The following is a 62,033-nucleotide window of genomic DNA, read 5'->3' as shown; positions in this document are numbered from 1 at the left end:
ATCCTGATCAGCGTGATGGACTGGATGCCCCAATTACACCAGATGAAATATTGGAGGTCATTAGGACTTTAAAAGCGGGCAAAGCCCCAGGTCCTGATGGTCTCACTGCTGAGTTTTTCAAATGTTTTTCAGAGGCAAGGATCCTGCTGACTGTAAAAACTATCGTCCAATTTCTCTAATATCACTTGATATCAAAATACTCTCTAAAATACTTGCAAATCGCCTTAATAGAGTAATTTCCACACTTACACACCCTGACCAAGTAGGATTTATTTGCAATAGATTTGCTTCTGACAATATTCGGCGAATGATAAATGTAATGTGGACAGTCGGGAACAATAACTTGCCAATAGCTGCTGTTTCCCTTGACGCAGAAAAAGCTGTTGATTGTGTAGAATGGCGCTATCTTTTTCAGATGTTGGAGATTTTGGGCTTTGGACAGACATTTATGAAGTGGGTGAAATTATTATACAATGCACCTCAGGCAGCTGTTCAAACTAATGGAGTGGCCTCCTCTTATTTCAGACCCAGCAAGGTTCACCGCTTTCTCCCCTGTTATTTCATCTTGCAACAGAGCCCCTGGCTGCAGCAATTCGTAAGGACACTGATATCCCTGGTATAACCATTGGAGGCTATACACATAAACTTCTGCTTTATGCTGATGATACTCTAGTCTTTACTACAAACCCAGACAGATCTGTTCCCACTCTACTGCGAATTATAAGGTTATTCTCAAGCTTTTCTGGCTATCGAGAGAATTGGACAAAGTCGGAGGCCCATCCCCTGACTTCATATTGCCCTAAATTGTTATTCCAAGAATTAAATACCTAGGAATACTTATTCCCAGACAACTTAGTGATATAGTGAAATGTAATTTGGAATCAACACAGATATGTAGAGGTGGTCTCCACTTTATCTCTCTCTGTGGGGCAAAGTTAATGTTATCAAGATGAACTGTGCTCCCAAAATAAATGATATTCTTCAGTCCCTTCCCTTGGATATCACTACCAAGTACTTTAAACAATCTGATGTACTTTGTAAAAAGCTTTTTTGGAACGGCAAAAAATCGAGAATGCATCTGAGAAAACTACAAAAAATGACAGAAAAAGGTGGTTTGGGTCTTCCAAATATGCTGTTTTATTATTATGCCTTTAGCTTGAGACACCTGGAACACTGGGTGCTTCCCCCACAAAGAGCTCCTCCATGGAAATCAATAGAGTACCATGGAGTACCAAGTCCATCATATCACATTTACAGGAAATCTGGAGGAGAATAGACCGTATTACTAAAATAAACCCATATTTAACTATGTCTTCTGGGATTTGGGACAACCCTAAACTCCTAATTGGCAAATCCCCAGTAATTTGGAAAGGGTGTGTGAATAAAGGGATTTTTACTTTGAGTCATCTATATGAAGGAGGCATTTAAGTCTTTTGGCAACCTGGTTGAGCAGTTCGGTTTGTCCACTCATCAATTTTGGAGGTACCTTCAATTAAGACATCTCCTGGTTAGCATCTTTAGCTCATCACAATCCTCTCCCCAGGGCCTAGACCTTTTAAAGTCAGTCTTACGACATGAGGCCTCCCAGTTTTATTCTATGCTTTTAAACACTTCTGGCCATGATATCACCACAGCTCTAAAAGCAACATGGGAAAAAGATCTGGGCGTCTCTATTGAAGAAAAGGAATGGGATAAAATTATTGGTATTACTAAACATGTCTCCAGAGATATCAGAATAAGATTAATACAGTTCAAAATTTCATCGTTATTACTGGGACCCCAGCAGGTTATTCAGACTAGGGCTGAAAGACTTCTCAGATTCCTGGAGGTGTAACGGGTTGTTAGGGGACTTAGTTCATGCATTGTGGTCATGCCCAAAAGTACAGGATTCATAAGTTTATCTCAGCGATAGCGGGGACAGACTATAAACTCTGTCCTGAACTCTACATACTCTACATACCCTAAAGTTATCAACCACATGGCAAAACCTTTAGCTAACTGGGTCCAAACGAGCATTATGATTGGCAAACAGATAATAATGAGAAAGTGGGAAGATGCCGCAGTCCCGTTGTTTCAGGAATGGGTCTCTGAGCTGGGTGAGGTGGCAGCATTTGAGAAAATATCGTCTGGTGAATGAGTTGGAGAAGTACAATGAAAAAAGGGGAAAGTTTTTGCAGTTTCACTCACTTCACGTGACTTAACAGACTCATTTCCAGACTCTTTGGTTTTGTTTCTCCTACTTTACTGTTGTTAAGTTGTATTCCATCCATCTGTGTCAACATCTGTCTTGACAAATTATCTGTACTAGCAATATATGTATATGCATGTGTGACTGCATGTGTGTATATGAGTGTATACTATTTTATTTTTAATCTATTCTCTTTTAGACCTGTCACTTTTTATTTTATTTTTTTATTATTTTTACTATAGAGGTAGGATGAAGGTGGTCAGGGCGCTTCAGAAGTAATCATGTGGACAGTATAATATGGACACTACTCTTTTATTTAATCATCATATGCCGATGGTACAGTGGTAACCGGTCAGATCTCTATGCTGAAGCTTAACTTTGGACACACCAATGCTGCCGTGGGCTTCATGTTTTGTTTTGTTGTTGTTGTTACTGTCGGGTCATCTGACCCACAGCCTCTTTAATTGGTTGTATGGTTGGAATTGTATTGGTTCGCTTCTGTCTGTCTTGTAAAACAAAATAAAAATATAAATCATAAAAAAAAAAGAATAGTCTGTATAATAGTGCTGTAATGTGTTGGCCCCTGTCAGAATAATAGTGTTATGTGATTATCGGCTGCAAAGTCCTGCAGTTTCCCTCTCTCGGTTCATACCATGCTGTAGGTGGCCAGGTGAGTGCACAGGATGGGCAGTAGGAGCGTGGTAATGATGCCGGGGGCAACCAACATGATGAGGGTGAAGAGTGGAGGGTCGTGGACCTGTGTTGGGGACCTACACAGAGAGAAATACGTCCGGTGGACCTCCAAAAAGACCCCGTCCACCAGGGACCTGTGACCCTTGCACCAAGAAGCAATGGCCCCGTTGTCCACACAAAGCTTGAGTTTGATGTAGGTGCTACAGAGGAAGAGACAAGAAACGAAGGTAAAGACGATGAAAATCACAGACGGACTAAAGACGGAGATAATATAATCCTATAATTTATCCCACTGTGGGGGAATTAGCATATAATTAAGAGCAGTGCACAAGACAAGAGAATTAAATAAGTGCAAAAATGGATTGAAATGTGCGGGAGCAGTTACAGGTGTCTTATAATAGTGATGTCCCTTTAATACTTTAAACCACTATTATGAGATACTGCAGAGAAACAACCAGCCTCAGCCCTTGAGGCTTTTTACAAGCGTAGAAAACAGGCCTCTTACTTTTCAAGTATTAAATCGTCGTGTCCTCCGGGTGGAGAAGTTACCGTAGTCCTTATAAATCGGCATAAATCTTGCAACTAGTTTCCTACTAAGGTTTTAGCGTGGAAAACATCCGCTGACATTTAATTGAGCCTGACACTGCACTCTAACACACCATTTAAGCCCCAAGTCATGTTAATAGTAAAATATAGATTATTACAGCCATAGTTAAAGTCTAGAAAAACAACGGTTGTCTGAAAATGTGAGCCCAGGACCAAGCGTCTAGCGTGGCTTCTCCCAAATATGACTAATTATCTAGTATCAGACTTTCCCATGACTCAAGCTTATACAGAGAAAAGGCTATAAAGAGGTGTGTAATGACAGGACTAATGCATTCATAGCAGGGCTTAAACAGCAACCACTAACATTAATGTTTGATTACACCAGGAAACTTTATGAACGCCTTTATGAAACAACAACAACAACAACATATGTAATTCATTGATGAAGGTGATTGCGGGAGATTTCTTTGACTTATCAAAGGCATTTGATAGGGAGCAATATGTACATGTAAGTAATTGTAAATCTCAATATAACATTATAAAATATGGGGTCCCGCAAAGATTGATATTGGGGCCACTTATTTTTTATCTTACACTGAAAAAAAAAAAAAAAAAGAAGTTACAACCCGGACGTTCTCTCTGGGAGGCATCACTAACCACACAGCCACTGTGCTGCCGCCTACAAAGGTCCAACATCCAAGAGAAGTTCAGTTTACATGCTCCATGCAGTTCCTTTACATGGCACAAACTTAACTCACACTAGTAGGTTAATCAAACAAAGTGTAATTTCAAGTTAAAAGTACATGACTAGAGCAGAAAATTGAGTGAGACAATTGCAACACAAATACACTTTTTAGAGAGTATACGTAAATTATTATTATAAACTCTTGTAATATTTTAGTTATTTATGCTGAACTTATTCCCGTCACACAAAATGAATGAAGAACTGATAAAAAAAAAAAATTATTTAAATATTAATAAAACCAAATTTACTGTTTCACACAAGGACAAACCCGAAATAAATAATAAATAATGTTAAATTTATGCATGTTGAGATAAATGGTAGAGCTATTGAGCTAAAGTTTAGAGTCGTACTGATGAATTGACAAAGAAAACATCTAGTGTTGGCTTTTTTAAATTACAACATTTCCTTCCTCCTGATGCTCTAAACTTGTGTCAGCCTCTATCTGAGCCTCACTTTAACGTTAATAATATCATATGGTGCAGGACACGTCCTAGTTATCATGAGAAACAACAGATTTTACAAAAGCAAGTCACTGGAGCCACATCATGGGCCGAGTCCAGCTGTGAACTATGAAATGAAACATGATAAAAACTTAAATGTACCTTTTGACATGTGGCCAGGGGCACTGGTCCCCGTAGCCGCTGGTCTCCATGCTCTTGTTGAAATCTGACAGGCAGTTGTCAACGTTGCTGTCGAATGTGTTCTGATCACATGGTGGAATAAACAGTTGTGCAGATGCTCCTGCAGCAAAGCAGCACAACGTGAGAAAAGAGCGAGTAGCCAAGCAAACACACAACTGATATCATGCACAAAAGCCAAATTAATAGAAGTTAACATCAATATCATATTTCTTTTGCTTTGAATTTAGCAATAAATGTGTCTTTAAAGCTCAGAACCTGTTTTGTGTTTGAGGTTATTGATTTAACATCTTAGGCAAATTGCACTAAGATTACAAGTAAGCGTTTATGTTTTTAGAGCAGAGGTGTCAAACTCGTTCAGGTTCGGGGCCACATTCAGCCCAGGTTGATCTCAGTGACATAACAGCACACAAACCTATAAACAGGTTATAAAAACTGACCATTTCTTTTAAACAGAGGTACAAGTAAAGGAGTAAGTTAGGAGAATGTTAAGATTTAATAAACTGAAATTTGAAAGAAAAATAAGTGGAATTTGGGCTCATTGCTGTTTAGTCCTGGGCCTCAGTGTTGTGTTCTGTCCACGTCTCTGAATAAAACAGTTTGCAAATTAGAAATAGTTATTTTCATTGAAAATTTGCAATCTTCTGTGTAATTTGCATAAATTTATGCTGCAGACCAGATTAGACCCTCTGATGGGCCACTTTTGGCCCGCAGGCCGTATGTTTGACATCTGTGTTTGAGAGTGTTCATCACATTCTGTTCTTGCCGTTGCTGTAATGACGTCTAACGTGACCTGCTCAGTGGGTCATTTAACAGTCACCAGGACAGAGACGTTGTCACGTATGTCATGTATGTCATGTACCGTGTGTCATGTACCATGTGCGTCTAGTGGCAAAAGAAGAGAAACATCCTGTTGGTGTCAAAACAAACAAACATAATTCTCATTTTCTCAGTTCAGCACCTTTGAATTTAGTATTAATGAAAAATCAACTGACTCCACACAATCATCTGATTCATCACATTCATGAATCCTGAATAATAAAAGAAACATGTTTTCAATTCATTTACAAATACACTACTTTTTATTGAAATGTATCCAGTTTAATGTCTCATTTTATTCTCAAATGAAAGCACAGACCAAATACACAACTGGAGTTAAAAATAAAAAGTCTTGGAATCAATATACAACCCAAACTCTATTCTAATCTTAGGATCACAGTAACCATCTTTGTCTCATTTAACATGTAAACACACTATGTGACCAGGACTGTTTTCTTTTGCCTTCATAATGTCATCAACATTAGGAGCATCCTTTCTCAGAGTGATGCAGAAAAATTAGTTCATGCATTTGTGTCTTCCAGGCTGGATTATTGTAACTCATCACTGTCTGGCTCCAAGTAGCTCTTTAAAAAGCCTCCAATTGATTCAAAAAGAGCAATGACAGGAATTAGCAAGAGAGATCATATTACTCCAGTATTAGCTTCTCTTCATTGGCTCCATTTAAACTACATCTGTCCCAGTCTTCATGTCCTCCTCCAGGTGTCCACTCCTTCCTAGATGAACAATTCACCAACCTGCCCATGATTCCTGTTATACTCACAAACTGTCACAGATCATCAGCTGTGTGTTATATTACTAGATCCTATATGTTTCCTTCAGCTTGATGTTTGAAGTTAGTTTATCTTGTTTCTCCTGTTCTTCTTCTCTCTCTATCTTCTCTGGTTCTACCCGGCTGGTCTTCAGCAGATGGTTCCTCCATATGAGCTGGTTCTGCTCCAGGTTTCTTCCTGTTAAAGGGAGTTTTTCCCTCAGGCTGCTCTGGAGGTTTCAGGTTGGTTTTTGTGAAGTGTCTTGAGACAATTTGTATTGTTACTGGTGCTGTATAAATAAAATTGAATTGAATTGAATTAAACTAGTGACATTCTTTCTTTCTAAAATTCTCTCTTCCCAGAAATGTTTGTCACTTGTAGGGAGCTTTGCTTTCACTCTTCTGTGTGATTGGTGAATGCTTGGTGATCTGTCTGGGACTACCTTGTGTTTTCGCCTTCTGATTTTGGACTACGGCTTTCGGGCTATTTGTTGACATCCTCCGTTGGAACTTTGCCTGGTTCAAGACAGATTTATCTTGGCTCACGGACTGTAAGAACAGAGTTTTGGAGCTAGTTGGCAAACTAGTTAACCAGCAGTCAGCTGACGTTGCCTGGCAACATGGGTCCCAAGAGGACACTGACAGCTGAGGAAGGTGAGAAGGTTAAGAAGTTGCTGGAGTTCTTGACAGAGGAAATGACTGCTGTCAAATTGCAGCAGAAGGCCATCCTTGAGCTGGTGGAGGAGGTGAAGGCTCCACGGATTCAAAACGCAGAGAAGGACGATGTGATTGTGACCGGGCTCCGCATCAAACCCTGGTCATACGCTCAGACAGTGACCGTTGACTACAGGGGTGAGCCCGGTGAGCCACAGGTAGCAGCCTTTCTCCAGTCCAAAGGGATTGAAGTGGACTGTGACAACATCGAGGCATGCCACCCTCTGCCTCAGGGAAATGTCAGCGACAACTCAGCCATCATTATGAGGCAACAGTAGTTCTGGTAGAGCTCGGACTAAAGTTTTGGGTCATTATCTTGCAGTAGGATGGAGCTCTGACCAGCTATACCAGAGGATGGTCACTGGTGCACTTCTATTAGAAATGTGCTTGTCTCTCATTCGGAACCTAAAAATTTTCACTCTCCGTGGAAAAGAAACTGATCACAAAACAGAGAAACCTCAGCATAATGATGGCGATGACTACTCTTCCTTCCAGCTCTGCATGAATCCTGCCCACAACATTTGAAGGAAAACTAGCTGGTGGTGCTGCAGATCAGGTCATGGAATCATGCAGAACTGTTAAAAAGTGTGTAAGGCTTCAGGAGGTTTTCTGAATGAGGAACAATGAAAGACAAAGGAACTGGTTTTAAGTCTGAAAATCCAAAGGCAGCCAGAGGATATAAAAATCCTTTAATAAACAGAGATAACCTGTTAGTTTACCAGTGTGTTGCACCAACCCTCCAATGGAGAAACGTGTTTTCACTTCTGCATACTTTACAGCTTATTAAACTGAGATGTAATGGACAAAAGTGTCAAGGATGAAATGAATTAAAGACCAGACCAGAGATGACATGTTGATCTGTCTCTGATAATGATCCCTCTTTCTTCTACTGTTTATCTGACTATAATGAAATTCTGTCTTACCTGTTAGGATGAAGGTAAGAGCCAACAAGTGGGTACTCGGCATCTATTAAACAAACATCATGGTATTATTATGTAGATTTCATATTTTCGGAGTCATAACCAGCTGTTACAACAACAGTATTCATTGAATGGTGGACGGTTGTTCCAGGAAAACTGTTCCATGTGGTTTTCCACTAATGGACTAATTGTCTGTTTCCTCTTTGCAAAACAATTCTCCATAATGTTTTCAGTCTAAATTTGAGATATTGGCCTTGTTGTGGCTAACAAGCCTGCCACTTTCTCCAGCTGGAAAAACATTTTGATAACTCTGCTTCCTCCCAAACATTCTGCTGATGATAATGTGGAAGGCAGCACTTAGATAAACAGCACTACCAAGCCACAGAGGCATCGTCTCTATATGCACAACGTATTGATGGAGTGGTGATACATAATAAAGCCTTAGAGAAAAAGATGTTTCTTGATCAAACAACTTTACATTCATAAAGTCCTATATTTTCCAAAGCTGGCTTTTCTCAACTTTCATCTCAATTCCAGTCACATGAGTAAAGAAAACTGTGGGATGTGTATGAGATAGACGTGACATTCATCTGCTTTCTGGACATTCCCACCTAATGAGTTTATCCCGTGGGAGACAGACACTGAAAACAGATGTTACCAGGGAGTATAGTTGGAGAAAAACTATTCATTTCTTATTCTTTTTTTTAAAATTCTTATCATTTATTTGCTTGCGTAACAATATCTAAAATTAAGTGGAACAAATACGTTACATGTGGTCATGTAACTTTTTCTCAGTTTCTTCGAACTCCAACTCGCTTTAAAAATGCATAACCAGTCATCAATCCCAGCAACATCAGTTATCGAACTCAACAAATGCAGCGATTAAATAACTCGGGCTCAACGTCACAAACCATAGATAAAATCTTTTGTAAGCACGTACCTCGCTGTTGTGAAGCTCTTGTTTGTTATTTTCCTCTTGTAGATTCGTGGTTAAAGTAGAACCTGCGCTACAGACTCTTCAGATGGTTCATCAGCCAACTACCAGACTCACAACCTGTCACACAAAGCCTCTGTGGCTCTGTGGGGATCTAGTCCAGTTTTTTATGGTTGCAGCGTGGAGCTAATTGGATTGTGCAACAGCAGTGGACAGCCTGCTTCCTTTCCCAGACTGAGGCTGCCTGTTCCCATGCTACCCAAAGGCATGCTTAACTCTCAACCCCCTCAAGACACTTGACCTTAAACCTCAGCATTAACAAAGCAACATGAGGTGCAGATATGTTTGATGTCAGTGTGGATGATTTATGATGAATCCTCCCCCTACCGAGGATCTGATTGTAAGGCGGACTACAGCTTAATAGACTCACAAACAGAAAGACAAACATACATCATAGGAGCATTTTACAATGTCATACTGTTTAAGGTGACTAAACATGTTTAGGGTTAGGGTACCGATTGGGTTAGGGGTTAGTTGTTAGGGTTGGGGTTTAGGGTTAGGGGTTAGTTGTTAGGGTTGGGGTTTAGGGTTAGGATTAGGGTTAGGGGTTAGTTGTTAGGGTTGGGGTTTAGGGTTAGGATTAGGGTTAGGGGTTAGTTGTTAGGGTTGGGGTTAGGGTTAGTTGTTAGGGTTGGGGTTTAGGGTTGCAGATCTCTAGGGGTGTGTTTGTGAATCCCCTGACTCAGCTCTTCCTTACTTATTACACAACGTCCCAATGGCACAACCAGAAACAACATCTCTATATTCAGTCAGTGCCGCAGAGCTATAGAGAATTCCTCAGTTTCATGATATAGTCTTTTACAGCTTAAGCTTCTTGTTGTCTGTCTGGATCACTGGAGTTCACATTTCTGGTTTATTCCTCACTAGAGCTAGAGCCAGAACGGACAGCAGCATTTCCAGAAGTGTCCACCAGTAATAAGTAGGACTGTTAGTAAGCTGAGAAGGGACTGAGGCAGCATAGCACATACTGTTGATCTCCACCTGATTAACATCAACACATCAACCTGACCAGTGCCTACCACCAACTGGATAACTGGGAATCTTCACACATATTGGGTTTAGGCCTGACTGTGTTGGAAGTACAATATTTTTCAGGAGAGAAGACACGTGACAAAGTCATTTTACCCACTGTTTATTTAATGCTGTCTTAGCTGAATCTCTAGTCTTTGCATTTATGGGATACAGCATGGATTTATAATATGTGTGGTTTCATTCATTTAAACCACTGCTAATGAGTTTTGAGGTATTCACAGAAACTGGATTCAAATCCATTCCCAGCTCTATATGAACAGCCACAATTTGATAAAAGTAAGGCTGAACAGACTTCTGCTTTTTTTTGCTCCGGGGCTGTTTGGTGTTCTCTGGAGTAATACCGCGATAATCTGCTCTGCAGATCTGCTACCGAGTCTGTGTCTCCAAACACACAGGAACACGGCAGATATATTAAAAAACCTAAACTCCACTTTAGATCTGCGCTGAAAATATTACACACTTGTTGACAGTGGCGCTTGATTATCATCCATGCAGATGAAGTCAGATAGTCTCTCATTACTCTCTTGAGCACTGATTTGTATCAGAATCCCATTAAACAGAGGAGGCCTGCTTTCCTCTCCACTCCTATGAATTATACTCATGACTGAGGAAAATGACTGCCTGTGGAAAATGTGACCACCTTTCTGTGGTATTCCATTTGTCTCGACTAAATTACTCTTTGAGAGATGGATCTTTCAGGAGACCAGTTAAAATATCTCTCAGCACTGCACTATCAGGTTGTTCCACTTAAGTGTAAAATTAAACGTTCCAACACTGCTCAGCTATTGCCCATTCACTCCGAGTTGCTAAGCAGCGCGTACACATAATATAATCATAATGCATTCGTGAGCGGAGAAATGTTGAGGAGTGGTCATAAGAAAACATTTCCATTTCCATAAACTGAAGGCATGACAGTGTAAGTGACAGAGCAAACAGAGAGCACAGCAGATAGACACGGTCTGCTTAATGGTCTGTGCCCGTGAAAGACGACGCTCGCGCTGTTTGGACAGTCTCTCATTGACGCTGATGGAAAATGTTCTCTCAGGTAGGAACAGGAGAAGAATGTAGGGGTGGGAGCTCCTTGTTTAGACCTACGTGCTCCTTTTAACGGAGTTTCCACACATCACGTGCACCGGCCTTGTTTAAATGTGTAAAGTTAGGGTGATTAAATACTGTTTGAATTTCTCTCTTTGAAAGCTGCATGAGGTTTACAGGATGTGATGACTGAGTCTGCTACGGGACAACGGGCCAGACACTAGAGGTAGCAAGAAACACAAATATAAAGACAAAAAAAAAAAATCTGCTGCCAGGTTAAGACATTTCTTACTGCTGAAGCTTCACATTAAAAGCGTTTAAGCCTTTAACAGTCCTCTGGGTGGTTTATGGGACAGCAGTGTCTTTTTGAACCAATCAGAGCTCTGGACACGAGTTGTGTTTAAGTAAATGCTGCATGATGTAATGTGTCATTTTCTTCTGATTTCGTTACGAAGCAGCTGTTCAAATCATTACATTGTTTCAAAGCAAACAAACAAAAAATAAATCTTAGAAACTGGCTGCATGAGCTGGAGAAACTACAATTTAACAACTTCAAGTGTCAACACAAATGGGAAGTATCTAGGGGTCCTTTAATGAAATAACTGGACTCAATAGGAATCATCTGTAGTGGCATCACATTGCATTTCAATTTTTGCATTAATGTTGTTGCTGGGTTGGAACTTTATTAATCTGGCTTATGTTTATTATGGGTTTAGGTTTATTATTGGGTCAGGAATGGTGCTCGCTTTGACGTGTGGGGAACAAAATAATACAATTATTAAAATTATAATAATAAAAAAATAAATCAGGTGAACCTGACAACTTGTTATTTTTTAACTGTGCGCCAACTTTGATTCCTCAAGAACAAAACCACTTAGAGAGATTCTGACTGTTGTGATAGAAACTACAGAGTCTTGTCTTTAAAAAGAGACCAAGACCATGAATGAGCTCCAACGTGTTCATGAACAGCATTCACTTTACTTTGGTTATGTCCTAAATAGGATTTTTCTAGAGCTTAACTGGAAGCTGAAGTCAAGCAGAGGCTGTGGCTCAGTAGTGAGAGTGGGTTAGTGGGATGTCCACAGACTGGAGGGTCCTTGAGCAAGACACTAAACTCCAAGTTGCTCCCAGTACTTGGCACTGATGTGTGAATGTGTTGTGCTTGTGTGAGGGGTAAAGGGTGTTAGAGCAAATGGTGCATTTTCCACCATAATCCACCCAAAAAAATGACAAGAGGGTCAGGGGGCAAACAAACGGATCCGAAAGGCTGGACATATTGTTGACAGTGAGTAGGAGACATATGTCTCAGTGAGGGACAGGAGGACACTGGACAAACCGCTCTCCATCATGGACAATCCATGTCATCCACTACACCAGACTATAGAGGGACAGCAGCGCTCATTCTTCAACAGACTGATCCAGCTACAAGACTAAATTCAGCTGGACGACAACTCAACTTTCTCCAACACATAACTCCATCTCATTAATTTCATTCATTGTATACTGACTTCTATGTCTCGTAGATTTTTAGATGATCTTGTACATTTTTGCTTATACAAATGTATTTGATGTCATTTTCACTGTAATTTACCGATTCCTTATATCATGCACTTCCTTTTCTTTTTCACCAGTGTTTTTTTTTTTTTTATGTGCAGCTGAGCTGGCCAAGCAACTTCCCCTGTGGATCAACAAAGTCTAAGTCTATACTGTTACCAACAGCAACTACAGCTGTGAACAAACAACCAGGACTGAAATCTTCACGCTCACCACTTTAAACTTTAAACAGAAAGAGTCAGAGGTTATTGCTGAGGGAATCATATTCTGTTCCCAGTTTGTCTGAAGGTGAAACTGAAGATGTGATTGGTCCTTAAGGTGTTTTGCAGGGTTGCCTTAAGAACTGAGTTTCAGAGAACGGCACAATAATAACAATCTTACTAGAAAATGCAGAGTAGAGATGGAAAAAAAGGACTGATCAACTTGATGGCCCTCTAGTTTTAGAGTTGGGTACAGACTCTGAAAACAAATGGATGCACAACAATAGAGTACGGTGACAAGTTTATTGGTGAATCTGTGGACATGTGTGTTCAGAAAGCCAGTGGAAAGAGAGGCGAGCTCGCAAAGTTGAGGGATGTGCAACAAAACTCACTGTATTCACACACTCTAATATACAAGCTACATTACCAGGCCTGAGAATGAAAAGTTGTGTCTTCCATCAAAATGCCACTGCATGTGTGGGTGGGAGGAAATAATTATAAGTGCCTTAAAATGTCAGAGACGTGGAACTCATCCACTGGAGTTTGGACCAGACCGTTCATCACCCCACAAGCTAATGATTTTAAATTAATCACACACTGTGCTATCACATACACTGCGTCTATACATATAATCAAAATGAATCTGAATACAATAATTAGATCTACTTTTAAGCCAGTAACGATTAAAGAGCTTCAACATCAGTATTAGGAGACTATGAGAATGTTAAATCTCATCTCACTTTTTCCCAGAGCAGAAAGTGGCAGGAGGTAAAAGTGAGGATAGATGGCAGACATTACTTCATACAGCCAGACCAGCTATGATGAAGCATGTTACACAGCGAGCTACGCTGACATCAGGCCTAGCGAACATCAAGGGTCAATCGGAAGGGAGGAAATATCTTCCTAATGTAATAGAAGTTTCCTGCGTGGTCTCCAAGAGGTGCAACACATGCTTCATCATGTGACTGTGCTTTAGGCCATCGTTAAATCACATCTCACTATATAATCGGTTGGTAGCTCCTCCTCCACACCTGCAAATATTACAGGTGGTGTTCCTCAGGGTTCAGTTTTAGGTCCACTTCTCTTCAGTCTGGGAAAAATTATCCAATGGCACAACATCTCCTTCCATTGCTATGAAACAGATCTGGTTTGAAGACATCAAAGACTGGTTGGCTCAGACTTTCCTTCAGATAAATGTGGACAAGGCAGAAGTCTTACTCCTTGGGCCCACATCGTACCACTGCTACCACCTAGAACCACCTCTCCTCCTACATCACACCGTATGCAAAGAAACTGGGTTATTAACAAGGTCAAAGAAACAAGACCACGTCACCATTCTTGCATCATTACACTAGCCTGACGTTCATTTTAGGATACACTTCAAAATTCTTCTTCTTTGGTGCAATTGTTATTTGCTTTTAAGGTGTTATAGAAATGAAATAAACTTAGTCACCTCACTGAAATAAAACTAATAGCAAAACAAACAAATATAGCAATCCAGTTATTTTATTGATAAGTATATATGAATAACTGAAAATTACACGATCCAAGAACAACGGGTAAAGCAAAACAAAACAGGACATTAAGGGCAAAACAGCAGCAAATCCAAAAGAAAACCTACGAATGTGGCTCACAACACTGTATAAAACAGAGGCCATAACCCTGTTCACCGCCTTGAATATGGGTCACTACACTGGGGGCTGTCCAACTCTACAGAAATAAAGAGGGGAATCAACTAAAAGTCCAGAATTAAAAGGTTACTCACAAATAAAATGTCTCCCTCACATATCTGCCAACACACCACCACATGCTCCAGGAGCAGGAGTCAAAGGGAGTGATCGCCTTTGTCTTCCTCTTCTTTACGGCTTATCGGCGGTTGGCAACCAGCAAAATGGGGCATTACTGCCCCCCTCTGGACTAGAGGTGTGTTAGCAAACCCTACTCAAGAGTATGTAACAAGTCAGTTCAAGTCAGTTTCACCACCAGGTGAAGGTTCAGTAGAGAAGATCTGTGTCCTCATGATCCGGATGTCTCCAGTGAATGTGGGCTATATATTCTATACTCTCATCCTCTTTCGTCTTCCCAGGCAGAAGTCTCCTTCATCCTGTCACTTCTTCCGCAAGTTGTTTGTTGCAAAACCTTTCTCCTCGCATCTCCACCTCACCATGGTCATCGCAGGAGTCTTCATCAGAAGTCTCCTTCAGCCTCTCAACATCTTCTTCTTCACCATCACCACCGCCACCAGTGTCTTTAGCTTATGTTCACCCCAATAAATGTTCACGCTTCACCTGCTTAATCTCTCTTAACTGTAATATTGTTCAAAATCAGACTGGGAGCTTCATGCTTCAATGTGAGCACCACAGTATCTCTGACACACTGATTTATCTCCTTTAGGATGGTCACTTGTTTTCTCAGTGAACAGGCACTGAACTGCAGAATGAATCTTAAATGTGGGACCTTTCACGTTAATGTTGGTAGCACTTGCTTAAACCTTAAAAAACGTGTCATACCAGCCTTACACTGAGTCCAGGACATAAGGATGTTGAGATGGAGATAGAGATCGAGATCATGTGAGGGTGAAGGGACAGTCATGACAGTCTCCTTGGTCTTCTTTGGTCATAGTTCTTCAAGGCGTGGAGGTGTTCTCATTATTCTGCTGCTGCTCCATCTTCACAAAGATGAAAACCAGAGGTCGGAACATGTCTCTGAAGAATGGAGTGCTGCTCTTTGCATCTGAGCATTTCCACCACGTTTCATTCTTGATTTGATTTACTGCAGTATCGTTTTCTCTTCTGTCACTGCCACAAAGCTCCTACTTAATTTAATCAGTAAACTGGATGCTTTGCAGTCATCCACAGTGACATGTTTGTATTTTCTAGCCAGAAGGCTTTTACAGACACTACTCCTCCTCGTTTGAGAGACTATTAGACAGCCTTCTTTCATTTTAAGTCTCATCATTTTTATCAATCTTGACTTTTTGCTTTTATTCAAATCAGGGATGACGCCGGTTTTCAGTTTCTCAGTGAACAAAAGCGGACGAGTTGACCTTCAGATGGTATGAGCGTTCTTGGCGCTGCTCCAGTTTCCACAGTGTGGCTCTATGCACTGCTTCCTTCTCGTCATGATTAGATGCTAAGAAATACCCTCTTAGCGTGAAATAACAATTTACCTTCTGGCATGTTGATTAATTGAAGGAGCATTTGATGATTCAGTGAATTTCTCCAGAGTTTCATATGAATGCTGCTTCAGTGGGAGGATGCAGTGGTAGGAAATGTGACATTTTGCACAGAGAAAGGAGTTAACATGGGCAGTCATTGTAAATACCATACGGCCTCTCAGAATGTATTGGGTTTCTAAACATTTCTGGATCGATTTCTAGATTATTTTCAGGTTTACAGGAGATTATGACACATTATCCATGTCGATGGATGTCAGTGTTTATTTGGCAGTTGTGAAATGAAAGTCAAAGAACACCAAGGCCTATGACACAACTGTCCTACCTTCACATGGGACAAATCAATAGGCACTCACTTGGTGCTGAAGGACAGAGAGACTCGAATCATTTGAGGTTTTCAGGTTCATTCGTCAACGGAGCACATTGTGTTTACAACCACAGCTCAGTAGAAAATGAAGCACAACTTGGCTCCCTCACGTTCTAACCCATATACAAGAAATGAAGGAGCCACATCACCGACACTCAGCTCTAATATTCCCCGAGGCCAGGCTTTCTTTGGTTTATTTTTTGTTTAACTTTTGCTTAGTGAGGGTGTGGACAGGGCCCAGCTGCAGCCAGTTATATTTGAGTTTGTCTGTTAAGTCTATAGTGTATTTAGAATATGTCATGTCAAATCAAGAGCATGTGTAAAAAGTATATCTCCAACCCTTTATGACTTTTTCAGACTCAGTAACAGTACATTTCCCAATGCAGATTCTAACCATCGTTAGTTCTGCTGCTCAGCAGCCCACTGGTAATACGATAGGAGGTAGGACCCTGTCAGAGTGTTTACCCAAACACAGGTGACTGTCAGAGGTACGAAGGTTCATGCTGTTATCTTATAGGAATCAGTTTCCCTTCAGAAGCCACTAACAAGCCAGGGAAAATTTTTAATGATGACATATTTTTTGTACGCGTTACTGTTGGGATGCTTTGCTTTACCTGGAATTTTACTTGGAGATTTGGTTTTCAGATGCCCAAGTTGCACCGCTGAGCGCCTGGCGGCGTGTCCCAAAGTAACGGCACAATGCACAGAGATAGTGAGGGAGCCCGGCTGTGGCTGCTGTCCGGTGTGCGTCCGGCTGGAGGGTGAGCTCTGCGGGGTGTACACCCCGAGGTGCTCCAGCGGCCTGAGATGTTACCCCAGCGTGGACGCTGAACTACCTTTGCAGCAGCTCATCCAGGGCTTCGGGCGATGCGCTCAGAAAGTGGACGTGGACGTCAGCGTAGGTGTGGACCACCAGGCGACAAATGGTAAGAAGGAAACAACTGAACAAAAGAGAAACCCCATAGCTGCACAAATATGTTCTTTTGTATTAACAGGGAGTCTTCCAGTTTGAAAATGCTTTGATGCAACCTTTGTGTACTACTTGCTGCAATCATGGTCAACTTGAAGTCAGCAGAACTTAGAAACTCAGAAGGAGTTAGAGGCCAAAATGATTCTCCAAATGTATAATAATTATGCTGTCTGTAAGATAGATAGATAGATAGATAGATAGATAGATACTTTATTCATCCCAAACTAGAAAATTTCACAGTGGCAGTAAAGGCACTCAACACCAAACATATTATATAACAGAAAAACACAATATACTACATGCATAATGTTTACAAGAAGGCTAAAAGTAAGTACGGAAATTATTAGGCCAGTCATGAGAAAAAAAACTAGAGTAGAGGGGGTAGATTTATTTTTATCATGCACTTTAAGGAAAAGAAATTCTCATGGGTGGCCCTAATGCTCTTCCATAAATAAATGAATTGAGACATGGGAATAGAAAATAAAAAGTAATGTCCAGAGTGTTATCTGTCACTTACAGTGGCCTACGAATGGCTTGTGGCAGGAAAGATTTCCTGTAGCGTTGTTTGTCCGAGTCTCTTGGAGAAGGAGCTCTGTTGTCTGTCTATTATCTGGTGGAGAGGGTGGTCAGGGTTATATATGACTGATAACATTTAGTTTAGTTTTAGTAAGTAAGTGGTATTTGGTTATTCTGTGCATCGTAAGGTGATATTAGATCTGTCCATTATCAATAATCGCTCATCCTGGACAGGGTCTCTAAGGCTGCAGCCTGTCTCAGCTAACATCAGAGTATCACCACTACTTCAGTGCATGTTCCTCCATTTCCCCGTGTTAAGTGTTACCGTGCCTCTCAGTCTACTAAATATCTCCTCACATGGTCCCAGTCACAAAACCTCGTGGCAGTCTGGGTAGCATGTTTTTTCATATTTCATATTTTTTTTATGTCTTGTTGAGGAAAAGACAATGAATAAGAGATGAGCACAGGGATGGATTCAAACACCAGTCAGACTAGAATGTAGACTAGAATTTATCTGAAAGACAAATAATAAGTCAAAACAAACCGTCATAACTTCCCGTTGTTTGGGAGTGGAAGGAACAGTAACATATTCAAGAAAGCATTCCTTGTGTCTGGTGCTTGTCGTCCTTTTACTAGCTGTAATTTATTGATTGTAATGTAGTATTATCTATAACAGTGTTGCCATAATTTCAAACTGACAGAGCATGTTATGTAGAGGGTCTGCATAAACTTGTTTTGTAGCTTTAAAGCCTGTTCCTCTGCCAAGTACCTACCAGCTGTAACTTAATACAGACCTTTTCAGTACACACCAGGAGACACATTCATCAGTTTCTGCTTGTGTGCCAGCTTCACGCAGCCAGCGAGCTTTAACCATCATTATACCTGGGCAAAAAAAGTTTCTCCGAGATGTTTCTACTGAGTCATCTTTTTATTTTCACTGCAGGATTCTTTTTTATTTAATGTGTCAGAAACCACAGTCTACATCAAACACATTTGGTTACCCAGAAATCCTGCAAGGATGTCGAAATGTCTCCCGCATTACAATTATTAGGGACAAAGGGTCACTATCGATTACTGAATATGAACGTTGACATATGCAATGCTTTTTGCCGTGCAGTGGCAGTTCAACATCTGTGAGCGCAAACAAGCGGCGTCCAACTGATGAACCCATACCACACGAACCCTTGAAGCTCTCATGCAGGCAGCGTGTTATTCTGAGCTAGGCTAAGCAGACAGCACACACATTCAGTTCAGGAATGTTTACATTCGTTTAACAAGAAAGATGCCCACGGCCGACACCGTTTGTTTTTTGGGGCAGATCTCCGTGGCAACAGGTGCAACCTCATAACTCAAACTAGACATTTTTGTATATACTTACACACTTTGGACTTACGGAGAAACAATGCAGAGCAGGGCTGATGTTTTTCTTCTGCAGAAATTATTTTCTTCTTTCCACCATCTTCTTCTTATTTCATAATTGCTGACTTTTGATGGGAGATTCCAGTTCCTGTAAATTTAGCTAAATGTCATGGACTCGTCTGGGATCCCTGCTGTAGCTGGAGACGAGCATCATTTGAGTTTGTGGTGTTAAGCTTGACTTCGTCATAAGTAACAACAACATCTGTCTCATAGAATGCACATTTTGGGTTTGTTTCCTGCTGTTAGTTGAAGTTACATTCGTGCTCCTAAATGACCACACTGCAACTCACTTGAAAGTGAACCGGGCTTTGAGTTTTTAGGTGTTCTGTTGTGGTTATTTTGCGTAATCCTGAGTTCACACGGCCATGTTTTCAGTAAAAGGGGAAACCTGAGCAAATAGTCCAGAGTTCAAATAAACCACTCCAGCAGCTTTGTCTAGCAGGAGTGCACTTTATAGCCTTTATATCTTTTTTCTCCTTTCTTTTCCAAAATGCATTTATCTTCTAAGTTCCTCTACACTTTGAGCTAAAGTTCAGGAAAAAAAGCAGCATGTTAGAAATGGAGCGTCATCTTAAATGTTTCCACCTGAAGGTTTTTTTTTTTTGCATTGGGAGTTGACATAGAAATGTTTTCATGATCCACAAAGGTTTCCGTCTTGGGATGAGAGCCTCTGACGCCAGATGAAACCGCACATCCCCTTCCTTTGAATTAAAAGAAAATGAATTCACTGTTTGGGGAACTGAAGTCCACGGCAGGTGTGGAGCGTCTGTCAGTGATACGGATACTTCGTTACCGTAGCCATCAACATTTCAACATACACTGTATTTGTGCAGGGAAGGCCTGTTGAGCAATGTGTACTCTGCGTTCAGCAGACTTGAAAACTTGAAAAGCTGTAACCCAATACTTACACTACACAACATTATTTTAAGTCCACTACCTCCAGAAAGTTGGGCATTTGTAGTACTTTTCCTACGAGTCTCCACAAACATTTGGTTCTTTAGAAGCGTTTTATTTTGGCTGCATTTCCTTGCGTATTTGTCCACAGATCCATGTTTTATTTGTTTTATTAACAGGGATATATTTTAGTTATTTCACTCAAACAACAACCCTTGTGTGTAAACTGCCAAGATATGCACTTTTTCAGAATTCTGATGATATTTAGTCACTTTTATGTAGTTACATTGGTGTCTATTAGGGGTTGAATGAGTCGATTAACATGTGGTGAAAGTCGAGTTGACATCGACTAGTTGATGATGTCACACATAAAAACAGGAAATAATGCTTCGCAACAATTAAATCTAGATTCTTGACCTGAATACATATTGTAGCGTCTCACGCAAAGGAAGCAACGGAGGCTTTTCCACAAGGTAACTGAAGCCTGAACATGGGCTACCGGCCGTAGACTGCAACGACACCATAAACACCAACAGAACTGGATGAACTACTGCTAGTTTGCTGCAATGACCCACTGGACCCCTCACTTGTTTTCTAGGAGGCGGCCATGTTGTTATTGTCATGTGATCATGACGCAGCAGTAAAGTCAACTACTCGAAACAACCCCTAGTGTTTATCAGACATGTATAAAGTACTAGAGACCAAGACTTGAGTAAAAGTACAAGTATTCTATCTATTCATTAAGCACCACACGTCGAATCCCCCGTACGGGGGCTGAGGTAAGATACGTGTGCTACAGACGATCTAAATGATAGCATGCACTACGGATGTAATACACCAAAACAACGAAGAGAAACTCATCTAAACGCCTCTATCAGGCACTGCCACCTGAAAGAAACACAAATAAAACCACAAGCAATTGTATGGGAGCGTCTCATTTAGTGCTTCTACTAACCTAACTCACCACTTGTGACAACCACACAAAAGATATGCTGCTGATTACAACGATATCTGTCTCTTCGCTGTGCAACAAAAACTCAGAGAGCTAGAAGCCAAAGATTCACGAAAATAACATTTGCAAAATCATAAAGTATGTCTTACCTTTACTGTTTTGTGATTAAAAGTTATATTCCAGCTCCAAAAAACGCTGCTAATGGCTTCTCCTATGACTCTGCGTCAGTTTGAAATGAACTAGGAAGGATTTGATTCCACATATCAGACGTGGTTTTTACTCTAAATAACGTGGAGGGTTTTTAGGCGAGAACAGAAATTTATATTATCTACTTTGTTCCAGATTAACTTTCTCTGACACAGTAACATATATCTTTTTTCTGATTTTTGTAGCAATCTCACTGGTGTTTGTGTCACAAGTGACCGAAATAATTCATACAGCCCATAGAGTTACGGCAATTTAATCCATTTATTATTATATGTTCACAGGAGGCAGAAAAATAGGCCCAGTCAAGAAGAGGTTAAGTAGAAGCACCAAAGTATTCAACATTTTTTGTACATTCAATCCCACTGGAAACAATAGGTGCCACACTTGTTTTTTAACCTTTTTAACCTAAGTTTGACTTTGGGTAGTTAAGTAAAGATTTAAAATGAAAGAATAAGGTGTCTCCTATAATTATATCAATATCATGTAGCTAGTGTGAATGGTCACATCACTAGGCAAGTAGTTTATTTTAACATTTACTACTCAAGTACTGGAAGTAAAAGTACAAGTATTATGTTATGTAGATATTAAAGAAAGTTGTCAGAAGTTTGAATATCATTGTTTATATTATTTCAAATGTTAAGACTAAACGATGCTCACAATACGTTAGAGAGAGTCTCCCAGCATTGAGACCCAACGCTACAGCTAATGCTAGCTAGCTAACGTGAACGCGCTAGCTAGCTAGCTAACACGAACGCGCTAGCTAGCTAGCTAACACTAAGTTAGTTAGTGTTAGTTAGGCGCTAGTGTTACAAATGTTCTCCAATACTAACCATAAGTTTGATATACAGCTTTGCATATGAGAGCGTCTTGCTAGCTCGCCGTTAGCTAGCTAACTATCACTGTAGCTTTAGCCCATTCTAGTCTTACCTTGGAGCAGACGCATGTAGCTTGTTTATTTTCTGGGTCCTTCCACACTGTTTGGTCCAGTTAAGGCTCCTGTTGAGAAGAACACGACTCCTCCAGCCGAACTATTAGGGGAACCACACTTCTTCACCATTTAGCTTGATGGAGGCAGCCTGACGAACACTGTTTACATAGTAACGGTGGCAGTGATGTTTGATTGGACATGGACAGGTTTGGGGGCGGGGTTTTGTGAAAGGTCAGCGGTAACGAGTAACGATGCAGCACATTAAAAATGTATCAGAGTAAAAGTATAAAACTCATAGAAAATATGCAGTGAAGTAAAACTGGAGGTAGGAGAAAAACCTAATATTCTAGTAGAGTACAGATACAACATTTTAGTTCTTAAGTACAGTAGCGAAGTACTTCCTTGTTACATTTCTGGTGTTAATGTTAAGTTTGTGTAAATTTCTGTAAGTTTCTATGCTATTTTGATTATTTTATAATATAAGGTGGAAAATAAATATATTTGAAATAGAAACAGTTGTCAACATCAGTTGCAGCTAACACTTCCTTTTCCCTTTATGTACATTGGGCATGGTACAGCTGCACTTGTAGCAGACTGTATGATGGACAATGGACTTCATGATAAAGACATTACAGTGTAATAGTGATGAAAAACCCAACATCTTCCACAGACGTGACACAAGGACATTAAAGCTTTGAAAGTAATTCAGCTGAATGGTGTCCTGTCATACATTTTCCAGTAATGGAGAAGTTAAAATGCCTTAGGAGAAAAACATGAGAAAATGTCAGATTTAAATAATTAAATGGATACACTGTATAGATGGCGGTCTATGTTCTAATGTGCAAAATGCATGATTCAAAACTATTGTCATCCAGATTTGTTCGTCTCGTTACGAGGAGCATTTACTGAACTGCAACAAATATATCTAGGACATACTGAGCTATTCTACACAAAATCTAAATCTGATTTCAATATTCAGGAGGAAAAGACATTTATGTAGCACTTAAAGTCAGAGTTTTATGCAGGAGATGAGAGCATTCGTCCTATCTCAGACCTACAATTAAAGCTGAACCCTCTGTTACCTATAACCACAAACCTTTCCTGAACTGCAACCATAAACTAACCATTGTTTCTCAGTTGAACCACATGTTAGTGGCCATGCACAGATATTGTAAATAGCTGCAACACTGCCATTTAACATAGCAGTAGGCAGCAGAGAATCAGTTGATTGTCAGGTTCATAGACCGTTAAATTATCTTCTCTAGCTGTTAGGAAACCACTGCCTCGACCGGTTCTTTTATTGCACTTTCCTTGTACATTTCTCTGTCTTTTTCTTTTTCTTTTGTGTTGTCAGTGGGCTAAGACTGCCCTTGTTGCCCTGGAGGTGATCCTGTGCCGAGACACGCTCTATCTCCTTCACTCACACTGTCAGCTCTTTAATTATTCCATGTCGATGTGTGCTGCACACACAGCACGTGTGATAAGGTGAAGCTATGAGAGATCACTTTGGGTGGGAGTTGCATGTGTCTGCCTGCTGTTCTGAGAAAACTCCCCCTGAGGGGGGAATGGCCCGGCCTCCTCCTGCTTCTAATCTCCTATCAGTTCACATTGGGATGATATTTCTTGCATATCATAATGACAGCAGTATTCAGTCAGGTTACTATAACAACAAGCCGGGAGTATTTACTTTGAGTACTTTAAGTTGACATTCTTATGTAAGTACGTACAAGTAAGGACATTCTTGCAGTACGTTGAACTAAATTTTACATTGATTATTAGTTTTTTAAGAAAATGCAATCAGTTTTGTAGCAGTTGATATTAGGAAATGCACCTTTATGCACAATGTGTTGCTTATATACAGGAGTAGCAGCGCCAGTAGATGGTGCCATGTTTTCTTACCATGGACAGATATTTTTTCTGGAGCTCTCGTTTACAGTTTAATTCTTGCTTCTCACCACATTATGACTTTCAAGTTCTATGTGGCCTCGATTTTATTCACGTATGAATAAGTAGCAGTTGTAAAACCTCCTCTGTTAACCTTCCCTCCATGTGTTCCATCTTTATTGATCCAAAACAACCAATCCAAAAAATTGGGGAGATGGAGAATTAGCCTGATGTACTAAAACGGAAACGCGCTACTACCAAGCGGACCAATCACAGCTCTTGTGGTTTGTGTCACTGATAGAAAAATATTAGGTTTAGTAAACAGGTTGTATTCATGCATGAATAAGCGTCTTATTTCTGTAGAGAACCTACTGGTTCAAGGATGGTGCAGGAGGCCTGAGGATTTGGTGTCATTTACTTCCTCCTCCCAGAGAAGAGATAGCTTACTTGTTGCTACGTAGCATGACGAAGATAACCCACCATTGTGTATAAATACTGTTTCATTGTTCAGTTCAGGAAACTCCTCTCCCATAACCTTCTGTTGTGTGAGATTCTGTGCACTGCTGGAGTAAAGAGACGCCGACTCCAAGATCCTTATTGCAAGAGTGGGGTTTTCCTTTTTTATCTCACAGTTAGCTACATTTCTGTTGAGGTGAACATCAGCTGCTGCGCTAGGTTCTGCTGTAGCCGTAGCTTCTACGTCAGAAGTCTAAACCGCATATAAATCCTAACCACAAACTTTAAAATACACAACAGCATTCTTCCATCCCAACTATCTTGAAGAAGTATAACTTCAACCAAATAATATACTATGAATTAAATGAAGGTTCATGTGAAAGTATTAGCAGATGGTTTGCTAGCAGGCAGCAACATTTGCATTTGGTGGAGTTGTTTTTCCGAGTCCAAAATGAACTTTCCTCCCAGCTCTGTTTTGGTCTCTACCAGTTGAGTAGAGCAGATTACACCTTTACATGCAAAGACCATATTGTGAGGTGGTACACCGCCCATGGCTAAATTTAGAGATTACACAAAAAATTGCACAAAATGAGAAACTGTGGCATGAATGATGCACATATTATTAGTGGATGTCAATGACAAGTACGTGGTAATTTCGATTAATATGTCTCTGTGGATGCTGGTTTTCTGCACTATAATACAGTGTTGGTCAGTTTGCACTGATATTAATGTGATAAACAGACATTTCTGTACCAATGTAACGCTTTAATGCTTTTTTTTTTGCCTTTTAAGTCTGACAGACACTGTAGAAGCTCCAAACGTCTCCCTTTAACAACTACAAAGGCAGCTCAATTGGTTAAGTAGACACACAAAGAAGCGAAGCAGCATCAAGAGTTGAAAGAGCTGCTAACCGTAAAAGGTCTGAAGGATCTTCATTATTCTGTTGCTTTTTAAACATTTGCCAGCTGTAAAGTGTTTGAAGTGGTCGGGCCTTAGGAGAAACCATTTACACTGACAATGGTTTAAAGTACCGCAAGGCCACTTTCTTGGCCGTCGTAGCCGGTCGAGTATTTGAGAACTGCTCCACTGTATATGATAACAGGGCAAATATGTTAATACTAAGCAACCTTGAAAAGACATTACTCATTTTGTGCAATGAGAGAACTGTGAAAGCATTGCTCAAAGGCAAAACCCAACGCCAACATTCAGAACAGCTCGAGACAGGTAGTTTCTATGGCACTGAAGACAGAATCAACAACACAGCGCTTAGATGACAGCTGTTGGCTAAAGACACATTTTTTTTTCCTCTCCTAGGAAAATGCTGTCATGAGATCGTATAAGTGTCTATTGAAAACATGACCTTAGACAAAACTAGAAAACCTTCCCGCTTCATGTGCTTTTGATGCACAAACAGCACGCAGTTAATCACTTCTGAGGCAAAATGAAAACCATATTAGTTTTCCCAATATAGTTTTAAAATGTTTTTGCACGTTTCTGACAGCGGACAGGAATTAAAAATGCTTAGCAAAATTTTCCCATGTCAGGGATTATTTCAGTGTTTCACTTCCACTGAATATCATAACTTGAACATAATTCAAAGGTTGTGTAATCTCCTGTAGGATGTGATGATATTTAGCCACAACTGACACACAGCACTGACTATAACTTGATTTGTTGAACCTTAAGATCTTATTTGTGGCTACACTGTCCACTGCCATTGTGAACTGAGGCCATGTTAATACTGTTAGTACTGGTGTAGACGCCGTAACCTATGTACGTAGCCTACGTACGTAACCTTGAGTCTGGTCAACTCAAATCATGGCGCCATGTTTGCTACATCAGAGGTTAGATTCTACAGTGTAACTCTATAGGAAGAATGTGTTATGTTGAAATAAATGTCTTATTTTCAACATTAACGGGCCTATAAATGTTATTGCCAATGTCTGTCAATATGTAAAAGGCCCTCACTTAAATATCCCAGCGTCTACTTCCTTTAAATATCTTAAATGAACTGTAAAATGCTTTGTAGCCCAATCACCTCATCAGTCATGGAGCTGTGTTTACCTTCTCCTCAGCCTCCGTGTTCATCCATCACCGTTAAAAGGTTCAAATTACTCAGAAAAATTATAAATACTCAGAAATAGTGAAAATTAAACTGTTATTTAGTATTGTCTTTTTAACATTAGTACGCTAGACATAATAACTTAGTGTCAATTAGTGTCAAGTTACATGTCAGTTAAATGTTTCTATCTACACCTACAGAAATTACATGAACACATGGGTTTCACAGTATATATGACGCTAGCTGCTATTTTTCTGAGCCTTTAGTCTAGATAACTAGCTAGCATAAGGCTAGCATAAGGCTAGGCTAACTTCATTCATGTGTAAAGTGGTGTTTGGGTGTTTTTGAGATCAAGGTTCACATTAATGATAGTGTGACTTTATTTTTCTATATAAAATCTTAACAAACATCAAATAGAGACATTGACATTTATCTCATCACATAATAGAGAGAAACCAGCTGACGTCCAGTTCTTCCTTTTAATCTTCTGCTCCATAACTTTCTCTGTTTTTGTTCACTGGGGAAACGGTGGAGTTTCCTCCGTGTTTTCCTGATCCTGTGCTGGAGCCGTAGGCTGAGCACTGTTATTTTAACTTTTAATCCAACTTTATTCTCTGTTATTGCCACTTCTCTATGGGTGAATATTGGTTAGATTTATCTAACATGGCGCCCATGAAACACGTGACCAGCTCAGAACCAATCAGCATAGAGGGACAGATCAGACACTCCATTCTCTAGTTGGACAGACTCTTTTAATATGTGGTTCGCTTTGTAACAACTCCACCTAAACACTAGGTGGCACTGTGACTTTTTTCAGTCGGGTAAATTTTTGTTTCCACTTCTTGCTTCACTTTCAGCAATGGCGACTGAAACTTTCACCAAAATTTACCCATAATCAGGTTGTACAAATGTTTCTATCTCTGAACAACTTTTCCTCAATGTGTTCCACCTTTACTGATCCAAAACAGTCAGTTTGAAAATTGCAGAGATGGAGAACCAGCCAGTAATACTAAAGCAGAAACATGCTACGACCAAGTGGGCCAATCACAGCTCTTGTGCTTTGTGTCACCACGGTGTGTAGTAACATTTCTGGGAAGGTTCACATAAACTTTGTGATAAGATGAGATATATATAACCAAAGTCATGGGAAGTGAATATGCGAGTTCAAAAATATGCGAGTGGTAAAGAAAATGCCCGCACACAGGCCATAGCATTGGTTAATACCTCCACCACCCTCCATCTAAGGACTTCGCTGTTCTTTCAAAGTGGAAATACACACAAACACTCAAAAAATTCAGTTTTGCCACAGGTGGGTTAACATCTGAGTAAGTTGCAAACCTGGTGTGTCACAGACGGCACCAACAACAAAGGACACCTGGCGCCTGTCTCTGAGACATCAGCAGCTTTGATAAAATGACAGCATTTGACACCCTGGGAATGAGAACGCTTTGGCGTGGCTATTGTCGCAAAATGGCAAGGCTTTTTATAGTCTTCACATGGCTTAACTTTGGGCTCTGGGGATAGTAATGTTAGCCACTCTCATTAAAAAGTTGATGGGTCCTCAAAAGATTTTTGACACATACTGTACATATAGTGTATCTCCATAAGCGACATGACATAATAAACCTAAAACCTGAACAAGCCAAAATGATTGATACCTTTGTACCGCTAAGTATACTTACGGTGTAAGACATTATTTTAGCACAATACAACAAAAGAAATTTTAGAACCTAACTTATTTTTACACGCCCATTATTTTTATAGCCTCACATGTGACACCCAGACTAAAATAGCAGCTTGACTCTATGAATGAACTGCATCCTTTGTCCCTGTTGGGAAGGGTGGCGCCTCTTTGTAAAAGAGGTCCCTGACAGTGGACAGATTTAAACCACCCTCAGCCAGATGTGGGAAAGCAGTTCCACAGCACATAGACTTAGTGGGGAGCTCTTCATAGACGTGAGCTGAGGTGTGTGCTGCACAGGAACATCAGGCTGCTTGGAGGTGGTACTGAAGACTGCTTGAAGAGGACTTTTTCCTCCAGTTTTCCAGCTTTTCTTTGTGGTGGTTTTCTGATACAAATCAACACAGAAAGCCATTTTCTAAATGCCAAATGAGTCTTTAACTTCACGTGTTGTTGTTCCGATTCTTTCAGTCATGTCTGTTTAAACTGATCCATATTTAAACTGAAGTGACAACTGCAGCCTCAGAGAATCGTCTCTCCTGTAGTTGGGACAGTACTGGTTAGATGTTATTGCTGGATATGAATCCAGTTTTAAAATGATGTCATCCAACATGTGCATCCCCACGAGTCATTTGGAGATGGGTTTGGCATTTGGAGAGTGCATGGTCCTTCACAAAATCTAGATGCCTTCAAGATGTGAGATATAGCTGAAATTAAAAAAGGGAACTCATTTAAGCAAAACGTTTTAAGGCTCAGTGTGACCTGTGAGACAAAGTTCCATTGTGATATGCGGTTTCCCCATCCAGCTGAGTGTGCACAAACATGGGCACATGCACAGAAATATTCAGACAGTGCCATTGCATGTGTAAATAGCTCTGAACGTTGAGGGGGCTTTTTCCTCTCAGGCGTGATTTACTGCCTCAGTGTTCTGCTTTCTCGCTAATTACAGACACACACAGTCTCACACAAACACACACTCACATAGCCTCTGGCAGGAGGTGAGGTGTCCAAAAGAATCCTTAGTCAGCACGAAAAGCCTCCATCAGGTGTGCAACCTCACGAGTCTGTACTCACCTCCGATGAATTGCAGTCAGGTTTAACTCTTGAATTCACTTTTGTCTCCTGTTACAGCTTCAACCCTTTTTTTTTTAAAGCCAGTGCAGTTTTAAACTCTCCACGAATTTGTGTTTTACATTAAAACCATTGGAGGACCAGCATACATGTGCTTCACTACAGTCATTGGTTGTGTCTGTTCCGAGTTGTCTTCTAGCTGTTTGTGTTGTGGACTCTCTCGTTTCCGCCGAATGATGAACATGCTTTGATACAACCGGCAGCAGGAAACACTCTCACAGTGACCCCACTGCTCACGAGAGATGTGCCATAAACCCGGTGTTATAAACCTAAATGGGCTGTGGCGCTTTTCACAGAGAAGCTCTTAGCGCGGTCTGTCCACACTGTCGCCATAGTAATTACAGCCAACGCAACACCCGACCGTCCAGCTTAGAATTAGTAAAATGAGGCACGTATGAGGGACACAGGATGCCTTGAGGACGCAGGACGGCTTTGTCTTCTAATTCCAGGATTAAGACTTACGACTTGTGAAAGAGCCTGTTATTAGATAAGATGTTTGCTGATAATAACCTCGTCATTAAAGAATAGATAAAAGTAGGTGAATGTGAGATAGGCAGAGAATGTGTGTGTGTGTGTGCAACATCTGTCCTTTTAACTACATACCCCAAAGCAGGACAGAGATTCCTTTCATGCTCAAAGCAACTGAGTCAGAAGAAACATTTCTAGGAACCTACCAAGTATTGAATGTTAAAACCAGGAAGACTAGATTAGTTTACAGCCGTCTTCTCTGGGAATATTGCTGGACACATGCTACAGATTAACTGCACGTCTCGTTGTTTTCTTTGTTTATTCACTGCAGAGGTGCATGGGACTGAAAATCCACTCACCAAGAGACCCCATGATGGTTGGAGGTGGCAGGAATCTGCCAGGATTCAGCACATGATTAAGAGCAAATCCAAGATGAGGACAAATCAGCTGGAAGACCCTCAAACCCAGAAAATGACTCAGGTCAGTGCCAAAGTTTTCATCCATTATAAAGCTGTAATTAACAATTCAGGACTTCATTTCCTCGAAGTTTGCACGACTTGTTTCTAGTTTCTCGTCTGAGACGGTTTGATACAGTTGTGATTACATGCAAAGCTGCTGTAACACTATGTTGTAGCCTCGTCTGCAGCCTTTATTTGCAGACACTGGTTAAAACAAACAGTTCTTCCAAAACTGAGTTCTTGTGCAATATGATCTAAGGTCCTGTTTGCTTCTTGTTTCTCCAAGCATTACTCATCTGACATATTTTGTGCTGTCTTACAGTAGTTGTATAAGTCATGAATTCAGTGAAATGGTCAATCTGTCCATCAATATCCAGCAGTGAAAGGAGGTCAATAATGTGGCGTGTGAGCAACAATGCCTGGTATGTAGTGCCCTCCTCTGGGCACTCTATCACTCAGACAAACAGATGCACTCGCACCAACACACACACACACACACACACACTGCACTTAAAGACACACACAAATCCACTTATATTAATGGACCAACACTGGCGTTCAGAGAAAGTACATCTCTGTGGAATGAGCGATATTTTGTCGACCTGTTTGAAATCATTCTCCAACTTAGATTCCAACTTAGCTGCATGGGCGCCAACTGAGATTATCTAAGAGGATACGTGTGTTTCCATGCAACATAACATCAGTTAGTACAAAACTTTGAGTTAGATCTGCTGGAAACATAACAGGGCACCAACACCAAGTTATTTCAGCCGAAAAAGATGCCCAAAACCAAGTCCAACTTTCCAACGACGCTGCCCACATTCTGTCATTGTCTTTTAAAGGATTGTTTCACCAGTTTTTTATTGCTTTGCTACCACCATGTTTCTGTCCTTCCCTGTAACTCCCATCACGTCACCTGATGGTAATCCTATGTAGGGCAAACATATGCATGAATTTAAGCCACCCAGAGTGAAACAATCCCCAAGCCTAACCCTGACCTCTGCCCTAGACACAAAAATGTCCCTGAATACATTATCAATTGGTTTACCCCGCCCCTCTCCATGAGGCAAAACGTTCTTTTTCCAAACTGTATGTCAACTTAGGCACAGCTGTGACATTCAGTACAATACTACATGTGCTTTTTTTTATTTATCTATTGCATAAAAACCCTTTACTAATGTAAATGCATCCTTATTGTGAAAACAAACTGCTTTGCATTCCACAGTGGGACGCGTGCTGGCAGTTTAAGGCCATCTATAGACCACAAACCTGCCCCCCTCTATTCTTCAGCGCTCGCTTATCGTTTCACAGTTCCAGACGCAGATCCATAAACAACAAACAGTTCCTGGAAAATCCTCCGTGGGGCTCAAGCACAGATATTCAGTTTCATGCAAATGAGCTTGGGCCCAGGGGCCTACGCATGCGGAGGCCCACATATGTCCCAACAAGGCAAACAATGATATGCATTTGCTCATTTTCTCCCTCACTTAACTCACTCGCTTGCGAGAGAAACGCAGTAACAGGAGTTGTTCCGCTGAGCGTTGGGAGGGACGTCGGACGGCTGCTGTCAAGCATGGATGCACTTCGTTGTGGGTGGTCATATGAGGTCACAGAACTGTATGCAAATACAGGCACAGTATGTAAACGTGGTGTGTATACTATATACAGTCGTGTAATCCTCCAATCAACATAACAATGTGCAGAATGTGTAGATCATTAGTTTATGTGGAGACGCTGTTTTTGCTACTACTACTGTCATTAATATTGGAAGTAGGATACAGTGCTAAATAATAATGATAACTAAGGCATAGGATCACAGACCCTGTTTTGAGCATCAAACCAGAAAAAAAATAATGAATTGTAAGTTCAAAACCACTGTTTTCATGATGTAAATGTCAGTGTGTAGATCTTGTAACTCTAAAACCATCAGCGTGTGTCAAAGTGTGAAGGAGTGAGTAAACACATTGTAAAGCACCTTGAGTATCACTAAAAAGTAGATGTGTAGATGTTTTTGCCTCTAAGGCCAGAACAGGTCAGAGCTACATGTCACAAAGCAAACAGCCAACAGGTTTTCACGGACACGACTTCAGCGGCCTCCCCAGTCACTGTATCTGAATCCAGAAGAATCGGTTGAGATACGGTGGCAGAAGGAATGTTCAGCTAACAAATCACCTGGAGACATGTAAACATTGAGCAAAATCTCAAGGAATCCACACAAGGAGGAACTGAGTATGTTATGAAAATTATGCAGGCCCTATCCAGTATTTACAATGCAGTCAAGATATGCTAATCAGTAAGTAATTAACCCTTTATAGTCCACCCATTGAAATACTTTTTTTTTTTTTACTTTTGTGACATTTTTCTAAATTTTTAATTTTCAAGAAAAAAATAAGATTAATTAAATTATCATATCTGGTTCCTGGTCCTTAAACTAATGTGAACATGTATTTAGAGCATTAGAACAGCTGATTCAGACACAACATTATCACGTTAGACAACATTAGGACACTTGTTCCCCTAATAAAGTGTCCAGTGTCAATGCAGAGGTGGACCTTGTAGACCACATTAGACCTGAGAATGTTTCCTTGACCTTCTCTGATTGGCTCAATAAAAACCACATGCTTCCAAACCTCCCTCAGTGCATTTACATGCACGTGAGGAAGAATTATTGCCTTAATCCGACTATAACTGGAGAACTTAAGTGCATGTAAACACGTTACTCCATTTAAATAATAATGCGATTGGAATTCAGTTTTCTCCAGCAAGTAACACGCTGGCGTGTGACCCCGGAACAAAAGCATCAAAGAAAGCTGGTCACAGAAGAAGAAGCAGGTAAACAGAGCCGGTAGAAGAACCATCTGAGGGATAGCGCCATCTATCTGCACCAGAAATAGTGCACACATTACGTACGAGATTATGAAAAATGTAACTGTTGTTTGAAATGTTGGTCTGCTGCATGAACGACAGACAGCGGCCATATTAAAATGGTATTAACCCTCTGAAAAGACACATATCGCCACCTAGTGTGGGGGAGGAGGACATGTTCCCGTCAGTTATTTGATTTTCTCCACTGCATGTAAACTAGGACAAGAACTGTAGTCAGAAAGTTGAATTTTTTAGCATAGCTCCATTAAACTCTACATGTAAATGCACTGACTGAGAGGAACAGGGACACAATTTAAAATGTGATGAAGTAACTAAATATGGTTCCTAATCCTATAAAGAAAACTGCAGGTTATTGAATACAGTTTTTTCTCTTCCTTAGTAGCTGAAAATTGTGTTTCCAATACTTTAATGGTGCATAATCTGCATAATGTGAGTTAAATAAAATGAAAGAAACTGTGAAAATGTTGGAGCAAAGAGGCAAAGTGTGAGTCTAAGTGTGTCTTTATTATGAGAGAGAAAGAGAAGTCTATGAGCACAGGAGAGACCAGAGAAAGAGAACTTTTCATCCATATGTTCAGATGTCTGATAACGTTGGTGGGAGACTGCTCCTCCTCCTCCTCCTCCTCCTCCTCCTCCTCCTTCTCCTCCTCCTCCTGCCCTTCCCTCTCATCCTCTGCCAACTAATCATAAGACCAGGTCTCTTTGATCCCACTGGCAGACTGATACAGTCTGTGTGTGCATTACAGTGCTGTACATTGTAAGTGTGCGTTCCACGAGTGATAATGTCAACAGGAATGGTGTGTGTGGTTTTTATGCAGGAACACATGTTTGCACAGGTTTGTGTGTGTGTGTGTGTGTGTGTGTGTGTGTGTGTGTGTGTGTGTGTGTGTGTGTGTGGCTACCAGTCGAGTTAACCAATCCAGCCACTTACGTTCCGCTTCACCAGACTCACATCAGTCACACTGGACACAACTTGTTGCGTACCTAACTGCACCTCGTAAAAAATGTAAGCTATAAATACATGTATGTTTGATGCAGTTTTACACAGAAGTATTTTATTTCACCATTTTTTTCTTGGACAGACCACATTCACCAACTTTAAAAAACAAAACAAAAACTTAGTTACAGGGAAATTCCCAATATTTTCATCCATTCTGTATCTAACCTTCTCCAATGGTGGCAATGAAAGTACTTCTTCACCGACTGTAAATAATAAAATAAGATACTACTGCGTTTGCTTGCAGTTTATTTAGTTTACAGTTGGGTTGTGGTATACAAAATATAGCAGTGTAAAATAAATATGTGATAGTACAATAAATATGTCTTCCCAATAACTGTTAAGGGAGGGGCACATCCAAAACATACTGAAGCAGGGTTATGATTACATCTCAGACAACCAGGGTTAGCATTCACAAAGATTTTTGCTAGCTTGAGTAATGTAGGATGGAGAACCTTAAACTAAATCAAACCGCAGTGAAGAGGACACGTCCATCAACTTAACTCAAACTTAACTCTCCTTCTTGCCCCATGCACCATAGTAACTGTCACTGTCTTGATATCCTTTTAGAGTGCCTGTCAACAGGAGCTGGACCAGGTTTTAGAGGAGATCTCCAAAATGACCTCCGAGGACAACAGAGGTCCGCTGGAGAATCTGTACGGGCTCAAATTCCCAAACTGTGACAGACACGGATTCTACAACCTCAAGCAGGTGAGTCACGGGCAGAGCGCTGGCCTCCCATCACACCATCGCACATGAGGGTGGACAGCATTGTGGTTTGGTGAATTTCTAGAGGGCCCCATCCATGACGCACCCTGATAGTTTCATGTTTGAAGTTTTATGATTTAAAGCAGTTAACAGCATATTACAACATCAACACTGGTCAATAATTAATCCACTCAGTGAGCTCAGGAAAGTGCCACTCTGACATGAAAGCAAAGTATGCACCTACTAAAGATCCTAAAGATCCATGTGAGGTCCATTTGAACCAAGCTTTATTTGGTAGGTTTGCAATATTCATCCCCGCTGCTACTAAATCCTGCACAATGAACCTTTAATGAAAGCTCTGGAGGTGTGTGGTCCCATCTTCACTGCTGCAGTTCCCATAGCTGGCCACCATTTACAGCACAGGAAAAAAAACGGAGGTGTATATACAAGGTAGTTATTATATTTATATAGGTGTGACAGTACTCAACGTGTGTCTACTACAAATAAATACTTAATTACTCTCGAAAAAGATCCTCAAAATGGAAAGCAGAGACAAAACCAAAGAAGAAAGAATGATGAACCACCAGATGGACCCAACGGGAGAGCGGGCCCAATCACTTTTGGAAGCAGGGCGAAATAAAATACACATTAAAATGAGTCAAAACAAGCATTAATCAATCCCACAGAAGTGTATTTTCCAAAGTTTCCATTGATGCCAAATACAGTATGGATAGGAAAGTGTTTATAAAATGACTCACATCTAAAACTAACAACAGTATTTCAGTAATAGAGTGTTGTTTGACTGAATTTGGCACCTGACACTGAGTTCTGTGGCACTGGAAAAATATCTCTCTCATTACACTCATTTATTCAAATTCCACTATTCGGATGATGTATAGTTCATATAACATCTACTGTAAACTCATTTGTCATGTTTGTAAAATAAGATTAACACGGAATCACGCAGCACGGAGCGGCTGAAAACTTTCACAGATGTCCCAGCGGCGGCCACACCCCCATCAGTCACCTGCAGTGACGCACTCATCAGGTTCAGGCCGTGATTAAAAGCTTCAGCACATGGAGTGAAGTGCAGCAGCTGATCTGAGGCTCTGAGGGGCTAACTGCTGACCTACTGTTTCACAGCGAACGATAACACAACGGACTCAAGTGGTTGCAGATGTCATCGGGTTTTAAACTCTGCCGGTAGTTGTGGCGAGTAGTGAAGACTGACTTTGATGATTCAAAAAGCTCTGTGATGATCAGTATCTTCGGGCCTACACATTTAATGCATTTCAGATTGGAGCAACTCATTTCTCCTCCTTCGCTTTTCACCTTTGTCTTTTTTCATTTCTTGACCTTTTTCTCTGGTTTTACCACAGAGACAAACTTATTATTTGGTTTAGTTTTCTCTTGGTCCTTTGCTTTCATAGCCTGACTCACTAACACACTATTAACCAGGCTGTAAACACAAATGGAAGTGTTAATAGTTTATTTTTTATCAGTTAACAAGATGCAGTGAATGAACAGAAGAGAAATCTTGGTGTGACCCCCCTTTGCCTTCCAGACAGCATCAGTTCTTCTACTTGGACACAGTTCTTGAAGGAACTCGGTGAGAACTAACCGCAGATCTTCTCTGGATGCAGGCTTCCTCAGATCCTTCTGTCTCTTCATGTCTTCCTAGAATCCTAATATTATTCCTCCTTGACCGCACCTCAAGGTCTTTACATTTTTCATCCAGGTTTTTAACTTTCGTTGCTGTTTTGAAATTATGTCAGAGTGGATTGAGGTGCTTTGTTCTAGCTCTTTCAGAGTGACCTCGTCCACGGCTGATTTCCCTCTCAGCTCCGAAACAGACTTCTGGACATTTTCATCTCGCTCCTGATGGAAGTAGAACCTTCTGTGATGCAGTTTTCTATGGAGGCACAAACCTCTGCTTTGATCCGGTTCACCTGAGTGCTTAAGGCACTGATGGCCGTGAGTACCGGCTTATTAGAGGGTTCATCCACACTAACGCCGTCAGTTTCTGGAGCCTCCGAGTCTGGTTTCCTCAAGGCTTCTGTGCCTGTCTCAGGTGACTCATTCTTCTTATCTTTTGGTTTACCCATTGCGAAAACTGAGCAGAATATGTGCTCCCATGCTTACTGCTGCGTTTGTGTTCTTCAAGAAGTGGGTAACGTTCAGTAATTATGTGTTTTTGTTCAGTTTTAAACAGACTTTGACGAGCTATCTGGAGGTGCGTCCAACCCTTCTATTGCTCGCTAGCGCCCCCCTCTGCCTGTAATCCCAGAAACACTCCATGATGTTGAGATCAGGGCTCTGTGGGGTTCATGCCATCACTTCCAGGACTTCTTGTTCTTCTTTCCTCTGAAGATAGTTCTAAATTACCTTGTCTAGATGTTTGGGCTCTTTGTCCTGCTGCAGAGTAAATGTGGGGCCAGTTCTCCTCCTCCCTGATGGTGTTGATGATGGATCAGTATCTGCCTGTATCTCTCAGCATTGAGGACCATTAATCCTGACCAGACTCTCCAGGAGCCTCCTCCATGCTTCACTGTTGCCTGCAGACACTCATTATTGTATCTCTCTCCAGCTCTTTGGTGAACAAACCAAATATTCCACATGTTGCCTCATCAGTCCAGATGTTTCTGAGCCCAGTTCCTATGTTCTGGTTCATAGTTGAGTCTCTTGGTCTTGTTTCCATGTCAGAGGGATGGATTTTTGACTCCAACTCTTCCATGAAGACCACTTGTGTCCAAACTTTTCCCACTTTTCCTGATCTGATGTCTCTGCTGGATGTCTTCAGATTTAAAAGGGAATTAAGTTTGATGTGTTTTTCGTCTGCTGGACTAAGTTTCCTTGACCGACCCCTACATTTCCGATCCTAAAGCCCTGTAGTTATAAAGACTGAGGCTGGTTTGAAGGTAAAGGGTAGTAACACCAGATACTGACGGGACTTTGCTCACTTTGCATTTTCTAAATTGATAAAAATAAACAATCACTATTTGTGTTTTTGAAAGCAGTCTTGGTTTAACCTCCCCCTCACCCTTGCGACCTGCCACCACTCTCCACACACCCCCCCCCCCCCCCCGCTTTATTTTACAGGCTCACGCAAACCCTCCTCCCTCCTCTTCCTTAATCCTCTGCTTCTAAACACACACAAATGCGCGGGGAGATGTTGTCATCATGAATGAGGCAACAAGCTTCTGAGCTCGAGGTTATAAGGCAATAAAACAGTTTGGCGTACTTCATGGGAAGACTTTTGTTAAGCCCAGAAACAAACTGTGCTTCCGTCCGCGGGGGCTCAAATTCTGCTCGTCCATAGAAATCAGACAGAGGAGGACAAACAAGGTCACATATCCAGCGTTTCCTTACGAGGATAGTAGAGCAGAAAAGAAGATTTGAATAGGCGCCACCGTTTCCTAAAGCAGGGCTCTTAACCACTCAGCCAATTTTCGTCACTGGTCACAAACAACAGCATTGTTTCGGACTAGAGTCCCCGGTTCCCAGGAAGGAACACTGTACCTCCTCAACACTTGGCTCCCTCTTTGAGTTGTCCCTCCTTGTCGCGCGGTAATTACTGTAACTGTCACTTTTTTTGTTCTTTCTCATCGAAGGAAGAAAATGGAAAGTCTTTTCTTCCCCCCCCCACCACCACCACCACCACCACCACCACCATCCTCTACTCAGCTGCCCCGCATGTGCAGCATAAACTGTGTCCCCTGCAATTACGACCTCATTTCTGAGTGGAGGGGGGCTCTGCCGACAGGGAGGGGGGGGCTCTACTGGCATGCCTCCTCTGTGCATGTGTGTGTGTGTGATGACATGTGTGGATGTGGGGTTGTGTGTAGGGGGCATGACCTGAGGACAGGCTGTTATTGGGTGAATGTTGTCCCACCCGAACCTTAGCCCCCCCCCTCACAGACACACCACCACCACCACCACCAGAAGATCCTCACACACGCACATCATAAGCCACCATACGCCATGTTTCATTAATGCTTCCCACTGTTCATCTTCCCCAAACCCCCACCCCCCCTTTTCTTTTCTCCAAGTGTTTTCCAATTGTGTTTTTCTTTCTCTCCTTCCAGTGCAACATGTCCACCCACGGCCAGCGGGGTGAGTGCTGGTGTGTTGACCCCTTAACCGGGGTCCAGATACCAGCGACGCCTAAAGTCAGAGGGGATCCCAACTGTAACCAGTTTCAGGAGGAGCACAGGACGATGCCCACAGAGGCAGCAGCACAGTAGCCGTGTCTGCAGCGACACAGCAGGGTTCAGCTTTCTACCACAATCACAGTTTAATAATAAGGTTAACCTGCCTCTGCATCGTCGTTTAAAACTAAGCTAAAAAGTGTCTGTTATACTCTTCTATGCCAATGATTCCCGTGATTTAACCATAAACAATGAGCTTTAGTCCAAATCTTTCAGACTTCCCTGGCATGAGAACTTTTTTTTTTTTAATGGGGTCTCAGATATAGTTTCATTTTCTTAAAAAAAAAAAAAAAAAAGGAAAGAGCTTTTTGTATATCTACGTGAAACTGAACTATCTATGTTATGGCAACAGCTCGGTTTATGTGGGTCTGACGCAAAATAAAGTTCCTACTCTCACTGTAATAAGTGAACATGTGTCAACCGCTGCTTCAGTGGAGGAAGGAATGAGATGTGTCGGGTTTTATAGGACCTGCCTGAAACTAGGATGTTTTCATTGTAACTTTACTGTCTGTTACTTTTTCTGTATAGACGGATCTGTAGTGATTGTTTTCCGTGTGGCTGCAGAAAGAAATAGTGTCATACTGTGGGTGCATATTCCAAAAAACCTGAAAGTTCAATTTAATTTTCTTTCAATCAACTTGTGAGAAAAATGTGTGGGTTTTTCAGTGATGTCTGTGAGCTAGAGGCTAAATCCGTTAGCCAACATGAAAACATGTACTGTAGAGATGATTGGTAGTACTTGTAGTTTCTGATGAAATATAACGATTAGAGTAACGTTAATATAAAATCTTTATCTGCCTTCAAAATTCTTCCAAACTCAGGGCCAGATCTACTAAAAGTTACTAAGAGCCCACGCTTTAAAAGGTGCAAAACCTCAATGAATATGCAATGTGGGGCATTTACATGAAATTGTGCGTCTGCCAGGAGGAGAAAAGGCAAATATATTCATCGATTAATCAAACCTGAGAGCAATTTTGCTCATAGAAACTGTGTCTATTATAGAGAAGAAATTTACGCATCTTCATTGTGCAACTAAACGTTACCCCATGAAACACATTCTTTTTTTATTCAGTGAATAAAACAGATCAATAAACTATTTGCATCAGTGATGGACTAACCACAGGCCAAAATCTCTGCAAAATGTTGTTATGTTCTCATAGTGACAATAAAGACTCTTGATTCATCTGACACATTTGAGGTAATGATACCAAATGTCATTTTGTCTCAACACCAACAGGGAAAAACTCTCATTTCCATACTGATGTTTGCAGTGTGGGCAGTTCCAGCCTGCACGCAAAATTAGTATGTACAATTTGGGATCTTAGTAGATCTGGCCCTGAGTTTTATTGTTTGTATTTGTTTTAGGAGGCTGATGTGTCACAAACAGTCATCTGGACTTGACTTTATATTTATCTATTGACAGTAACACCGATAAATAAAACCATACTTTCTACATAATAAAAGCAGAAGCAACATCATGTGCACAATCAACAAACAACACTGTGTTCATGAAAAATAAGTTGTTTGCTGCTTGTGTTGCCATTTGATGTCGTCATAGTTGATTTTAATGGAAATAAAAGTGGAAATCTGACACAATGTGAGTATTTACATGAATCCGTGCTCATCAGATGTGTTGATGCTCGTCAGCAGTTCTCAACTCCAAATAAATGTCAGTGGAGAAAAACTGCACGATAATAACAGCATCACCATCAGTGTGTGTGTGTGTGTGTGTGCGTGTGTGTGTGCGTAAGGCCATGTGGTGGTGGGGATATTAATGAAGTGTTGACATGAGGATTAATTAGGATGGGGAACTGACACTAACAAATGTGACATTAAGTGGGTAAAGGTGTCTATGAATAATCTTCGTCACTGATGGACCACATGGAATGTTTTTAATTGTCAGAAATGTAATCTGTGTTTCCTAATTTGCAACGCTACGTGATTGTGAAATCGTTTAAAAACATGTTCAGAAGATGTCGGATGATTATTAAGTTTGCATAATATTCTACATTTTCAACTAATATTCACACAGACTACGTCTGGCACAAAGGTGTCTTCTGGTGCATAGGTCAACTAGGGGGTCTGCAGAGGTACCACGGGGGGGTCGCAAAGTCTTTGGTTGATTAGACATTTTCTTCTCATTTTCCACCACAAATTTAAATGTCTTTAAATTCACATTAACACGAATCCAACATATTTTAGTAAAGGGAGACGTTATCTTTCAGTCATCGCTCATTCATCACTAGACCTGTCAATCCAAGCTTCCTGTACACAGTAGGCCCCGCCCCTCTCACTGCTGAGCCAATCACAAGGCTGCATGTTACATGCTAAGTCTGTCAGGTTCCCCACAACTGACTGAGAATCTATTCAGTCCCAGAGGCACACTGTCGTATTAGCAGAACAGAAGCTAACAGTGCAGCTACTGAGGCCGAAATGGATCAGTTTGGTTCATTTTCTTTATCTGTATATATATATATATATAAATATGTATATACAGATTCATATGTTTATGGCTGGTGTAGTTAAGTTTTACGGCAGTTGCACGGCCCCTCTACTGTTGCACATTTGAAATTTTTAAATAATGATTATTTGAACCTGTGTATTATTTGAATAGCATAATATTAAATGCAAAATATAATAATAATGTACATTTAGAAACAGCACGAGGCCAAGTTTAATACAGAACACATAGAGTAGGGAGGGGGTCTGTAGTTAATCTGTCATCAGTTTGGGTCCTTGGTGCCATGAAACATGTTCAGCATGAAATACCTCCAACACTAGGTGCTGCATCAGCTTTAGTAGCGCTAACATTAACATAAACTGGATGTTTATTCAAGTTTCAGTTCAGTTGTTGTGTTATTATTATTATTTAATTATTTTGGGTCATTTCTCCATCGGATCCAGGAAAAGAGTCTGACTTTCATTTCATTTCATGATTATTGTTGAAAGTGTTGGATGCTTCCTGCCCTGAGTGTGATGTCTGGGCTATTTTTTTCAGAGCAGTTTTAAATGTGAAGCAGCGTGAACATGTTTCACATAAAGATCAGGTTGCAAACACTGGCAAAAGTCAAGCTTTGGGTGTAAAGAGAGATTTCTTTGTAGTTCTGTCCAACAGTGCATCACATGAGACCATTCCTGGGCTTTGGCCTCGTCACCTTATCCGTGTGCTGCTGTGCCAGTTCGCTGAGCACTAGTCCAAGACACCATTTAATCTGGCTGCGCACAAAATTATTAACACTCTTTAAATTTCAGCTTTACAGCTCTGTACACATTTTGTGACATTTTTTTGTGCTTTGTTTTGTACGTGCCTGGTTCTTTGGCAGCGAGTTCACTATAAATATTTGACAGCTTGGCTCCGCACATGGATCTCAGGCGCCCTTGGGTTGTTTCGCCACATTTAATGCTAGTCTGAGGCCTTTTCTTGAAAACAAATCAAAACAAGTGTCTTTTGTTTTGGGTTTAATAGATCAGGCACAAAGGACTGAAGAGGGTAGTTCAGCTGTGGGAGTGAGAGTGGGGTGAGTATCTGTGCTGGCGCGATAATGTGTGCGAGTGTGTGTTTATGAGCAAAAGCACTCACATGTGTCGTAGAGCGTCCAAGATCCGCCCTGCTTTCAGGCTGCTCTTCTCTTTTGTCAGCATTCGACAGCTTCCCTGATATATTGATGGTTTGTTTGTGCGACTCGTCGAGGTTGCACTTGCTGAATGTTAACAAAATAATAGTTTCTATGGTCCAATGGAAGCGGGAAGTAAAGACAAAAAAAGCCAATTATTAGCTTCTAGCTCGTCGTTTGGTGGAGGCGTGTACGAGTCCAGGGAATCTGCCCAGATGTGGTTATGCAGTTGGAAATACATAATGTGCAAGTGTCTGAATAAGTCAGTATCTTTAATGTGTTTAACCATGGCACTGAAAAAAAAAACTCAAAATGAAAATGATTGTTTATCCTACTATTATCCTGGGTTCAATTCTCACGATTCAAGCCGTCATCATCATAAACTCACTGGAGTAAATGATCGGTTTTGACAGTGAGCAACCACTCGATTTGGGACTAAAACTGAAAATTAAACTTCCACCTAAATTTATTCAAATTCAGTTTTTATTTGAGGGGGACAATGCACATGAATCGATATTTTGATGTACAGCAAATGCACCCGAGTAACGAGTAACCACAAAGACTAACTTTCATCATCAGAACCTTTTTCCAGGTGTTTATGTCATATGTCACATTATTAGAGAACGATGGCTCAAACAAAACCTGGAAATTAGTCTGTGAACTTTTTAAGCTGTACTTTTAGAAGTTTTCTGTTTGTTTTTGTTTTTTTTTCCAGTTTCTGTAACAAGGGGTTTATCTGTTTATCTGTGATCTTCGGGCCGACTTTTATCTTTTGCCTTTTTTGTCCATTTGGGCAAACTTTTCCTCTGCAATCAGCTGCTATTTTCACTGATTTAGTGCATATGGCACAATTTTTTGAAACAAAATTTATCCCTACACAAGTATTATTTACAGTATAACAGGTAAACAGAGCACTATGAAGAAAAGTTACCACCCTCTTGTAACCTTATTGGACAAAAACGTCAAATGAACTTTCCATCAATAAATATAAATAAAAATTTATGATGGAAATGAACGGGACATTTTTATCTGCTAAGGTCACGAGAGGGTAGTAAATGTTAAATCTGAGGTTACACAAAAACTAATAATGCAATCAAGTCAATATTTTAGATAAACTTGGTCATAACCAAGACTGATTTGACAAAAATGCCCCAACATTAACCCAACATTAGTTTTATGGCTAATTAGCCAATAGCTAAGTTTTCATGTTTTTTTTGTTTGTTAGTTTTTTGTAAAAACAACAATGACTTCAAATCACCAAACTGGCATTTAAGGGTTAAAATTCCTCAAAATTATTGATTTGTTGGTAGTATTGTAAAGTGCTGAAGTGGTTTAAGAGGTTTATGCAGAAAAAATCTGAAAAAACTATTAATCCGTTAAGTTTTTATAGCAGTTTTTGGACATGAACATCTTTGTTTTTTGTCTGCTAAGGTCACAAGAGGGTGGTAAATTAAAAGGATGCCTGAGGGTTAAGCTGCACTGCTCACTTTGTTGAGCAGAATTAAAAATGGCCTCAGTGGCCAAAGCTACAGGCTGCAAATATCTTCCTGTTGCCAAAGATTCTTGACATTTTCTTCATACTAAACACGTGCTCGTCTAGTCCACCGACACCGAGGACAGCTAATGAAAGTTTTGCCGTGCACTGTACCCACAACAGCAGCAGTCAGACATCAAATCTTAATCTCAGAGTTAGTTTACTTAACATGCAGTCGCGGTTCTCACAGTCACATCCATCCGCTCTGGAAAACCCTCCATTTGGGATTCCAGGTCTAAGTCCATCCGTGATGAAAGGGCTCGGATGAGAACTAGTAGACACTTGTCTGCCGTCTTCTACCGCCGGCATCGGAGGATTCCTCCACTAAGTCATGTGATTTACTCTCAAGTTCTGTACATTCTTTCAAATCTCCTTTCATCTCCATCTCACTGATGACAAGAACCACTATTACCTCGCTCAGAGGATTATCCAACAGCACAAGCAGTGATTCTAAGATCAGCGATTGTGCAGCGTAAAAAAATCTGCATGCGTTTTGCAAGTTCACGACTTTAAACGTGACATCAGTGATTCTAAACGTCAGGTTTAATGAGACAAGACAAATCTACGCACATGCAACTAGAAGCATCTCCAGAGTTGCTGCTTTGTCAACACCAAACTGCAAACAGGACGATAACTCAGCGTTGCTGCAGGTCTACGCAGCGTGGAAATACTCTGCAGTCTGACTGGGTCTGGGACGGAGAGCGGTGCGTGAGCTGATGGTAGATGTAGACGTCCAATGTTGTTGGGTTAATTATGTAATAAAAGGGGGATAAATGCTTTGAAGTCCTAAGTGCAGTTGTCAGTTTCTTTGAAGGAAAATAGTAATTGTCATGTTCACTGCCTCACAAATCAAATCTTCTACACATGTTTCCTCCTCCCTGAAGTTAAAGTCCACACACACACACACACACACACACACACACACACTAATAGACACAAATACACGGAAACATACCACAACAACCTTTACGGCAGCCTTGATCTGCTAGCTATACAGGAAGTGCTGGGCCCTCCACCCTTGCCCTGCCTTAGTCACGCACATCTGGAGTTGGTCAAAATCTTCAGGTCCCCGGGGAAAGAGTTTGATGCCCCCCCTCTAAAAAAAAAAAAAAAGAAAGAAAAGAAAAAAGCTCTTTCTGTCAGTTCCTGAAATCCATGAGGGAATAAAAATGACCAGACGTGTTGTGTCCGTTTGATTGTCTGAGCGTAAATGAGTTTCGTTAATTTCTTTTAACCGTATAACCTTATTACGTTTAATGTGGATCAGAGGAGTGTGACAAATTTGATGAAATTGCTTCACCTTTTGACTCATATTCCACCTCCACCTTCTGTAACTCTGTGTCTGGTTAAATGCGTCTAAACCGGTGAGTCCGTTCTACCTTTAAGTGGCAGTAAAGGCAGCTCTTCCATAACATCACGACGAAGCCTCCTCCAGGCTACAAACCTCTTCTTCTCAGTCTTTTGAATAGTGAGCTGGTGCTACCACTAGATGTTAACCCCCCTCTTGAAGTTCAGACCTGTGGTAAATGACTTCCTTGTTCCTGTGCAATCTTTCTGACTGTGGTGTTGAAAACCAGGTGACTTGCCTTCGGGCGAGGCTTTATAAAGTCACATCCTGCATGCTGCATGAGATCCTGTGGGCTCGCCTGGGTGTCTCAGACTTATGTCTAAGAGGTTTATCAGCTCGTGCCTCGGAGATTAGTCAGTGCTTACTATCAGGATGATTCCACCATCAGACTGTGCGTTCGAGGCCGACTCAGCGGCCGCTCGACTCCAGAAATGAAAACCTCACCAGAATGCTTAAATGAATACATAACTTTATTTAAATAAATGCTTTGTCATAACAAAAAAAGACAAAGGTTAAAAGAGTACATAAATTACAAGTTGAATAAATATTACACAGTGATATTCACTTTAATAATTTGAGATTTTTTGTCTTTTTTTCTTTTTTTTTTCCTTATTTGTCTTATGTAGCTCCAAATACTGACCATTTTGTTTCCCGCTATCCTCCTGCCACCGATGGGTCTGTTTGACAAGCCAGTCAACACCAAATTACCAAAACCAATTGTATTGTCTCGTTACATCCAAAAAGTGTTATGTATTCAGAAAAAATCCGTAATGTCGTTACTGTACTACTGAAGTATGTAATGTGAATATGAGTTTTAAACCAGAAAGGAGATGAGAAACCCGGGGAAGCTGCCTGTAGCGAACAGCCGGGACGTCACCGACGTCTCCCCAGGTCCCCATGACTCCTGGAGTCTGTCTTCTAGCTGTATCTAATGTCATGCGGTTGGTGACCCCACATCGGGGAAGTGGCTAGGCCCTGATAACGACCACCGCCCATGGCGCTCGCCCTTCTCCTCCCCTGACTCCTCCGTCTCACCCACCATCTCTGTGCAATAGGCCATGAGAACATCTCTAGTTGCGTGTTACTTCCCATCTATTTTGTTTTATTTATCTCTTTTCCCCCTAAAAGGTGTTGCTGTATTGGAGGTCCCAGGCGTGGGCTTCACGGCCCCTGTCAACAAATATCACCTCAAAGCACCACCTTTGAAATGTAAGCACAAGATAACACAACATTTAGCTTTAAGTTTTTTTTGTTGTTTTTTTTTTTTAATTTCTTGTTGTTCCACTAACTTCATGATACCACATCTTAGTATGTCGTTGTGTGTCAATATCAATAGTGATTAACTGAAATAAGTGCAAGCTGCTCTTTTTTTTTTTCTTTTTTTTCTCGAAAGTGGTAGTGGGAATTGAAGTGGGGCCTTGATGATGTGTTCACAACCAAAGCCGTTTAGGATTTCATCTCTCCCTCCTTTTTTTTTTTTTTTTTGGCTTCCCTCTCCTCTGGCAGTCATTTACATTGGCATTCACGTGAAATAGCAAGCGTCTTAGCTTATTGGTTGTCGAAGAAAGAGAAGGAGGTTTAACACATTGTTCTACTCCAGAGTTGCCCCCCCCACCCCCGCCCCCCCCACCCCACCGAGGTACAGGCGGATATCACAAACGGATCTGCAATACGCCGCATTTAAAGGACCTACCACATTCATTGTTGTTCTCTTAAGTCAGAACTGAACCTCTTTATTGTTGTGTCAAGTATCAGCCCCAGTTTTGGGGGGGTGTCAGCTGAAAGTTGCCCCGTATGATATCCACATATCCATGTCACTTTCACGTCAGTATTTAAATGTATTTTGTACATATAGGAAGGCACTGTGACTTGCACAGAGAGAGAACAACTCTATTAAAGACCCTGTTACAACCTGCAACCTCTTTGTTCTGATCATGCTCCACTTAGATACAGGTACGGAGGCATGGGAGCAGAGCGGTTCCAGAGGGTTAGCTTCTTTGACTGTCCTGTAGTCACATGACTCTGGGTCACTCTCCTGACAGGCTACAACTCATTCAAATTCTTTTTTTTTTTCTTTCCAAGCACAATAACATTATTGTCATATATTGTTTCTACAGGAAAAACAACAGTCAATAACTATATTTAAAAGTAATACACCATGGTTACACTGTAGTAGCAGTACTGAGGGGGGGAAACCACTTGATAAAGGAACATGGCTCAAAAGTGGGCGGTCTTTACTTCACTGAAGGCAAAGAAAACAGCACAAACAAAAACCATACAAAACTACACTTCACACAAACCAAATCAGAGAAGCAACCGGCCCGACTGGGGAGTTTGATCACGTAACTCAACCGGATCAAAGTCAGACTTGAGTCGCGTTCACTTAAGCTGAAAATCTTTATTTCACCAGTGGAGTCAGCGCTCTCTAAGCTCCGTGTTGCCCTGCATGGCAGTGTCTGTTCAAATAGGCACAGTTGGCATATCAGGCTAGCTACATTGTTGAAGAGCCACTTACATAGGTTCATCTGTGACGGTCTACTTGCTCTTTTGTCTCTGAACTCTCCCCCCAAAACATGCTTTACATTACAGAGGAGGCCGGCCCGAAGGCCACCTCAAGCGCTAGCAATACTTGTTGTGACAAAACCAAACAAAAGAGAAAGGAAAAACCAAAAAAAAAGGACATTCTTTCTTTTTTTTTTGTAATAGGCTCACTCCCTCGTACACCAACAGAGGCTCATACACACCGCACATTTGCACCGTACACATGCACACGTCCATGCACGCGTCTTTTTCTGTGAAGTTGCACGTATCTAAGCAGGTTCCCCTATTTATAAGTGCTCTGACAGAACCACAAACCCAGATAGAGTCAACCGTTACAGTATCTTCCTATCTCTCGTTTTTTTTTTTTCTTTTGGAAAACAGACAGAAAATAAAAATAAAATTACTCTGCCAATCGTCAGTTCTGCGGTGGCGTCGTGCTCCACAGGCTGAAACTGATTTGTTTTGATGCATTTTTTTTCTTTTTTTTTTGTTAATTTTACACCATACAAAGTGTTGCGTTGTAACCCCCAGCTTCTATAAAAAATATATCCGTTGTGTGCATATATTTTCGTGGTTCTGCAACTGAGGGGTCCCACGATCAATGAGTCAAGGGATCTAGGAAATCTTCTGGGACTTTTCCCCCTCTTTAGGAGAAGAGTGCTTGGTCAACGACAGACAAAAAAAAAAAAAAAATACAGGTGTCTTTTCAGCTTGTTCTTTTTTTCAGTTTGAAAAAAGAAATCTTGAAGTGAACAGAGGGCGGAGCATACAGGTGTGATTCAGAGAGGAGGCGTGGGCCCTGGGTGGAGTGGTGGTTGGGGGGGCGGGGGGAGGGTTGGCGATCAAGGCTTGGTCCTCCCGGTTTCACTCGTTGTTGTTGTTGCTGCTGCTGCTGCTGCTCTCCAGGTCTTTACACTGAATGTCTCCTCCGCTGTAGTCTGTGCCGGGGAGCTGGACGCCGTACTTGTCCACGCACCAGCAGATGCCTCGTTTGCGGCCGCGAGATGGTTTGCACTGCGGACGAGGAAAGTAGACGTCGTGTTAGCATTGTGTCGGAAACAGACTCCGGGCTTCGGTATATAGAGACAACTCAGAGGGACTTTAACTGAAGCTAGCAGCTGGCTATTCCAGGGAAATTAAGAATATTATTATGATTATTTTATTGAATTGGGACGATGCACATTAATCATCATTCACTAGTGATCAGTGTAAATGTGCCAGACTTAGCACTAATGCTAATTTTTAGCTGAAGTCCCAAGGCAGATACACAACACAGAAACAGACAGACAGTATCGAAATAGACAATATTAAGACAAAACATTTGACCCACATTTTAGTATCTGAACATGGCTGAGCAAAGACAGAACAGTAAAGTCCCAACGTCCTCAAACGAGTACTTACTAATTAGCATGTTGCAGCTTGTTGCTATTGATGAAATTTGTTAAATTTGTGAGTCGTATAAAACTAGAAATGTTAATAAGTATAAATAAATAAGTTTTAACTGTAGAATTTGATGAGGTTTTGCTCCTCGTCCACTTTTGTCCTGTGAATGAATCCGATGAAATGACAGCTAACATGTTATTACCAACTAATGTATTAACCCTCTGCTACCACTAGATAGCAGACTAAAGTGTCCACTAACGGGGACAATGGGTTTAAATGACGCTGCAATAAAACCTAAAACATATGAGGACGCAGGGTCTCAGGAGGTTAATGGACCAGGAACCAAAGAGTATTGATCAGATTAAGGAAACTGTTCAGGCTGCGTGAGCACATGATTTATTTATTTATTTATTCTGTGGTGGTAACTTGTTCCAGGAATGCGTTGCTCTTACATATCAGCATTTAAAGTGAAACCCACCTGCTTGCGCTTGAAGAATCCTTTTCTGTCACAGTTGGGAAGGTACAGAGACAGAGGCATAACACGAGAGGTGTCCTTCATTCCCTGAATGATCCCATCCAGCTTTCTCCTGCACGGACCCTTCAGAGAAACACAGCACACGGTTACAACCAAGCAGAGGCTGTTCCATGTTGTTCTGTTCAAAAGAACTTGAGTAACTTAACAGCAGCGTCTGAAAATCAGATGTTTGTATAATGATACAGATTCAGCTGGTTGTTTGTTACAGGTGCAACAGAAACGTGTCTGTACTTCACCTCTGACCACATCACTTAACCCGGCGATACCGGTGATGTGGTCAGAGGTGAAACTTTCAACCAGAGAGGGCAGCAAAACACCAATTTTCAGCTGCTGAACACGTCATTTATGAACATTTATTTCTTCACAAAGGAGCTTCGGATGTTGCTACTTACAAATTCCGGCTCATGCTTGTCAATGGGCAGGGGGGAGTAATCCATGGGAGAGCCCATGGAGCGCTGCTTGCTGAGCTTCCTATTCTTTTCCTTGAGCATTGCGTGGGCTTTTTTACTGTTCACAATGTCTTTGTGGAGCAGTGGCACTTTGGCCGGCGGCTGCTCCTCTGTGTTCTCTGGGGTTACGGTGTCCTCGTGTTCTCGGGACTCACGATCTGCAAACGAGATTCAAGACGTTTACTGTCGTGTGCACGGAAAAGGTCACAAGGCTGAGCAAGGAAATGACTGTGAAATGAGCTCACTCTAAGCACAGACAAGACATCAATGAGCAAAGAGAATAAGATGAAAGAGGTGTGCAGAGAGTTCATTATTGTCATATTTGTAAATCTATAGCATTTATTTAAGCAGTGAATACGTTTTCAAAAGATTCATTCTGGAGTTGTGTTTCTATCCAACACAAGACGAGTCCTTCTCTTCTAAGTTCTGGCCTCCAACAACTCGTGGGAACTAAATGCTCCATGATTTCCGTCTGTATGACACAAACTTCTGGGCACAGTGAGTTTAGGATGTTTTACACACTACGCAGTTACTTGATTCACTGTTGATGTAAAAATACCAACACGTTAAAGCTTAAGGAACCTCACTGTGTCACTGTGTGTTTATGTGACGCCTTATACTGTTCATCAAACCCTCGAAAGCTGCGTTGCTCATCTCACATTCGTCCAGTCAAGTTTATTTGAGCTCTGAAAGTTAATCCAACAACTTCTTATTCCTGAATGATTGAGGTTTATTTCCGTGCATCGTGTCGGTCCTCGTCACACACGTATAGAAACAGATGGGAGCGTTTCCCAGGGTTTCGTGCCCAGCTGTTGTTTAACATTTGTTTACAGAGGAGGGGGGTGGGGTGGTGGGGGGGGGGGGGGCTTTGCTGTGACCAACAGCTGATGAACTCCTACGGCTAAGACAATAGCTTGAACTCATCTTTTCTCACCCAGCCCCAGCAAACCCCCCACCCCCTCCACCTCTCCACGCTCCACAGTAAAACACGCTAACACATGAGCTCAGACATGCAGCCACCAGAGCAACGAGGAAATGAAATATATAGAATTCACACATGAACACAGACACACACAGTGTCACCGAGCTCGTATTCGTGAGCTCACAGACCTGCACAACTTTAAAAAAAACTGCACCACACGTTGCTCCCTGAGCTGCGCCTGGAAAATGGGCTAACATGTTATCTGGGCTGCTGGAGCTGTGACCGGGACTGAGGCCCCCGAGTGTCGTAACTTCACAGCGACGTTTCCCACATTAAAATGATTCAAATGTCAGGCCCAGGAAAATTCTGTTTCTCTGCGGACTCATATAAATGCTTGTACATTTGTGTCACGTTTGTGCCCTTAGTGGATGTAATTCCAGCTCCCCCAGAGGGCACTATAGTCTCAGAGATCTGAAAGTCCTTCCTGATGAGATATTTACAGGTTGAGGTCCTTTATCCTTAACCTAGCCCCCCTTTTCCTATGTATGGGGCTGAGCCTCCTAAGCCTGGACCCCCAGCCAGAGGTTCTTTGAGGCCACAGAAAAGAGCCCTCCGCTCCACCCCCCCCCCCACCCTTGGCTTAGCTGTCCTATAAGTACAGAGTTATTGTGGGGACTTTGCCAGGCCCCAACTGGCTGAAGCGACGGTGCCAGTGGATGACCCTGGTTATATTTATCTGACAAGGAAACCTGCCGTGGAGCGCAGGGCCAGACGCACCACAGAATGCAGGAATGTTGGCGGCCGACTGTAGGCCCACTGCTGCTAAAAGACAAATCAGCTTTAATACGTAGAAAATATGCCGGAAAATATGATTCAACAACTTTGCCGTCTGGCCTATTAGTATACAGCCGTCATGCCGAAAGGCGCTGAGACGTAACAAGGGCACAAGCTCTGAGAAACTGATGTTCAAAGAACCTGACACAGCATGAGCGTCTGGGAGTCTTTGGGAAGGGAGGGGAGATGGGGTGGGCGGGGTGTGTGTGTGTGTGTCTGTGTGTGTGTGTGTGTGTGTGTGGGGGTGGGTGGTGGGTGTGGGGGGGTGGGTGATTACCAGAATTGGGTCTTTGGCTTCTGCGCTGCACTGCTGTCTTTTTGAAATTAATCTCACAACTCATGACTTGGCAGGCCTTGGTTTGTGTTTAGATATGTCCTTGTGTCTCCCCACTAAGACTACGAGGCTATTGCTTGCTATAAATAAATATGTCAAACAAGCATTCCTGTGTACACCACGCATGTGACCACTCTGGAAAAACTCTTTATTTCTGCTGTACGGTCCAATAATTTCTCAGGGTGCTTGATTAAAATGCCACATATCTGGCAGTGAAATATACAGTTAAAAATAAGGACGGCGTATTTTTAACGTGCATTCTTGTTTTATGTGTAACTTCATTTGAGCGTATAAATGGCCGGACTAAAAAAAAAAAACAATCTGTGATCCTCACGAGTCCGTCACTTTGAGAAAACGTCTGTTTTTAGAGGAGAGCGTGAGCGGTTTTATTTTAAAGACAATGGCGTCTGACTTCTTTTCTCCTCCATTCACAAAACTCACCAAATGTATCTTTTCTGATGTGGGCTCTTCACTGTGCCACACACGCAAAAAAAAAACAACTCAGTTTTTCCATGCTAAGGGTGCTCAGCTTGTAAAGGAGGCTCGGAGGGTCTGTGTTTAACTCCTGAAACTCAGCCAAGATGCTGGACGCGAGCCAACTGAGCCGAGTCATGTGCAGCTCCTCCATTCAGCCGAGCCCAAAGCTGTGCTGCTATCTCCCTCCCCGAGCTCAGGCCCAGCTAAAGATTTCATTAGGACGAGAGGGGCAGAGCAGATAAAGGAGCTGCACCTGATACGTCTCTGTTTAAAAATTAACATCTGCACACAATTATGCTTCATGAATATCCCAAGTTTCTTACGGGCAGCAGTTCAAGCATGAAAGATAAGCCTCCCCCTCCTTTGGATCTGTCTCTGCGCTGCATCTTTAAGATGAAAATACATGATAATAATACCGTTTGGACAACGAGAAAAGCCAGGACAATGGATTATCCCACCTTTCAATGGATTTCCAGGTATTACACCACGTTTGTTACATCCTGCCTTTGATTAAACCTTCCTCTGCTCTGCATCTGAAATTACATCTTTACAAGTTGTAGGAGAGACGTGAATAGAGCTGCAGTTTAATCTCACCTGGGGGTAGGACAAGATAATTGAGGGGATAAATGAGCCCGAGGGTCTGTGTCGTACAAAGCGCAGCGTTAGTAAACCATCCCTCGGCATCGCGCTTCCTCGGCTACTTAATATTTGAAAGCGGGGCCTCGGCCCGGTAACGCTGCAGTTTCTGGAGCAGAGAGGGAGGTGTGAACGAACCCGCCGAGTCGTGCAGCAGCACAAAAGTTACGTCCTCACAAATAAAAGAAGTGGGTCAGAGAGTCTTTTCAGAGCGGTGCGTGAGTGCCAGCGCCAGGACTCTTTGATGGCGAATGAACTTGAAGATAAAATGACAAAGTATCTCATGGTAATGCAACACCGTGAACAGGCGTCACACAGAGACGGTGCTTTCTATCCTAAATGCCACCAGCGCAGTGGTCAGAATTTCAAAGCCTTGAATAAAAAGCTCCACCAAGGATCATGTTTGACCACAAGTGTAAAGGAATCGTGTTTTATCTTGTGTGTCCTGTTGTTTCAGTGGAATTTCTGTTGTTCGGCCTTGTGCATGCTCTCAATCAGTTTTCTGAATAAGGAGGAAATAACTCTTCCCATGGTATTGTGCGCACAGAATATGTCCATTGCAATCAAAAGGTTTCCTGCTTTTCTGAATGCATTGTATAAATAGCAACAAGAACAATTCAAGGATTATAAATTGCAAAACAGGACTTATAAGAGGATGCCAAATCTTCCCAAGAAGGAAATGCTGCTATAGGTAAGCAAACTTTCTGACCTGTTCACTGCATTCGCGGAACAAAAAAAAAAAAAAAAAAAAAGACTTTTGTGGTGCAAGTCATGCGAAAAGTAAATTTTCAGAGTGAGGCGCATGGCCGCTCTACTGTACATTGCTAATTTTGGTCTGAGGTCTCGTTCCACATCTGAGTTTGGGTTTTCAACAAGCCACACGGACGGATGCAACCTCTTTTTGGGTCGCAAACACCACAACACAATTGCTGGGTGTGACGATGTTCTGACTCCCCAGTGACAGAAGCAGCTATTTTGGCGCGAGGAGACTGCTCCTGGACGTACTGTATAAAGACGGTCCCCAAGCAAGACAGGGGTTTTTTTGTTGTTGTTGTTTTTCTTTTTAAAGACACGTTACAGTGTGTGACAAACGAGCATCAGGCTAATTCGCGGCTGAGTAACGATTCGTGATTTATAGCAATGCCAAGAATGAGAAAAATTGCACATTTTTTAACACAATATTTGCACCATTTGAAGCAACATGCAACATATGAGTCTTCTCATCAAAATATGGCAGGTATAGGAGGAACTAATATCAGTGAGCGCAGCCCCTGTTCTTGTCCAGGTCCTCAGAAAGACATGATTTTTGGGCGGAAGTTGAAATTTAAAAGGCAAATAAGTCGATTTTTGTCCTTTCCTGCTGGTATGTGGCCAGGTGTCGGGGTGAGATTACAGTACACAGGTCAGGTCTGAACACACGAGGCATCATTTTAAAACCCGGCACTACAGCCAGTGTTGATTTCTTTCGCAGCTGTTGCCACCAGCAGGCTAGGTGTCAGTGACCAGTAAGCTGTACAAATACCACTGTAAAGTTTTATAGGGAGAAATCAAGCAAGTGTGCCAAAGAGGATATTGGTTTGCAGCAGCAGCAGCAGCTCCAGTGCTGTCGGGTCTCCACATGATCGTACTGTATCTGAAAAAAAAAAGGCTATAAAACACCATCAACGGTATCAATGTCATACCCAACAAATGGGCCCTTCTTTCGGCAGCATCGCATTTTCCACGAATCGCGAGCTTCTCATGCGATATCTTCCCAAAATGACCTTTCCAATAATTCTCCCCAGCACCTGCAGCAGATCAGTTGCAGCATGCTAAGCTTTCACTGCTCTGTCTCAGATGTTCAAGGTGAGACGGATGGAAAGCCACATACAGTCTCTCCTTTCGCATGAACCAATCATGAAGCTGTCGGGCAGCTGGGGCGACACGTGACCAGAGCTATATCTAATGTGGCATGTCTGTGTGGGCACGCAATGTACACACCAGGCGTGGAGGACGGTGGCTGGTTGTCATTAGTCTAAGTGGACCGGCAGAGAGAGAGTGGGCTTTTTCCTGCTCCGGCTTCAGTTTCTCAGCTACGACCCGTACACTATAACCAGCTGCGCCGGCGACGACGCGAACGCGGAAAAAAAAGCAGATGGTAATGCTCAACGCTGAATAGGTTTCGTCAAGTATGTGATGACAAGAGATTCTGTACGGTGCTTAGAAATGAGAGGGCAACAGTGGGACCATAGTATATAAGTGACGCTCTCTGGCAGAGATTAAACATCAGAAGTCTGCAGTTGCTTAACTTACTGATGATTGTAAATAATAATGACAAAGTCATGTGACATCTGAACAACCGCTAACTCTCCACAACGTCAGCGTGGCTGCAGGTTAAAAGGTCGTCTACACACACGCAGAGAGCTGAAGCGACCGTGAAGCTTTAAAGTTGTCAGAGAAGGCAGCAGGTTCCTTGTTGCTACGCTGAGAAGGAGCATAATATTTCTGTCCATGTGAGAGTGGAGTTTTTTTCTGGATTTGGAACCACTCCCTAATCACCTTTTGTTTCTTGGCACAGAGCAATCTGTTAAAACATAAGGCCCTTTCAGGAGCCTGAAGAACGAGCAGCCTGCTGCCATGAAGTCATATCTTTTGGCAAGCTTTCCAGGGGCTGATTCACCCATAGGGGGCGGACAAAGTCTGAGAGCTGCAAAGCACATACCACCTCCTGTGCCTTACAATCCAAGTCCTGGGTTCACGGTGCAAGAGCAAGACATGAATTAATGCACTGCTGGGACGTGAACCCAGACGCAGAGCCAGGCCAGGATTCTTTTTTTTTTTTTTTTTTACGAAGGGAAGGGTGAACGAGAACTGGAGGATTGCATGGATTCTGCCATTGTTTGGCTGTCCCAGTCAATATTTAGTAGGCTGCAGCTCTCATGCCCTCACGAGTGTGTTGCGGACACTTGAGCTCCTCCTCCTCCCTCTCGTTGCCTTGCTCAGCTGGTACAGCACACAGACAGCTGCAACCCCACACGACAGGAAACAAGAGGCTCACCAGCCTCACCAGTTCCCATCCGGGGAGCTGTTTGACAGCAGGCCCTTCGCGGGGAAGAGAGGGCTGGAGGCATTCTGCTGAATCACTGCATTGTGACCGAGCGCCCATGCAGTGAATGCGCAGCCAGAGGCAGGAAAAGATGCTCCGATTGCCTCTGTGGTCCCACAAAGAAGTCGGACGGGGTGCGTGTGCGTGCATAAGCGTGCAAAGCCAGAGTGAAACAAAACTGCCTGAGGTGTCATCACTAACAACAAGCACACACAATGCACACACACACACACAGCCCCGCCCACACATGAACACACACACACTACTGATACCAAAGCTTACCTTTTCCATCTTTTCAGACAGTGATAAATGCTTTGCAGAGCACAAAGTTGTCGGGGTGAGTTTTAGAACTATGTCAATCATGGACAGACATTCTGCTGTGAAGACATGGAAGTAAGAGGTGAGAACTTCTGAACTGACCCTGTCATCAGCCAGAATGAGTCCGGTGGAAGCCTATTTTATAGAATGAGGCGCGTAGCCAGGACCTTTGTGGTTACCACCTGCTTATCTAGTTGTTGACAAGCTGCTAAAACTCTTGAGTGACAGTGGACCTGTCTGCTACACCAAGAATGTGTTAAATCATTCAAGAGCACTGGCTCAGCTCGACTTCTCCCTCCCTCTGTCGGTTTGTCTCTGGGTCTGTCTCTGTCTTTCTCTCTTTTCTCTCACGCATACAGATTTAGTTGTAATCCGACTCTAAACACCACCCTAGGGGCAGCCTGCACACCGAAATTTGCTCAAAGTTTACGGAGTGGCACCTCAGTACCTCTCTCCAAAGCGTAGATGCGCATTCTCACTGGATGGATCGATTTCACGTCTCGGGCGGTTTAGGTGAGAATGACGCTGGGAAAAGGGCAAAGCGGAGACACCTATGAGTGCGCTCTGGGGTGAGGATGGAAAACGGTGCGCCTGTCGCAACGCTGGACGTTACAGACTGCAGTAAAAGCGCCTCTTGAAGGACTGCCACACTCCCCTCTTGATATTCCTCACATAAATAAACTCTTTTCACAAAGTTTTTCACGGCATGCGTCGAGATTAACGGCAGAGACGGAGAAAAGACGCGCGTGAAGTCATTTTCCAGCGCCTCGAGACTGTGCACATGAAGCGGGCACTGCTTGGATGCTTGTCACACGCTCTTGCGTCTGGTTAAACCGCAGTTTGACAGCCGCTGTCTCGAGTTAAAGGCGCTTACCGCGGCGCAGCGTCGACCCGCCCGCAACAGATTAACCGTCACCGGACGCGCAACCATGCTTTTTTTTTCTTTTTTTTTAACTTCTTAACCGTCTGTTGCGATGAAGAGTCACGACGAGGAGACACAACACGACTTTGTTAGTACAGCTGGATGCCGCGTCTGTCGCCAGCAAGGTGTTCCTTTTCTTCTTCTTCTTCTATCTGAGCAAAGAGCCGAGAGGCGGAATAAGCTCCCGCAGACAGTTTATTCAAGGCGCTGGATAAAAGTTAATCAGGTGGCACCTCAAACCATCTGTCAAACAAACGCTCCGTCAGAGAGCAGCGTCACTGCTGGATCTCTCCGAAGAGAAGGCAAAGAGAACGAGGTGTAGGACATATCAGTCATGTCATTTACTTTACTGTAATGAAAAACACACAGATTGGCATTTTATTCACTCTGTCGAGACGCAGCGAACGTTTCCCACTCAGCAACACAGCAGAGCATCCCCGCACGGGACGAGATCCTCAAACACTGACACGGAGAAACGGAAAACGGGGACAGGAGACCGACTACCGTGACACTTTTGCACTGATGCATTTCTAAGCGGGACCCCTTCTCCATTCATGCGCGCATCCAGACAGACTCACAGTCAAACCGACAGACATTTAGACAGACGGACAGATACGCAGCCGGTGCGCGTCTTACCTATGGGCGGGTGAGCAGGTTTGTATCCTTTCTCGTTCGTGCACACTCCTCTGCCGTGGAGAAGGGCGTGCAGGGGTTTCTCCTCCCCGCTCCTCGGCAGGCACCGCAGGCCCTGGGTGCACGTCCCGGTGTAAACGCCGCACGCCTGCCCCTCAGACAGGGCGCACGTTAGGCAGCAGCCGCAGCCCGGCTCCTTGACCAGCTGGCAGCCGACCGGGACCGGAGGGCACATGGACAGCGCCTTCTCGTCACAAGGCTCGCACGGAACGTATGAGCCCAAGCACCCGGACAGCCCCAAGATAAATGTCACCAAGAGGCAAAAACTCAAAAACATTGTTGGCGTTCTTTTCAGTTATAAGCATAAACCTCAAATGCGAAGAGGAGGGGGCGGGGGGAGTAGCCTGGTCTAATGAACACAATGCCTCAGTCAGATAATCCGATTTTTACAGTTAAAGCCAAGAGTCTTTATCCAGGAGTGTTGCTATATATTAAAAAAAAAACCCACACACAAATGACAGTTTTCGCAGTGCACGGTGCCAAATGAGTTGGATCAACAGTTTCAAATATATATGATAATTTCCCCGAAATATTGTCCTCTGCGGGAGCAAAGAAAATTTCTTTGCACAAAATCTCAACTTCTCTCCCCTCCTGTTTGGACTCCAGTACTTTCTCCACCAGAAGTTTCCTGAGCAGACTGATCAACTTGAGAGCTGCCTTGCCTTTTTAAAACAGCCGAGCCCAAACCCCTAACTATGAATACGCTAAACAGCACGGAAGGGAGGCGCACTTGTTCCACGGCTTGGCAAGCGGCCAAGCATTTTTTTTTCAGCAGGAGGAGGATCACTCTTTCACCCTGAAGGCTGAACTGATGCCGAGGTGCAAGAAGCAACAACAGAGAGCAACGCAACCCTCGTCAAAATACTCCAGCTGAGCGCTGTCAAAACCTGCAGGCTTCTCCTGCGGATATATTTGTAGTCCGGGATTTTTCAACAGTCCAATTTTTTTTCTCTTTCTTTTTCTTTTTTTTTAATATATTTATACAGTGAGTGAGATAATTCATCGGGAGATGCGCAGAAACAAACATAAATCAGCGTTCTCTCATTTTTAAATATTTGAGCAGAAAGTGTTGTTAGGAAACAGCATATGTGAGAAATATAGTTCTGGTGCGAGTGTTTTATTCCTGAAACTCAAATTCAAGTCAAGGAAAAGTCGTTTTCTTACATTACATCATGATCCATAAAAACGAAATCACCGGTAACCCCCTACTTCATGGTCATACAGCGTCACTGTCACGCGCTGGGTGGAATATCCCCGGTGGGGAAACGTACGTGCAAAGTCCCGCTTGACACTGGCGGAACAAGGAAAAGGTGTGTAGGACGATCCGTTATGTAATGGCTACAGCGGGAAATGGATTTGCATTTTATTAATGTTAAACAACGTGTTCCCTCCATGTTTAGATAACGCCCTCAGAAATACCTGCTCTGCTCTTTAAGTCACCTTTAAACCTGCACCTGTTGCTTCCACTGGACACCATTTGTGTTACAAATGTAGCCAGAGGGAAAATCCACAAACACACACACACACACACACTCTCACACATATAGTCACTGGAGGGAGACAGTCATGTGCACAGAGGGGGAAAAAAGAGAAGCGGAGAGGAATAGGGAAAGGGATGTCACGAACTGTGAGATTTGAGGCAACAGCCTGACAACTTAAGTGCAACTGGGCTCTATTATTTTATAGTCCATGTGCAGAATGAGGCCTGATTGCTTCAGCGTGTGTTCTGCTTGCACCACATATGCACTCTAAATCAGCCTGGCCAGGGCTGTTATTCCCATCTCTGCAGCTTTCATGGCAGATTTCTCTCCCCCTCAGTACCAGCAGAGTGTCAGGAAGCTGTGCCGGGTTGTCCTTCCCAAAACCATTCACTGCCTGATAAATGGCCGCAGTCATTTCCTAAACGTGGCTATCATTTTATCTTATCCTGTGTATGTAGGCTGAGGATCCATCGAGGAGTGATTTACTCCGGCTGCTTGAGCTGCTGACCACTAGAAGGTGCTGTTAACAATGATAAACTCATCCGTACTGTATGCACCTTTGCAGACAGAAAGCAGCTGACTGAAAGTAGATGCTACTCTGACATTGTATATATCAAGGAATTTAGTATTTATTTATCCAGTCACTAATTCTCCATGGAATCTGTGACTGGATAATGACCTAACCTCCTACCTAATGTTATTGCAATAGTTCTGATAAATGGGGTTTGATTTCACAGAAACAGAGTTTGTCTGACACAAAGGGACAGATTGACAAAAAAACATTGTCAAGTTTGAATTTGCTCCTCAGCAGAGCCCTGTAGTGTAGACGGTGGTCTCTCCAAAACCAACAGGAGCAGCAGAACCCTGCATGCGAGACGAGAATGTGAGCTACTTTGGCCAAACCAGAGCTGCGACAATGAACAGGATTAAGACAGTAAAGCAGTATGGATTAATGATGCATCCACCGCATCTCATCTGTGCATGAGACGGTGGATGAAAAGAGGATGACACATTACAAGGAAAACACTGCATGTTTCCAATACAAGTATAAGTTAAGGATGTACGGTGCACATGTAATCATCACTCGGAGGACACAGAGTTCTTGTTCCTTTCCTCTGCTCTCATTCTTTGCTCAATGCAAATCCTAATTCCCCAAAGATCTGTTCATGCATCAATCCATCTGTTCCTCCCTCTGTCCCACCCTCCGTCTATGCATGCATCATTCTGACTTAAAGGAACACTGACAAAGTTCTATGCTGCACAAAAGTGCACACTCGTGACTGGATGTCTGCATTGGGTGGTGCTATGATTTGACAGCCAGAAGACTCATCACCAGGCCCGTGCAATTTCCCTACTACAAGTATAATATTTAACTTCTGGCATTTCCCTAATGTTCTGCGGTGTTGATTTAGTGGAGGAGAGACGCTCGTGTCACAGAATATGTCGGGAACAGAAGCCTACAGCTCAACTCCATTCAACAGCAACCTGAGACTAATCAGCCGATGCATTTCTTCTATATTCAAGCTGACAATATGATTAACGAGCAAACAATATATCTTCCTTAAATAAGTTGTTTTCTCGATTTTCAGATGGACACAAGTAGAATCAGATTTTATTTCGAATCCTGAGTGTGTGCCATGTGGAGCTGTGGTGTTTCGTACTTTAATGCAGCAACAACAAAGACGTCGTCCTTATCTGGGACATGATGTATTT

At 42.1% G+C, this 62,033-nt stretch overlaps 2 protein-coding genes and 1 long non-coding RNA gene across 3 annotated transcripts; 1 reads left to right on the top strand and 2 right to left on the bottom strand.

Moving 5' to 3' along the window:
* The first annotated feature begins 16,894 nt into the window (after positions 1–16,894).
* Positions 16,895–40,805, top strand: LOC125017175 (insulin-like growth factor-binding protein 2-B). Its single transcript, XM_047600039.1, has 4 exons — positions 16,895–17,315; positions 30,289–30,437; positions 34,869–35,009; positions 39,092–40,805. Exons 1-4 carry the CDS (start codon positions 16,955–16,957, stop codon positions 39,248–39,250), a joined length of 810 nt encoding a protein of 269 aa, XP_047455995.1. The 5' UTR covers positions 16,895–16,954; the 3' UTR covers positions 39,251–40,805.
* On the bottom strand, positions 17,187–22,433 carry LOC125017176. The gene is made up of 4 exons (XR_007113820.1): positions 22,275–22,433; positions 19,269–19,382; positions 17,877–17,969; positions 17,187–17,330 (listed from the first exon to the last, which is right to left on the bottom strand). It is a non-coding gene; the product is annotated as an uncharacterized LOC125017176 (long non-coding RNA).
* Positions 40,806–46,162: 5,357 nt separating the features above from the next.
* On the bottom strand, positions 46,163–59,508 carry igfbp5b (insulin-like growth factor binding protein 5b). Its single transcript, XM_047600697.1, has 4 exons — positions 58,783–59,508; positions 50,562–50,776; positions 50,113–50,232; positions 46,163–49,265 (listed from the first exon to the last, which is right to left on the bottom strand). The coding sequence occupies exons 1-4, from the start codon at positions 59,114–59,116 to the stop codon at positions 49,116–49,118; spliced, it is 819 nt and encodes a 272-aa protein (XP_047456653.1). The 5' UTR covers positions 59,117–59,508; the 3' UTR covers positions 46,163–49,115.
* Positions 59,509–62,033: the final 2,525 nt, after the last annotated feature.

This window comes from Mugil cephalus, chromosome 12, assembly GCF_022458985.1.
Source record: "Mugil cephalus isolate CIBA_MC_2020 chromosome 12, CIBA_Mcephalus_1.1, whole genome shotgun sequence".
In the NCBI taxonomy this organism is placed as follows: Eukaryota; Metazoa; Chordata; class Actinopteri; order Mugiliformes; family Mugilidae; genus Mugil; species Mugil cephalus.
Note: the sequence above shows the minus strand (reverse complement) of the source record. Positions and strands in the feature narration are given on the sequence as shown.

Coding starts and splice junctions, on each gene's coding strand:
- LOC125017175 (XM_047600039.1), top strand. CDS start 16,955: ATGATGACATATTTTTTGTACGCGTTACTGTTGGGATGCTTTGCTTTA. Junction 17,316..30,288: donor GGACCACCAGGCGACAAATG/GTAAGAAGGAAA, acceptor TATTCACTGCAG/AGGTGCATGGGACTGAAAAT. Junction 35,010..39,091: donor GATTCTACAACCTCAAGCAG/GTGAGTCACGGG, acceptor CTCTCCTTCCAG/TGCAACATGTCCACCCACGG.
- igfbp5b (XM_047600697.1), bottom strand. CDS start 59,116: ATGTTTTTGAGTTTTTGCCTCTTGGTGACATTTATCTTGGGGCTGTCC. Junction 50,777..58,782: donor ACCTGCTCACCCGCCCATAG/GTAAGACGCGCA, acceptor TCTCGTTTGCAG/ATCGTGAGTCCCGAGAACAC. Junction 50,233..50,561: donor ACAAGCATGAGCCGGAATTT/GTAAGTAGCAAC, acceptor GTTTCTCTGAAG/GGTCCGTGCAGGAGAAAGCT.